The 60,948-nt window shown below is 47.2% G+C and overlaps 1 protein-coding gene across 4 annotated transcripts; it reads left to right on the forward strand.

The window, feature by feature from the left end:
* Positions 1-17,667: 17,667 nt before the first annotated feature.
* SLC47A1 (solute carrier family 47 member 1) lies at positions 17,668-59,326 on the forward strand. Of its 4 annotated transcripts, none has more exons than XM_003929287.4 (17): positions 17,668-17,892; positions 25,773-25,874; positions 28,756-28,824; positions 31,145-31,293; positions 32,373-32,415; positions 35,463-35,507; positions 40,019-40,116; positions 40,389-40,486; positions 40,591-40,704; positions 40,790-40,857; positions 44,913-45,021; positions 45,142-45,217; positions 49,306-49,375; positions 49,632-49,764; positions 54,302-54,396; positions 56,211-56,289; positions 58,917-59,326. In XM_003929287.4, exons 1-17 carry the CDS (start codon positions 17,758-17,760, stop codon positions 59,141-59,143), a joined length of 1,710 nt encoding a protein of 569 aa, XP_003929336.1. In that variant the 5' UTR covers positions 17,668-17,757; the 3' UTR covers positions 59,144-59,326. The 4 variants fall into 4 exon arrangements, 2 of the variants coding, with proteins under 2 accessions (XP_003929336.1, XP_010338219.1); XR_012514553.1 differs by lacking the exons at positions 56,211-56,289; positions 58,917-59,326 and adding exons at positions 49,984-50,161; positions 50,280-50,636 and having other exon boundaries at positions 17,689-17,892; positions 54,302-54,390; XR_012514554.1 differs by lacking the exons at positions 56,211-56,289; positions 58,917-59,326 and adding an exon at positions 49,984-50,161 and having other exon boundaries at positions 17,689-17,892; positions 54,302-54,363.
* The last annotated feature ends 1,622 nt before the right edge of the window (positions 59,327-60,948 follow it).

A 60,948-nucleotide genomic window follows, 5' to 3' on the forward strand; every position in this document is an offset into this window, starting at 1 on the left:
CTTGGCCTCCCAAAGTGCTGGGATTATAGGCGTGAGCCACCGCGCCCGGCCAGCAAGTTCTTAAGGACCTACAAAGAGACTTAGACTCCCACACAATAATAGTGGGAGACTTTAACACTCCACTGTCAATATTAGATCAACGAGACAGAAAATTAACAAGGATATCCAGGACTTGAACTTAAGCCTGGACCAAGCAAACCCAATAGACATATACAGAACTCTCCTCCCCTAATGCACAGAATATACATTCTTCTCAGCACCACATCACACCTACTCTAAAATTGACCATATAATTGGAAGTAAATCACTCCTCAGCAAATGCAAAAGAATGGAAGTCATAACAAACAGTCTCTCAGACCATAGTGCAATCAAATTAGAACTCAGAATTAAGAAACTAACTCAGAACTGCACAGCTTCATGGAAACTGAACAACTGGCTCTTGAATGTTGACTGGATAAACAATGAAATGAAGGCAGAAATAAAGTTGTTCAATGAAACCAACGAGAATGAAGACACAATGTACCAGAATCTCTGGGACACATTTAAAGCAGTGTCTAGAGGAAACTTTAGAGCAATAAATGCCCACCAGAGAAGCAAGGAAAGATCTAAAATCAACACCATATCATCAAAATTGAAAGAGCTAGAGGAGCAAGATAAAAAAAAAAAAAACTCGGGGGCCGGGCGCGGTGGCTCAAGCCTGTAATCCCAGCACTTTGGGAGGCCGAGGCAGGTGGATCACGAGGTCGAGAGATCGAGACCATCCTGGTCAACATGGTGAAACCCCGTCTCTACCAAAAATACAAAAAAAAAAAATTAGCTGGGCATGGTGGCGCGTGCCTGTAATCCCAGCTACTCAGGAGGCTGAGACAGGAGAATTGCCTGAACCCAGGAGGCGGAGGTTGCAGTGAGCTGAGATCGCACCATTGCACTCCAGCCTGGGTAACAAGAGGGAAACTCCGTCTCAAAACAAACAAACAAACAAACAAACAAAAAACTCAAAAGCTAGAGGACCAGAAATACTAAGATCAGAGCAGAACTGAAGGAGATGGAGACACAAAAAAACCTTCAAAAAGTTAATAAATCCAGGAGCTGGTTTTTTGAAAAAATCAACAAAATAGACAGACTACTAGCCAGATTAATTTAAAAAAAAGAGAGAGAGAGAAGAATCAAATAGATGCAATAAAAAACAATAAAGGGATATCACCACAGATTTCACAGAAATACAAACTACCATCAGAGATTTCTACAAACAACTCTATGTACATAAACCAGTAAGCCTGGAAGAAATGGATTAATTCCTGGACACTTGCACCCTCCCAAGCTTAAACCAGGAAAAAGTCAAAACCCTGAATAGACCAATAACAAGGGCTGAAGTTGAGGCAGCAATTAATAGCCTAGCAACCAAAAAAAGCCCAGGTCCAGATGGGTTCACAGTCAAATTCTACCAGACATACGAAGAGGAGCTGGTACCATTCCTTCTGAAACTATTCCAAGGCAATCCAAAAAGAGGGAATCCTTCCCAAACCATTGTATGAGACCAACATCATCCTGATACCAAAACCTGGCAGAGACTCAACAAGAAAAGATTTCAGGCCAATATCCATGATCAACATAGATGCAAAAATCTTCAATAAAACACTGGCAAACTGATTCCAACAGCACATCAAAAGGCTTATCTATCAAGATCATGTAGGTTTCATCCTGGATGCAAGGCTGGTTCAACATACGCAAGTCTATAAATGTAATCCCTCACATAAACAGAACTAAAGACAAAAACCACATGATTATCTCAACAGAGGCAGAGAAGGCTTTCAACAAAATTCAACAGATCTTCATGCTAAAAACTCTCAATAAACTAGGTATTGAGGGAATGTATCTCAAAATAATAAAAGCTGTTTACGACAAACACACAGTTAATATCATACCGAATGGGCAAAAACTGGAAGCTTTCCCTCTGAAATCAGGCACTAGACAAGGATGCCCCCTATCACCACTCCTATCCAATATAGTCTTGGAAGTTCTAGCCAGAGCGATTGGACAAGAAAAAGAAATAAAAGTATTCAATTAGGAAAGGTGGAAGTCAAATTGTCTCTATTTGCAGAGGACATGATTGTATAGAAGATCCCATCGTCTCAGCTCAAAATCTCCTGAAACTGATAAGCAACTTCAACGAAGTCTCAGGATACAAAAATCAATGTGCAGAAATCACAAGCAATCCTATACATCAATAATAGACATAAAGAGAGCCAAATCTAGAACAAACTGCCATTCACAATTGCTACAAAGAGAATAAAATACCTAGGAATACAACTGACAAAGGATTTAAAGGACCTCTTCAAGGAGAACTACAAACCACTGCTCAATGAAATAAGAGAGGACACAAACAGATGGAAAAACAGTCCATGCTCATGGTTAGGAAGAATCAATGTTGTGGAAATGGCCATACTGCCCAAAGTAATTTATAAATTCAATGCTATACCCATCAAGCTACCTATGACCCTCTTCACAGAACTGGAAAAAACCACCTTAAACTTCATATGGAACCAAAAGAGAGCCCGCATAGCCAAGTCAATTCTAAGCAAAAAGAACAAAGCTGGAGGCATCACACTCCCTGACTTCAAACTATACTACAAGGCTACAGTAATCAAAACAGCATGGTACTGGTACCAAAACAGAGATACAGACCAATGGAACAGAACAGAGGCATCAGAGGCAACGCCACAGATCTACAACCATCTGATCTTTGACAAACCTGACAAAAACAAGCAATGGGGAGAGGATTCCCTGTTTAATAAATGGTTTTGGGAAAACTGGCTAGCCATGTGCAGAAAGCAGAAACTGGAACCCTTCCTAACACCTTACACTAAAATTAACTCCAGATGGATTAAAGGCTTAAACATAAGGCTTAACACCATATCAGGACACAGGCATAGGCAAGGGCTTCATGACTAAAACACCAATAGCATTGGCAACAAAAGCCAAAATAGACAAATGGGATCTAGTTAAACTCCAGAGATTCTGCACAGCAAGAGAAACAATCATTAGTGTGAACCGGCAACCAACAGAATGGGAAAAAATTTTGCAATCTACCCATCTGACAAAGGGCTAATATCCAGAATCTACAAAGAATTAAAACAGATTTACAAGAAAGAAAAAACAACCCCATTCAAAAGTTGGCAAAAGATATGAACAGACACTTTTCAAAAGAAGACATATATGAGGCCAAGAAACATATGAAAACATGTTCATCATCACTGGTCATTAGAGAAATGCAAATCAGAACCACATTGAGATACCATCACATGCCAGTTAGAATGGCGATCATTAAAAAATCTGGAGACAGCAGATGCTGGAGAGGATGTGGAGAAATAGGAACACTTTTACACTGTTGGTGGGAGTGTCAATTAGTTTAATCATTCTGGAAGACAGTGTGGCGATTCCTCAAGGACCTAGAAATAGAAATTCCATTTGACCCGGCAATCCCATTACAATGCCCATCGATGATAGACTGGATAAGGAAAATGTGGCACATATACACCATGGAATACTATGCAGCAATAAAAAACAATGAGTTCCTGTCCTTTGTAGGGACATGGATGAACCTGGAAACCATCATTCTCAGCAAACTGACACAAGAGCAGAAAACCAAACACCTCATGTCCTCACTCACAGGTGGGTGTTGAACAATGAGAACACATGGACACGGGGAGGGGAGCATCACACACTGGGGTCTGTTTATGGGGACTAGGGGAGGGACAGCGGGGGGTGGGGAGTTGGGGAGGGATAACATGGGGAGGAATGCCAGATATAGGTGACGGGGGATGGAGGCAGCAAACCACATTGCCATGTATGTACCTATGCACAATTCTGCATGTTCTTCACATGTACCCCAGAACCTAAAGTGCAATTATATCTATGTATCTATATAGATATAAAGAATTATCATTATTTTTAAAAATCTTTTTTGGCTCCCTCAAACCAAGGGAACTACAGTTAATATCAGCACAGTGTTGCTACAAACAACACAAATAATGTATTACAAGGCTTTGAAGTTGTTAGGTTGCCTCTTTGTTTGGCACCTGAGCAGGGTTTCTGCCTTGGGGCGATGTGAGATACAATGTGGGTGAGAAGGTGTTTTTTTGTTGTCGTTTTGTTTTTGTTTTGAGATGGACCGTCGCTCTGTCGCCCAGGCTGGAGTGCAACGGCAGGGAGGATCTCGGCTCACTGCAAACTCCACCTCCCAGGTTTAAACGATTCTTCTGCCCCAGCCTCCTGAGTAGCTGGGATTGCAGGCACCCACCATCATGCCCAGCTAAGTTTTGTATTTTTATAGAGACGGGGTTTCGCCACGTTGGCCAGGCTGGTCTTGAACTCCTGACCTTGGGTGACCTGCCTGCCTAGGCCTCCCAAAGTGCTGGGATTACAGGCGTGAGCCACTGTGTCTGGCCCAGTTCCTTAAAACTTTCCTTGTCACATACAGTATTGCCTGCTCCAGTTTGAAGATGCTATCAAAGCCTGCTATGGAGAGACTGGAAAAGGTGGCCCACTGCAGGGACCGCAGCAGAACAGACGGAACAGTGACATCCCAAGGGGCCGCGGAGGAGCACACCCCATAGTCTCTGCATGGCCCCGGAGAGCTGGGCCAGATGTCACTGAGCCAGGTCAACCCAAAGGAAGCCTGGAGACCGAGTCACAGGCAGAATCTCTGCAAAGGGATGAGTAGAAATTTTTGAAAAGAAAAAGAAAAATGCTGTTTTCCCAAATAGCATTATTACTTTATAACGAGGAATAACAGAACACCTGTGAGTAGGCCGTTTTTCTGTTTTAAATTTTATTATTTGTATTATTATTATTATTTTGAGGCATAGTTTCACTCTGTCACCTAGGCAGAATGCAATGGCACCATCTCTGCTCACTGCAACCTCTGCCTCCCGGGTTCAAGTGACTCTCCTGCCTCAGTCTCCTGAGGAGCTAGGATTCCAGGCACCCACCACCATGCTAAATTTTTTTTTTTTTTTTTTTTTTATGGAGTTTTGATCTTGTTGCCCAGGCTGGAGTGCAACGGCACAGTCTGGGCTCACCGAAACATCCGCCTCCCGAGTTCAAACGATTCTCCTGCCTCAGCCTCCCAAGTAGCTGGGATTATAGGCATTTGCCAACACGCCCAGCCAATTTTTTTTTAGTAGAGATGGGGTTTCTCCATGTTGGTCAGGCTGGTCTCGAATTCCTGACCTCTGGTTATCTGCCTACCTTGGCCTCCCAAAGTGCTGGAATTGAGGCATGAGCTACTGCGCCCACCCTGGGGCTGTCTTTATCCTTCCATTACTCTGAGGTCCGGAACTTCCAGGGCCAGCTCTTGGCCAAAATTCTTGTGTGACCTTGGGCAAGTCCCACTTCCCGCTGAGGCTCAGTGACCATGTGTCGAATGCAAGGGTTGCCCTGGATGCTTGGAGAGGCCCCTAGCTTTGATGCTCTCGTGCTACCTCTCTACAGCCTTGCTGCTTAGAAGGTGGGCCTCAGACCCTCAGCGGAGGAGGCCTGGGAGTAGCTACAGCATCTCAGGGCCCACCCCAGGCATACTCCAGACTGAATCGGCAGCTGAACAAGGTTTCCAGGTGATTCTCATGCACATTGCCATGGCAAGGTTCTGCACCGGTGTTCCTGATTAAGCTGATTTGAGGTACCTTAGTGGATGAACCAAACCACCAGAATGATTGGGAATATAGAAATTTTGTTGACCCTAGTATTTAGGCATATCCGGACAAAATAGAGACAGCATTCTTCACTTCTGACTCCCCACATCTGAAAATATGGAATGTATTCATTCTGAATTTTTGTTTCTGGGGACAGCAGATGCTCCCAGTGCATTTGCTGAATGAGTGGTGAGCTGCATGTGGAAGGGAATAGTCCTGTCTCTTGATTATCTGATGTTAAATGATGACCTTTGGTTCCCACTCCATTTCTGGAATCAGGCAGAAGTAATTTCCAGTCCCCTCTCTGCCTCTAATTAGCCATTTAGCTCCAGGAGAGTAACTTAAACCATTTGAACTGCAATTCCCCTATCTGAAGAAAGCAAGTAATAGCTCTTCCAGGATCCTTATCAGGATTATCAGGTAATGGCTGAAAACAGCCCAGCCCTAGAAGATGACAGCTATTAATGATATTACAAGAAGGAAATGTCATTATATAAGACAGTAGGTCATGGACAATGGAATTACATGACTATAGTTGTCATTGTTATTCATGTATTGGGGACGGATTCAAATGGACCTATAGGACAAAAAGTGCCTCCGGACACTGTCCCTCAGTGATCACACGATACCCAGGGTCCTGGAAGACTGCTCCCTCCAAGGTTTTTGATGTGACTTCTGGTCTGGTGTCATGCCTGGTCCACAGTGGCCTCTCACGGGCATGGCCAAGCAAACACTCTGCTCCAAAGATGGCTCTGAGAGTCCCTGTGCTTCTCACAAACACAGTCCCTCAGATGACTCCAAGTGGCTTTCATAGTGGCATAGAGCTTTCTGGGTTGGAAAGATGGTGAACAGGATGTTCTCCTACCTTTTATTTTATTTATTTATTTAGTGACAGAGTTTCGCTCTTGTTGCCCAGGCTGGAGTGCAATGGCACAATCTTGGCTCGTCGCAACCTCCACCTCCTGGATTCAAGTGATTCTCCTGCCTCAACCTCTTGAGTAGCTGGGATTACAGGCATGCGCCACCATGCCTGGCTAATTTTGTGTTTATAGTAGAGATGGGGTTTCTCCATGTTGGTGAGGCTAGTCTTGAACTCCCAACCTCAGGTGATCCGCCCACCTTGGCCTCCCAAAGTGCTGGGATTACAGATGTGAGCTACCGCGCCCAGCCTGTTCTTACATTTTTTGTAGAGATGAGGTCTTACTATATCGTCCAGGCTGGCCTCCAGCTCTAGGGCTCAAGTGATCCTACTGTAGGAGGAGCGGCCGCGGGAAACGGATCTCCCGGACACCGAATATTGGAGGAAGGAGTTTATTCGGCCAGGAGCCAGGTGGCATGTTTGCCTAATATCCAAGCTCACCTAGCAAAGGAAGGTTCCTTCTTTATATAGGCTTATACTTTAGATATTACACGTGGAAGAATCCTAGATTTATAGCTTAACATATGAAAAGGGTCTCTGTTTACAGTCTTAGGAATTACATATGAAAAGAGTTTCAGTTTGCAGTCTTAGGAATTACATATGAAAAGAGTTTCAGTTTGCAGTCTTAGTAATGAAAAGGGGAAGTTTATAGTCTTAGGAAAAGGGAAGTTGATCTGAGATGCTTGGGTTTCCCTTTTCACTACCACCTCACCGCTCAAAGCTTTGGATTAGAGATGTAAGCTACCACGCCCCATCAGATATTCTGCTATCTTTGATGGTTGATGCCGTGTTTTAATCTTTCAAATTTCTCCCAAGCCACTGCAAAATCTTCCTGCCTTCAGGTACTGACAATTCAAAGGGTGTGAAATTGTATGTTATATGAGAAGGTATCATCTTTTTTCTTTTGTAGAATTTTAGTTTCCATACACTATGGATCCTTGGCCTTTAAAATTACCATGTTTACCAAACGAAATGAAGAGCATGAGAAGCACATTCCAGAACAGCAGTACATACTGCAACATTTATCTTCCTCAAAGATTTATAGTCAAAATCTTTAAAGAACTCCTACAATCAATAAGAAAAATAAGGCTGGGCCTGATAGCTCATGCCTGTAATCTCTGCATTTTGGGATGCCAAGGCGGGAAGATCACTTGAGCCCAAGAGTTCGAGACCAGCCTGAGCAACATAGTGAGACTCACCTCAGTTTCTACAAAAAAATACAAACATTAGCCCGCTGTGGCAGGGCACACTTGTGGTTCCAGCTACTCAGAGGATTACCTGAGCCCAGGGATACTGAGGTGCAGCAAGCCATGATTGCACCACTGCACTCCAGCCTGGGCAACAGAATGAGATTCTGTCTCAAAGGAAAGGTAAAAAAAAGACCACTTTAAAAAAGAAGATAGTCAAATGGCCAGTTAACATATAGAAAGATGACCAGCTGGGCATGGTGGCTCACACACTTGTAATGGCTCACGCCTGTAATCTCAGCACTTTGGGAGGCACAGACAGGTGGATCACCTGAAGTCAGAGTTCAAGACCAGCCTGACCAACATGGAGAAACCTCGTCTCTAAACCTCTACTACAAATACAAAATTAGCCAGGCTTGGTGGCACATGCCTGCAATCTCAGCTACTTGGGAGGCTGAGGCAGGAGAATCACTTGAACCTGGGAGGCGGAGGTTGTAGTGAGCCGAGATCATGCCATTGCACTCCAGTCTGGGCAACAAGAGTGAAACTCCATCTCAAAAAAAAAAAAAAAAAAAAAAAAAAAAAAAAAAAAAAGATGACCAACTTGATTAATCTCATTAGGCCTCATAGAGATGCAAATTCAAAGCAGGATACACTATAACATACCTCAATGGCTACGATGAAAAATATAAAGTGATGGTTAGGAGGTGTGGCGAATGGAAATCTCCTACATTGTTTAGAAATTGGTACAACCACTTGAAGAACTTTTGGGAAACTTTCTGACCCAAGGATATATTGCAAGGTATATTATACCCAACAGAAATGAGAACATGTCTTCACCAAAAGATCCTGTCTCAGAAGCAGCAGCAACAACAACCAGTTCTGGAGTCGGGAAGTCTTCATCCAGATGTCAGCAGAGCCACTCCCTCCAAAGACACTTGAACAGAATCTTTCTGCGCATCCTCCAGCTTCCGGCATGCTAGGCATTCCTTAGCTCATGGCCACTTTTCTTCAGTCTCTGCCTCCAACTTTGGTTGGCTTCCCCCTCTGTGCCTGTGTCTTCTCTTCTTCTGGCTTTTATAAAAAAAAAAAAATACCTGTCAGTCAGGCGCGGTGACTCACGCCTGTAATCCCAACACTTCGGGAGGCCGAGGCGGGCGGATCACGAGGTCAGGAGTTTGAAACCAGCCTGGTCAAGATGGTGAAACTCTATCTCTACTAAAAATACAAAAGTTAGCTGGGTGCGGTGGTGTGCAGCTGTAGTCCCAGCTACTTGGGAAGCTGAGGCAGAAGAATTGTTTGAACCCAAGAGGCGGAGGATACAGTGAGCTGAGATCTTGCCACCACACTCCAGCCTGGGTGATAGAGTGAGACTCCATCTCAATCACAGGTTGTAGGGGTGGGACACAGACATATCTTTTTTTTGAGATGGTGTTTCACTCTTGTCACCCAGGCTGGAGTGCAGTGGTAAGATCTCAGCTCACTGCAGCAGTGACCGGCCCCAGACATATCTTTTTAAGGGCCACCCCTCAACCCACTATAATGCTGCAAAAAACCAGGATTGTAGTTTCATTTGGGGGAGGGGTTAGTGACTAGACGGCCACAAGGGAACTTTTGGGGTGACGGTAGTGTTCAATTTCTTAATCTGGGTACTGGTTACACAGGTGTATTCACTCTGCGGAAATTCATCAAGCTGTCCATCTATGATCTGTGCATTCTTATTTATATATGTTGAACTACAATGATTCTTTTTTAAAGGAACTCATCAAAAAGGCTGGTAAAAATTATCCACATTTTCCCATTGTTCCCACCTTCCTAATGAAGGGAGTATTGGATTCTCCAAACAGATCATACCCAGGGAAGGGGGACCGGTTCTGGACACCTCGTTAGCAAGATGTGGGGACTTTAGTCAAAGGGGATCATTGACAAAGTTGACCTCCCAGAAGAAGCTACGGAAATTTCCTTTTGAACAGGAAAGATCTGAAGATACTTGCCTCAGACCATTCCAGAGCAATCATGCGGAAAACAGAGAAGACCGTGTATGGCTCTTGGAGATGATGTTAATGGCAGTGGCTTTTATTTGCGTGCTCAATAGGATTCACAGGCAGGCACGGCTGCTCTTGTCTGCAATCCCAACACTTTGGCAAGTGGAGGCTGGAGGATTGCTTGAGCTCAGGAGTTCGAGGTTAGCCTGGGCAACATAGGGAGACCCTATCTCTACAAAAAATAAAAAATTAGCCAGGTGTGGTGGTGTGCGCCTGTAACCCCAACTACTAAGAAGGCTGAGGTGAAAAGATTGCTTGAGCCCAGGAGTTTGAGGCTGCAGTGAGCCGACATCATGCCACTGCACTCCAGCCTGGGTGACAGTGAAACCCTGCCTCAAAAAAAAAAAAAAAATGGAGTTCACAGTGCACTTTACACTCATTTTATCCATTGATCCTCCCAATAAGGATGAATTTCATAAGGCAATAAAGTTTAACTCTCACAAATCCTGTGGTGCAGGCTCCAGCCCCACAAGGTCTAGTGGGTGTTCTTTTGTGTGCAAAGATGATAGATCCCAGGAAAGAAAGACACAAGACACAGAGATAAGACAAGAATTCAGCTGGGCCTGGGTACCACTACTAGAAGTCACGGAGTTCAGCAGTGGCCTCGAATGCCTGGACAAGCTACTGTTTATTGTATACAAGGCAGCGGGGCAGGGCCAGGAGAGTGACTCATCTGACATGATTGGTAGGGGCCAAAGAAATCACATACAGCTAGTGCTCGACTTAGGACCACGATTGGTTCCGACAGATCGGTCGTAACACGATTTGGTCGTAAGTTGAGCAGGCTATATGTACAGTACTGTGAAATGATGTTATAAAAATCTTTAAGTCATATTTTATCATAATTTTCTTTCATTATTGTTATATATCATAATTTTCTTTGTTCATTTTATGCCATTTGTATCATCTCTACACCATTTTGTTTCTTATTTTTACATTCATCAGGTTTAAGTAAAACACTGCATTACCAGTACAACTGGTTTAATATTTGCAAAACATACAAAATTACAAAATACAGGTGCATACAAAAATACAAAATACAGGTATAAAAAATACCATAGGAAACATTTTCCCAATTGCAAAACATATCAAAACATATAAACATGTACAAAACACAAATTGCTGTACCAAGTCTGGGATACCAGTTGAAATGGTGCACGTGGAGATGGTAGTGCTGCCGGAAGCTGGTCCTCACTGTCGTATGCCCAGCTGTTTGCGCTGCCAGACATGGAGCAGTCGTGGCTAGCGATTGTGGTCGTAAAGTCGTAAGTGGCATGGGTCATAAGTCGAGCAATACCTGTACTTATGATACGGAGGGCCACATGGGTATAGTATAGGAGGTCACGTGGGTGAATTACAGGGGGCCCCTCCCTCTCAGGTAGCTGCTGCAAGGAGGGGAGGCACATACCTCACTATCTATCTATGCACTTATCAGAAAGATCAAAGGCTTTTAGGATTCATCTATTCCTGCTTCTCATGACTTTTAAGAACTTAAACAGAGCATCGGGTGGGAAAGTGGAACATGAAAGTGGACAAGGCTGGTGACCATCAGAGCACAGCACCACGAAGAGACGTTTAAGCCCCTGGGTGTCTGCGGGCCGGCCTGGCTGATGTCAGGCCTTTCTCAAGAACCGGTCAGAGCAGAGTGTTCTCTGAACTCCCCAGTGAAAGGGAGACTCCCCTTCACAGCCTGCTAAGTAACGGGCGCCTTCCCAGGCGCTGGCACTACGGCAAGGCTCCTACTCTCGCCTCCTGATCACTTCTCACAATGTCCCTTCAGTTCCTAATTATATTTCACCCAGTTGTCTATACTACAAGACTAAGATGTTTCTATGCTATAATACTAAAGATTAATAATAGAGAATAATGATTTACTAAGATTGATTATATAATTATGTGATTGTTTCTAAATATATTTGGTATCATTTCTTTTTTTTTTTTTTTTTTTTTGAGACGGAGTTTCACTCTTGTTACCCAGGCTGGAGTGCAATGGCGCGATCTCGGCTCACCGCAACCTCTGCCTCCTGGGTTCAGGCTATTCTCCTGCCTCAGCCTCCTGAGTAGCTGGGATTACAGGCACGTGCCACCATGCCCAGCTAATTTTTTGCACTTTTAGTAGAGACGGGGTTTCACCATGTTGACCAGGATGGTCTCGATCTCTCGACCTCGTGATCCACCCGCCTCGGCCTCCCAAAGTGCTGGGATTACAGGCTTGAGCCACCGCGCCCGGCATTTGGTATCATTTCTATAACTAAGTAATCAGTAAATATATCGTTACTATAACTAAATAATCAGTAAATATATTTGGTATCATTGCTGTATCTAAGTAATCAGTTATTTATTATGCTGGGACAGATTGTGCCTTCAGTCTTTTGCCTTGGCCCCTGAGCAACTTTCTTCCCACACTGTGGTTTTGTTTGTTTGTTTGTTTGTTTTTTGACTGTTTGCTGGCTTTGTTTCTGTTTTACTTTCTAGTTTCTGTCTGATTCTTGGCCAGGTCTGTTTCTGGCTTGGGTTCTGATGTGCATACAGCGGCTTATGCTTCCATGAGGTTTTCATGATCTGACCAGTAGGCGCGCTCTGCCAGACGGCGGACCAAACAGGAATTTGGATGACTGTGGGTGGATTTCTGTTGTGAAGGTTGTTTTGCTTTGTGTGTTTTCCTTGGAGATCCCAATGTCTCCCGGCTCCTCAGTTTTGTCTTTATTGTTTATAGACAGTGTGAGCGCAAGTGACTCAATTAGAAAAGGGCTTTTTCTCTCCCTGGAGTGGAAAGCAGCCTTTGATACCTGTAGCTTAACCAACTGGTTAGTTTTGAATTCTGTGTTTTCCTTTATGATTTGTGGGCAAAGTTAATAAAACTGGAAAAGGGCCGGGCGTGGTGGCTCAAGCCTGTAATCCCAGTACTTTGGGAGGCCGAGGCGGGTGGATCACGAGGTCAACAGATCGAGACCATCCTGGTCAACATGGTGAAACCCCATCTCTACTAAAAATACAAAAAATTACCTGGGCATGGTGGCACGTGCCTGTAATCCCAGCTACTCAGGAGGCAGAGGCAGGAGAATTGCCTGAACCCAGGAGGCGGAGGTTGCGGTGAGCCGAGATCGCGCCATTGCACTCCAGCCTGGGTAACAAGAGCGAAACTCCATCTCAAAAAAAAAAAAGAAAAAGAAAAAGAAAAAAGATTAAAACTGAAAAAGTTGGCTCTCTTTCTGTGTGTCTAAGTTTATTTATTTATTTTTGAGACAGGGCCTCACTCTGTCACCTAGGGTGGAGTGCAGTGGCACGATCATGGCTCACTGCAGCCTCAACCCTCCTCCCCCCACCACACTCAAATGATCCTCCCACCTCAGCCTCCCAAGTAGCTGGGACTACAGGCACATGCCACCACGTCTGGCTAATTTTTTTTTGTTTTTGTTTTTTTTTGTTTTTTTGCAGAGACGGGGTTTCATCATATTGCCCATGCTAATATTGAACTCCTGAGCTCAAACAACCCTCCTGCCTCAGCCTCCCAAAGTGCTGGGATTACAGGTATGAGTCACCGCGCCAGCCTGTGTGTCTAAATTTAAAAAGCCTTCCCCTTTCTTGCCAATAACAGATATTTGCCTTTTATAATCATCTGTTTATACTCTCTCTGCCTCCCTCTCTCCCTCTCTGAGTCTTCATTTAATATCTGTGATTCTCTTGGCTTTGTTCTTTGCTAATATTGGCTTTATCCTGGGGCCAGCAGCATCATGGCTGTCGCACTTTCAGGCAGAACATTCAGATATCGCTGGGTGTGGTGGCTCACCTGCAATTCCAGCACTTTGGCAGGCCAAGGAGCGTGGATTGCTTGAGCTCAGGAGTTCAAGACCAGCCTGCGCAACATGGTGAAAACCCATGTCTACAAAAAGTATAAAAATTAGCCAGTCGTAGTGATATGGTACTGTGGTCCCAGCTATTTGGGAGACTGAGGTGGGAGGATTGCTTGAGCCCAGGAAACAGAGGTTGCAGTGAGCCAAGATCACATACTGCACTCCAGCCTGGGAGACAGAGTGAGACTCTGTCTGAAAAAAATAAAAAATTTGGATACCACATTTAAAGGAGAAAATAGGGGCTTTTTTTTTTTTTTTTTTTTTTTTTTTTTTTTTTCCCTGAATGTTAGAAATAGGAAATCTTTTCCAGAAATGCCATCAGATTTTCACTCAGGTTTCCTGGCTAGAATTGAATCCTGAGCTTGGGTAACATAGTGAGACTCTTCTCATATATATATATATATATATATATATATATATATATATATATATTAAATATATATGTGTGTGTATATATATATATATATATATATATATATATATATATATTAAATAGAATGGGGTCATGCCTGTTCATCCCTATGTAGGCCCCTGACGAGGAAAATGAGATTCTAGTGACTGACTAAAATGAGTCATTTGGGGTGAAAGGAATGTTGGGGAGCTAGCCACAATGACCACCATTAATCCTACAATAAAAAGAGAATTGGGGCCAGGCATGGTGGCACAGGTCTGTCATCCTGGCACTTTGGAAGGCCGAGGCGGGTGTTCAAGACCAGCCTGACCAACATGGAGAAACTCCCGTCTCTACTAAAAATACAAAATTAGCTGGGCGTGGTGGCGCATGCCTGTAGTCCCAGCTCCTCAGGAAGCTATGGTGGGAGGATTGCTTGGCCAGGGAGGTTGAAGCTGCTGTGAGCAGAGATCACACCATTGCACTCTAGCCTAGGTGACAGAGAGAGACCCTGTCTCAAAAAAAAAAAAAATTAACTTTAATACATTCTTTTAATAATATCTTTTGGCAAATTAAGAGCCACATATGAGCATAATTATGACTATTTATCAAGCATCAATAACAAATTCACCATATACCTAGTCCAAACAGTCTCCCATACCCCTAGATGAGTACTGATTAGACTAGGGATATGATTAAACTGGAAGACAGTATTTTATTTTGCTTTATTTTATTTTATTTCATTTATGTTTTGGAGACAGAGTTTCACTCTTGTTGCCCAGGCTGGAGTGCAATGGTGCAATCTTGGCTCATCGCAACTTCCACCTCCCAGCTCAAGTGATTCCCCTGCCTCAGCCTCCAAAGTAGCTTGGATTACAGGCATGTGCCACTATGCCTGACTAATTTTTATATTTTTAGCAGACACGGGGTTTCTCCACGTTGGTCAGGCTGGTCTCGAACTCCCGACTTCAGATGATCCACCCGCCTCGGCCTCCCTAGAAGACAGTATTTTAATGAGGTGCATTCTTTCTGAATAAATTTGCAGATATAACGCAATGTCAATCAAAATCCCAACACTTTCCAAGTAACAGAGTTCTTTTTTTAAAAAATTGTTTTTTGTTTGTTATTGAGATAGGGTCTCACTCTGCTGCCCAGACTGGAGTGCAGTAGTGCAATCACAGCTCACTGCAATCTCAGACTCCGAGGCTCAGTCAATCCTGTCAACTCAGCCTCCCAAAGTGCTGGGACCACAGGTATGGGCTACCATGCTCAGCCAACCACACATTGTTTTCAAAACTATTTATCAGCTAATAGAACTAATGCTCTTCTCCTTACTTTTCTTTTTCAGAATTTTTGTTATATCTCTTCCTGTTTACACTATCAATTACTTTCAGCATCATTCTATTAAATTTTAAAAGAATAGAATAAACAAAAGTGAACTAAAACCTAATATGTTAATTGAAAATTAATTTTCCTGCTCTACTCTTTGGGAGGAAGTCACTGTGTACAATCCACCCTTAAGGAGTGAGGTGTTATGCTTTGCATCTCGAGGAGTTTTTATTTTTTGTTGCTATTGTAAAAGATTTCTTCTTTTAATATTTTCATATATGTTATTATCAAAGAAAGTACTGCTATGACTTGTTGAAGAACTTCTATGTGCAACTTTATTAAACCTCTTTATTAATTCTATTAGCTTTTGTTCACATTTTATTTCTTGGGGTTGTCTGGATTTTTTTTTTTTTTGGAACGGAATTTCACTCTTGTTATGCAGGCTGGAGTGTAATGGTGTGATCTCGGCTCACCGCAACCTCCGCCTCCTGGGTTCAGGCAATTCTCCTGCCTCAGCCTCCCGAGTAGCTGGGATTACAGGCACACACCACCATGCCCAGCTAATTTTTTGTATTTTTAGTAGAGACAGGGTTTCACTACATTGACCAGGATGGTCTCGATCTCTTGACCTCATGATCTACCCGCCTCAGCCTCCCAAAGTGCTGGGATTACAGGCGTGAGTCACCGCGCCCGGCTGGATTTTTTTTTTTTTTTTTTTTTTTAATAGGAGATGGGATCTCACTATGTTGCCTAGGCTGTTCTCAAAATTCTGGGTTCAAGTTACCCTCCCGCCTTGGCCTTCCAAAGTGTTGGGATTACAGGCGTGAGCCACTCTGTGCCTGGCACAGTCTGGCAATTCTACTGTGAGTAATCCCTTTGCCTTTTCTTTCCTAATATACATTACATTTCTGTTTCCTGTCTTATTACATTAGTCGGGACTTCCAGAGGACTATCAAAGAGCAGCAGTGATCAGAGATCTAGTGAATATCCTTGGATATTTGTTGAGAACTCCATATTTGCAGTTCTGGTGGGTCGAGACTGGTCACAGATAGCACCCAACCCCATAGGTACAAAGCTGGGTGCATGGTCCAGAGCCAGCCAAGCATAAGACCCTATTTTCCCACCCAGGACGATTGTTTCAGAGGTGGGCAAGAAAAGTAAGCAGAGCCAATCAGATATTCTCCCAGTTTTTTGTTTGTTAGTTTGGAGCCAGAAGAGAAGAGGTGAGGGCCTTACCTTCTGGTTTACCAGATGAAAGACAGGAATGAGGGTATCGGAGGCCACTGTCACCTGCACAGAAAGAGAAAGGCTGCCTGCAGAGGAGGAAGAGAAACCATGTAAAGAACCCCAAGGGGCGAGGAGAAGGGAAGAGACGGACAGAGATGGGGAGAGGGACAGCATGAATAATCTTGTTTTTAAATCCCCGAATCCAAACTTGCTGATTATGTGAGCCAAAAAATTTGCTTTCCGTTTTCTCTACTTACACTGGATCACTTACAACAGAAGAAATTTGGATTATTACAGAAATTATTCATGTCCTGGTAACTGACACTTACTAGGTAATGGCCGGTGCCAAGCTGAGGGCAGGTGGCACTGACAGGTCCTCTGCCCAGGCAACCCCAATCTTCACAGCTGGCGACGAGATGTTGTTTCACCTTTGCAGATGAGGAAACTGAGGCTCTGGGAGGCAAGCGTGCTGCCTGTGCCTTTCTGAGCCCCAGCCTCTCGTCCTCCCATAGCAGACTGATGGATAAACTTCCAACACGACCAATGGGCGCCAACGGTGCTACTTGGTAAATGGGAGCATGTTGCTCTGTCCTGGTAGATTCTAAGTCCTCTAATGGAACAACCGATGAGAGGAGAGGAGTATGCAACATCCAAACCAGTATCAAAGAGTGTACCCAACTCAATCTGCACAACAAATGCGCCCAACCCGTATACTCCGCGGGGTGCTAACCGAGTCTTGGCTGGAGGCCTCTGGGTCCTTCCACGCCAAGGCATTCAGAAGCTGAAACCCCCAGGAAAGGCGCAGAGCAGGGGTGAGCCCTGGCATGCGAGACTTGGAGGACCCAGCCGCCAGAGCGCGTTCCGTTAGTTTCCAACAGAGCTTTTTCAAACTGCCTTCCAAGTACAGGAGTTCCTCGGTCTTTACAAGACCCGCAGGCGTCCGCAGTGGTGCAGAGAGAGCTGCTAGGGACGCGCCCAAAGTAGCGGGCCACAGGGCGCCAGGCGCGGGGCGGGCTCTGGGCGGGCGGCAGGGGCGGGGACTGCAGAACAGGCTGCGCTACACTGTCCCCACAGCAGGCCTCCGCGCTCCCCGGCCGCAGCGCGCCTGGCACATGGAGGCTCCCGAGGAGCCCGCGCCCGCGCGCGGAAGTCCGGAGACCACCCTTGAGCTCCGCGAGCCTCGCCGCCTGCGGCTGTCCGACTTCCGAGCGGAGCTGCGGGCGCTCTTGGTCCTAGCGGGCCCAGCGGTGAGTAGGGTGGCCTCGGTGGGAGGCCGGTCCCGGTGAGCTGGGGGCCTGGTGACTCCTGCCGCCGCGGGTGGCTTGGTGGGGTTTAGGGACAGAGAGAGCTGGCCGCGGGCGGGCACCGGGGAGCATCCTGCCGGGAACCAGTCGGGCACCCCCGCTCCTCCTCCTGCGTCCCGGCCGCCCTCCGTTCCGTACCGCACGACTGGGGGCCCGGCGCGGCACTGCGGGCACGGCTGGCACGCGCCCGGGCGCACGTTGGCTCGGAGAGGCCGGCGACTCCCGCCTCCTGCGCCTGGAGCCACCGGGGAGCATGGATATTTGCACCCAACGGGGCTCAGTCAGGTCCAGGCTGCAGTTGCACCCGAGGGTGCCTTCCCTGGGAGCTGATTCCAGCCAACGAAGCGCAATTTGCCTGAACCTCAAAACACTAGGGAACTTGTTTCTTTGAAAAGTAGCGGTAAAAACTTCGGGAGCTCAGCGATCTAAATAATCCGGAGGCACGGAGGAGGGGGTGCGTGGTCTGTCGTGGACTTAGAGCTGCGAAACGATTTCTTCGGAATCCAGTCAACCTCTACGGAGGAGACCAGAGGCGTCCTATTCCACACGCTCCCGCCAATCATTACATATGTGAGAGAAAAACGGGGTTTTAATGTGGTTCTTTGTGGGGCCGCGGTGTTCTTATCTGTGGGATTCTTTTCTTTTTAATCATTAGGTTAGGGCTGTTTCTGCCTTGTCTCCTTAAAGTAATGTGGTTTTAAAAACCACAAAAATTTAACCCTATCCGTGTTCCCCTGCCAGCTTGGGTGGTTTTGAAACCGAAGGGTACGAGAGCCACTTTGCTGCACAAGCAGCAGCCAATGCGCACTTAAGGCCTGAATAAGCTTTTGGCTTCGAGGCTGAGATTCTGCACCTGTGTGGGCCGAGGTGCCGCCGCGACCCTGGAGTGGGCTCGGTGGTGTGTGGGATACTGTGACACCCGCCGTGGTGCGCAGGACAGCAAGAGAAATGCGGAGGTCAAAGCCATGGAATGAAGATTCATCAGCGATGCGTTCTCACAGACCGCAAAGAACTCGATGTGGGACCAGGCGCGGTGGCTCAGCCTGTAATCCCAGCACTTTGGGAGGCGCAGGAGAGTGAATCACACGAGGTGTCAGGAGTTCAAGACCATCCTGGCCAACATGGTGAAACCCCATCTCTACTAAAAATTCAAAAATCAACTGAAAGTGGTGGCAGGCGCCTGTAATCCCAGCTACTCCAGAGGCTGAGGCTTGAAAATCGCTTGTACCTGGGAGGTGGAGGTTGCAGTGAACTGAGATCATGTCACTGCACTCCAGCCTGGATGACAGAGGAAGACTTGGTCTTCCAAGACAAAACAAAACAACCTAATGATTTGGAATCTCAAGACCCGGGGCTGCATGCCCTGCTTTGACCTCCGAAGGTTGTCAGGAAGCAGCTGTGTGGATTGGAACAACCTCCCTCTTAACTTCTTCTGGTCTCTGCAATGCATTCATCTGTAAAATGGGGATAATAATCGTGTCTTGTCCCAACACTCCCTCACAGAGCTGCTGTGAGAAGTGGCTTTCTAAGGCCATTATTGCTTTATTATTATTATTATTATTATTATTACTATTGAGACAGGGTCTTGCTCTGTCGGCCAGGCTGGCGTGCAGTAGTGCGATCACAGCTCACTGCAGCCTCAACTTTCCAAGTAGCGGAGACTACAGCCACACACCATCCTGCCTGGCTCATTTTTGTATTTGGAGTTAGAGATAGGGTCTTCCTGTGTCGCCCAGGCTGGTCTTGAATTCCTGGGCTCAAGCGATCCTCCTGCCTCTGCCTCCCAAGAGTTGGGATTATAAGCATGAGCCACCTTGCCCAGCCTGTTACTGCTTTAATAGTACAGCAATAGTCATAATAATAATAATAACAGGGCGGCTTTCTGAAACCCCTCCCAGCAGCCCGATCTCCTTGATGTGGGGGACCTCTCCAGGTCTCCAGGGATGACCACAAGACTGACCTGCCGGGGACCTCGCCTTTTCTCTTTGTGTGTACATACATGTATATATAATTGTGTTGATTACAAATGCCATGCCTATTCGCTGTAGAAAAAATACAGAAAACCAAGACCAGCAAAAGAAAAAAAAAACCCTCTGAAATCTCACCAATGAGAGGTAATCTAGGATCTTGCCTTCCAGTTCTGTGTGTGTGTGTCTGCGAAAAAGTGGAGAGCTTTGCCCCCTGTCTAGTCTCTCATGAAGTGTATGCGGACTCCCCTGGGTCTGTCTCCCATCTCCAATCCCATCTGCTGTAAAGTTTTGTTTCCCAAGGGGCACGGGATAAGGAGAGACCACCCCCTTCTTTTCCTATGCTCATTGTCCAATGCTCTTCTCCAAGTCTCCAACATAACATAAGGAACGTGCCCTGTCTGGCTCTCCCCGCTGTAATTTTCTCTCTCATTCGCCCTCTCCCTTCGAGATCTCTCGAATTGACCCTGATCCTTGAGGTCTCCCACTGGGCTTTAAAAGAGGCCTTTGTTGTTGTTGTTGTTGTTTGTTGTTTTTGAGATGGAGTCTCACTCTGTTGTCCAGGCTGCAGTGCAGTGGTGCGATCTCGGCTCACTGCAACCTCTGCCTCCCGGGTTCAAGCAATTCTCCTGCCTCAGCCTCTGGGGTAGCTGGGATTCCAGGTACCCACCACCATGCCCGGCTAATTTTTGTAGTTTTAGTAGAGACGGTGTTTCACTATGTTGGTCAGGCTGGTTTCAAACTCCTGACCTCGTGATCCCCCCCACCTAGGGCTCCCAAAGTGCTGGAATTACAAGTGTGAGCCACCCTGCCCCACCCTAAATGAGGCCTTTGTAAAGAGAATAACCCATAGCACAAAGGAAAGTGTGAGCTGAATAGTGCTTCCTCCTCAAAAGCTCCCGTCCATTTTATCTTGGAGAAAGCTTGAGGAAGACGGGATTTGCAAGGGAGAGAATGTGCAGGTAGCTGGCCTCAGGCACTCCAGCTGTGCCTCCTCTTTGTCAATAGCTTCTCGTCACCTGGCTGGCAACAGTTCTGAAAAATAACCCCAAAGATGGACCCCCCAGGCATTGCCCAGGATGTAACAGACGTGGGATAGCCTAGGCTTCAACTCCAAGAAATGTTTCCACTTGTGTGTGAAGGAGCTGGCAGGCTTTCTATGGCTGCAGAGCAGAAATACCAGAGCAGGCAGGCAGGTTGAGGGAGTGAGGTGGGGGATCTAGAGAAACCCGCTTTACCTAGGACGCGCAAAGGAGAAAATGCAGGCTGAGAAAAAAAAAAAAAAAAAAAAATCCATCCATCTGTTGATGGTCGTTTAAGATGTTCTAATTTTTTGCTATTATAAATAATGATACAATGAACATCCTATCGTCTGTCTCCTTGAGCAAAAATAGAAGCATTTATTTAGGATATACACCTGGGTCAACTTTATTCCCCAAGGAAAGTTTTAGATTGGTAACTATGCCATGGCAAGTGCAGCCTCCGTAAGTTTCTGTACTTTGTGCAATTCTGGTCCTGTTAGATGACAATGGATGTTGTCCAGACTGTCTCTGGCCTCAAGATGTTAATAGTGACACCATCTTGAGAAATGAACCCAAAGTGACTACTCTTATTCTGAGTTTAAAGGTGTTTACTTGCAATTTTAATCAATCACGTATTTATTGTAGGATTATATCAATAAACCTGATAATTTCATCAACCATCTCAGAGCATACAGTCTAGTTCAGGATACGGAAAAATCGCATAAGTGCCACGCTGGGGAAGGACCTAATGGGAGCTTACGGGAGGAACACTCGCCTGGACTTTAGAGTTTAGGAGAGACTTCTTTGGGAACAAGACACGTATACCGGAAGATTAAAACTCAGCCAAGCACAAAAGGGGCAGAAGAGAGAGTTTATTACATTCATGTGTATTAACTTTCTTATCTCAGCCTTTGCCTTCAGTTAGATCTTGGTATGCCTTAATGTCATGGGAGTCTATCAAGGTAGTTCCTCAGCTTTTCAGTATCACTTTGTCACACATTAAAGAGACTGAGAATTGAGCTTAAAACGTCCATTAAATAAGGTTTCTTTCAATGTTGTTTGTGTCAAATGCTAATGTCCTGAAATATTTTAAAGCCATTAAAGCTATTGATTTTTATAAAAAAAAAAAAAGAAAGAAAGAAAGAAAAAGAAAATGCAGGCTGACCTTTTGGATTGTATCTTGCAGGCAATGGGGAAGATATTGATCAGGAAGTAGTTACTAACACCAGATTCAGCCGGAGAAGCCTGGCTGGAGAGACAGGCCTAGGCCTAAGGAGAGGAAGGCCTTCAGGGAAGGTGGCTCCTCCCATTCAATGGTTGTGAGGAAGTGGTCAAAGATGGCAGGAGCTGGAAAGAGGAAAGCTGGGTGGGCCCAGCCCCCACTGCCTCTACTCCCCATTTCCTCTTCTGATTCATCCTCACCAAGGCCTTTGGCTTTAGCTCCTTCAATACTTCTCAGAGGGATCTACTTCTTTTTTTTTTTTTTTTTTTGAGACGGAGTTTCGCTCTTGTTACCCAGGCTGGAGTGCAATGGCGAAATCTCGGCTCACCGCAACCTCCGCCTCCTGGGTTCAGGCAATTCTCCTGCCTCAGCCTCCTGAGTAGCTGGGATTACAGGCACGCGCCACCATGCCCAGCTAATTTTTTGTATTTTTAGTAGAGACGGGGTTTCATCATGTTGACCAGGATGGTCTCGATCTCTTGACCTCGTGATCCACCCACCTCGGCCTCCCAAAGTGCTGGGATTACAGGCTTGAGCCACCGCGCCCGGCCTGGGGTCTACTTCTTTATATCTCCTCTGTCATGTGCCACATGGAGCCACAACTTCTTTTCAAATGGTCATCTGAGCTTGTGCCTCCTGCTCAGAATGTTTTCCTTGGTCCTGTAAGGCTCTGTATGGCCTGGCCCCGGCCAGCCCTCCAGCCTCATCTCTAGTCCCCATCTCCTGGCCACATCCTCCACCCAGCCTCCCTTCAGTGCCTCCGCCTGGGAAGTCCTCCCTGGCAGACAAGTCTCCTGCCCCTGCCTATCTGACATTAACCTGTTTGTCATGCAGGTTTCAGCTCCACTTCATTTCCCCCAGGAACCTTCTCTGACTCCCCTGCCACACCCCACAGCTCATCACGCACATGTCTTGAGCTGTGTTACTTATTGCATTTTGAACGTCTTTCCCTGCTCTGCAGATGCTCCTTGGCTTATGATGGGGTTACGTGCACCGGAAGGGTGAGATCATGGATTGTGAAAGTCCTGATTGCGTGGATGGCCGTGATGGGCTTGCCACCCCCATGCTGGCCAATTATCTTGAGTTCCATCACAAGAGTCATAGCTGCCTTCTTTTCCCCAGAAGCAGGAGACACAAGATGGCCGTTTTGTAGTCATGACAGGATGTGTGAAAACACAAAACAAAATACCCCCAAAATACTGGCAACACATTCCACTGCAGAGTGTCACCTGCCTGCCCTCATGATGGCAGAGCTGATGGGGAGCTGTGGCCCACTGCCCTGACCAGTACTGCAAGTCTGAGACTACACGTCACTAGCCTGGGAAAAGATCAATATTCCAAATTCCAAGTATGGTTTCTATGGAACGTACATTGATTTTGCAGCATTGCAAAGTTGAAAAATTGTGAAGTCGGGACTGTCTGTACTGTGGGTCCCACGGGGCAGTAGTGAAACAGTGGTGCCTAACTCACACCTGTCCCCCCAGTGCTTGGATGTACTTTGTGCTCCAATGACAGGGGCCATAAGTAACCATCTGAGTTGAGATTGAGAGTCACGTGGCTGGGCTCGTTGCGAAAACTCCTGGGCTGTGCTTCCTCACATGTAAAAGAAAGGTTGGGGGGCTACCCCAGGTGATCTCTCAGCTTCCTTCCAGTGAGTGAACTTTCAGCAGTCATGGGAGGGGGTAGGAGAAGCTGTCTGGAGGTGCCTTGCCCTGGAGAGAACCCTCTAAAGCTGCCAGGTGCTGAAGGTTTTTATCTGGCTGCCAAGTTTGTTTATTGTTGTCTGGCCAAAGTCTGAGCAGGGTCGCAGTGACAAAAAGGGATGGAAGCACAATCAGTCTGGCAGGGTCTCACTGTGTCACCCAAGCTGGAATGCAGTGGTGTGGACTGCTCACTGCAGCCTCAAACTCCTGAGCTCAAGTAATCCTTCCTGCCTCAGCCTCCTGAGTGGCTGGGATCGCAGGTGCGTGCCACCACACATGCTATTTTTGGTTTTTTGTTGTGTTTTTTGTTTTTTTGGTTTTTTTTTTGTAGAGATGGGATCACTACAAAATGTTGCCTGGGCTGGTCTTGAACTCCTGGGCTCAAGCAGTCCTCCCGCCTCAGCTTCCCAGAGTGCTGCGATTGCAGGCGTGAGCCACCAGGCCCGGCCCACTCTGGCAATTTCTGTCATCCATTTGGCTCTGTCCAAGCCACTGCCAGTTCAGGCTGTTCTTCAGACAGCAACTGCTGAGACAGCTAGTGGAACAGGCCTTTGTTCAGAATTGGTTCATTCCCTGGGCACAGAAATGCCCTCTGTGACAGCACAGTCCCAGAGGGTCTGGAGCACGCTCAAAATGTGACCCAGGACCCCATGCACCTAGCCTGGGTGTGTGTGAGGGAGCGTGGGGTCTCTCTCAGTCACCCAGGCTGGAGTGTAGCGGTGCGATCTTGGCTCACTGCAACTTCTGCCTCCAGGGTTCAAACGATTCTCCTGCCTCAGCCTCCCAAGTAGCTGGGATTACAACTCTGCACCACAGCACCCAGCTAATTTTTTGTATTTTTAGTAGAGACGGGGCTTTGCCATGTTGGCCAGGCTGGTCTCGAACTTTTGATCTCAGGTGATCCACCTGCCTTGGCCTCCCAAAGTGCTGGGATTATAGTTGTGAGCCACTGAGCCCTTACAGGCGTGAGCCACTGAGCCTGGCCTAGCCTCCTGGGTCTTGTGTTGGGCCAGGGCAGAGGCTCCCAGGTGACCCTTAGGTACATGATTCACAGTTTGCAGCCAAGCTGTGGATGTAGGCAGCAGTGGCAACAGTAAGTCCTTAGGCACCCATTCTCTCCTCCTAGGGAGCAGGGGTCATGTGAACCCCTCCCCCTTTTGGGCCACGTAGCCTGCCAGGGGAGAGGGGCTTCCCCAAGAGAGATACTGGAATGCCTAGGTCTGGTGGGTGGGGGGCAGGAGGTGATTTTAAGTTAACCTCCAGAAATAAGCTCGTTATCCAATTGTGCTCTGAAAGCGCTGTGGAGCAATTCATAGAATTGCCCACTGGAATTTTGAGAAAGAAATGGCTCAATATTCCAGAACTTGCCTTCACATCTGAGGCTTCCTAGAATGCAAAGTGCTCAGTGGGCCTCTTCTGTTTGCCCCTGAGAATCCCGATTCCACCGGCACTCCAAGTGGACGATCTCATCGCTACCTCTAGCTCCTCCTGCCTGCGGACTTCCTGGCTGGAGTGGGTTCTTGGCTGTTGGATCCTGTATTCTCTCCAGTCCACACTAGGAATCTTGGATAACAAGGGGGTTATCCCAGAAGGCAGCCTCTGCAGATTTCAGAGGAAACTTAATGTGCTCTGTGGCTTGAGAAACTGAAGTGAAAAACCGAAAAGGCTGGGAGGTTCTCAAAAAAGTGATTCTGACCCTGTGGTTGCAAATAAATGTTTTGAGATTTCAAGAGACCCCCACCCCCAGCCCCAGAAATTGTACATTTGCCTATGAAAGGCGGCAGAGGTTCACTGAAGCTGGGTTTCTTTACTTCTGACTGGAGTTGTTGGGTCGGGGTCACCCCTGGGACCCTAGGCTTTCCTGAGATGGTGGGCACTCACCTCCCTTCCCATTCGCCTCTCTTCCCAGTTCTTGGTTCAGCTGATGGTGTTCCTGATCAGCTTCATAAGCTCCGTGTTCTGCGGCCACCTGGGCAAGCTGGAGCTGGACGCGGTCACGCTGGCAATCGCGGTATGTGGTGGGCTTTCTGGCAGGTTTACCAATGCTCTCTGTGTTTGTCTCCTGCTGCTGCTATACCAAAATGTCGTGGCTGAAACCTTCACAGACTTATTCTCTTACAGTGCTGGAGGACAGAAGTCTGGAGTGGGTTTCATGGGCTAAAATCAAAGTGCTGCAGCGTTTAATTCCCCTTTGCCATATAACCTCACAGATTCCTAGGTTCTGGGGATTAGGATGGGAACGTCTTAGGTGGCATTATTCTGTCTACCACATCATCTCATTTCTGTTTTTTATTTTACTTAATTTTTTTTTGAGATGAAGTCTCGCTTTGTTGCCAGGCTGGAGTGCAGTGGCGTGATCTCGGCTCACTGCAACCTCTGTCTCCGGTTCAAACGAATCTCTTGCCTCAGCCTCCCAAGTAGCTGGGGTTACAGGCATGCACCACCAAACTTGGCTAATTTTTGTATTTTTAGTAGAGTCGGGGTTTCACCGTGTTGCCCGGGCTGGTCTCAAACGCCTGAGTTCAAACAATCCACCTGCCTTGGCCTCCCAAAGTGCTAGGATTACAGGCGTGAGCCACCGTGCCCAGCCTTCATACTATTTCTGATTCATGGTGCTCTGATTCCCACTCTTGGTCCCACAGTTCTGGGAAGGGAACAGTAAAAGGGAGTTCAAGTCTGAGTTCCTCAGAAGGAAGTGACTTCCCCCATGCCCCCCACTCAGTTTTCTTTCTTACTGAGAGTCCTAATCTAGAAATGGTTCTGGAAGACGAAAGTCTAGATCTTTGTGTCCAAATTTAAAATTGAGAGGAACTCCAAATCCTCTCCGTATTGTAGATGCAAACCCCCAAAGCCAGAGACATATCATCCATCTCAGCCAGGAATTGTCAACCGGCCATGCAAGGCTGAAGGGTTTGGTTTGTGTAGTTTGGGTGTTTCTACAAAAGTGGATTCAATGGCTCTTTGGTGGATGCATTTCCCCTTTGCTCCGGCCCTGATGGAGACACACTTTCACTTATCTTCCTGGTCTCACCAGGCATTTACTTTTGCTACCTGTGAACTATGCAAGACTGCTGGGAATTAGTCACCAAATATACGTGGAACTAGCTATGAGTACATATGGCTTATTTTATTTTGGCTTTAGGGGGCAACATGGACAACCCCAGGCTTAATTATCCATTGTTGTTTTTTCAAGACAGAGTCTTGCTCTGTCACCCAGGCTGGAGCACCGCAGCATGATCTCAGCTCACTGCAACCTCCGCCTCTTGGGTTCAAGCAATTCTCCCTGCCTCAGCCTCCTGAGTAGCTGGGATTAGAGGCAACTGCCACCTCGCCTGGCTGATTTTTGTGTCTCTATATATATGGTTTCACCTTGTTGGCCAGGCTGTGCTAGAACTCCTGACCTCAGGATCTTTGGAAGACCTCGGCCTTCCAAGGTGCTGGGATTACAAGGGTGAGCCACTGCGCCCAGTGTCCCATTTTGTTTTTAAGTATTGTATTTGCAATAGAAGGGAAGACAGAAATGCACTTAGCAAGGCTCAGCAGGTTCTCTTTGGCCAAGGGATTACAGGATGTGGCCAAAGACTTATCAAAGTCAGTGCTTCCAGGCTGGGTGCAGTTTGGGCTGTTGCCAATGGGTTCCCTGCTGTAGAATCAGGTGGAGGGACCAGGTTCCAGATGTGGTATGCATCAGACATCCTGTGATACCACTCCCTGGTGTGGGGGCACTGCCCTGGGCTCCTCGAAGCTTCAGGGATTGCTGCTGACCCTGCTGAAGGGGAGCACATCTGGAAAGTCTCTGGCACTAACCTGGACGTCAGACTGCCTCTGAACTCCCAGTGCCCTCCACGATACGGACGCAGGCCATGCTAGGTCTCCATTGCATTCCAGTAAGAAGTGTCCCTGATCCCCGAAACAGGAGAGCAAAATGACTTTTAAAAGAGCAAGTCTGGGTAATCACCTCCGGCCTAGACTTTTCTTCCCCTTCCAAGCTTGGGCGTGTCCTTTAACCTAGCCAAATCTTATAGCATAATAGGTTTGTCACCTTGCTCATGGCAAGTCAATATGCCAGGATGCCAGGTTGCAACAGTGAGAGAGGTTTAATTGTAAGGCCACTGAATGAGGAAACCTCAAATCTGCCTCCCTCGAAGAGTTTGGGGCTAGGGTTTTTAAGGGTTTTCGAATGGGCTGAAGTGTGATTGTTGATTGGTTGAAGAGTGCAGCTTGAAGTCATGTGACAGGGAGGTGACGAAACTTCTCATGCTCATTCAGTTCCTTTATGGGGGCCCTGAAACTGGTTGGTGTACAGTGGTGTAATCTCGGTTCACTGTAACCTCTGCTTCTTGGGATCAAGTGATCCTCCTACCTCAGCCTCCAAAAACAGCTGGGACTACAGGCGCGTGCCACCATGCCTGCTAGTTTTTGTACTTTTTGTAGAGATGAGATTTCATCATGCTGCCTAGGCTGGTCTTGAACTCCTGGGCTCAAGCTATCCTTCTACCTTGGCCTCCCAAAGTGCTGGGATTACAGGCATGAACCACTGCCCCGGGCCAACAATTCTTAAACAATAGCCTTGTGATTGTGACACCAGAAATCCCATCTGTAGGAGCAACGGGGATGTACATGGTCACTGTCTGGTGCCACGTGACTTTCAGTTATAAGGAAGTAGGTCAAAGTGCAGCCTGATGAATACTCTAGTTCCGTTCAGAATTTTTGTTAAGCCTGTGAGAATGGCTTCAGTCTGACTGGGGGGTCCAGGCAGCTAACAGAGTTGATAAAATTGCCTTGTGAATGCCGAAGGAGGAGCTTTGCAGGTTCTGATCAGCACACACAGGGATTTAGTCTTCCTTTCCTCCTTTAGCTCTGCACGTTCTCATCTCTGGGTTTGTTTACAGGTTATCAATGTCACTGGTGTCTCGGTGGGATTTGGCTTATCTTCTGCTTGTGACACCCTCATCTCCCAGGTAAATGGAAGTTGCCACATGCTCACAGTGACCTCAGACACCTTTTCTCCAGTGTAGACGGCAGAGCCCCGCTGGCAACAAGAGCCCAGCAGCAGCACCTGTGATGTCTCTCTGCGAGCATCTCTGCTTCTCCTGGCCAGCGACTCCACTTCTCCTGGCCTGCTTTCTTTGAAATGTCACTGGGTTTCTTTCAGTGACATTTGTGAACTAGTGTTTGTCTGCACGACTGTCTTACACTATATTTTGAACAAATAGGGGGCATTTTGTAATAGTCCCCTCTGTTGCTCCCCATGTGTTTGGTTTGAGTTTGGTATAGTTCTGTGGTTCTCTAAATTGAGCGTGCATCAGAGTCGCTTGGAGGACTTGTTAAAACCCACCTTGCCTGTCCCCACCCAGTGGCAGGCTGGTAAATGTTCAGCAACCAAGTCTTGGGGGAAAGGGGGAGGAGGGAAACATGTGACTGGCAGTGTTTGCCAATTCCAGGTGTGTAAGTATTCCTCTGGTTAATTTCAACCTACCAGAGATGTCACTGAACACGGAGCTGGGGGAGATGGGCGCAACTTAAAAAGATGTGCAAAATTTGACTTGTTTTGTTTGGAGACAGAGACAGCCAGGCTAGGCTGCAGTGGCATACCCGAAGTTCACTGCAGGCTTGAACTCCTGAGCTCTAGCCATCCTCTTGCCTCAGCCTCTCAAGTAGTTGGGACTACAGGCATGCACCACTACACCCAACTAATTTTTTGTTGAGATGGGGTTTTACCATGTTGCATAGGCTGGTCTCGAACTCCTGGGCTCAAGCAATCCTCCTGCCTCAGCCTCCCAAAATGCTGGGATTACAGGCGTGACACACAATGCTCAGCCTGGCTTCTGTTCTTAATTTGAAAAAATATTTTTTCAGTCTCTGAAAACAAATGAAGGGTGAATTTCAGATTGTTTACCTCTGAAAAAAGAAAAATTATTTTAAATAGAATTTAAAAAAAAAAAAAAAAAAGGTAGAGATCTCTGAATCGCCCTGGATGAATTAAGTCCAGAATGTCATTAGGGAGATCCTGGCATCAGGATTTTGAAAATGTTCCCCAGGTGATGCTACTAGAAGCTGAGTTTGAGAAGCATATTTCACATCATCTTTCTCTGACCTAAACACTGGGGCAAAGCCTCTAGGGGCATGGCTCGTTCTTAGCTCACTGCAACCTCTGCCTCCCAGGGTTCAAGGGATTCTCTTGCCTCAAACTCCGAAGTAGCTGGGATTATAGGTGTGCGCCAGCATGCCCGGTTAGTTTTTGTGTTTTTAGTAGAGACAGGGTTTCGCCATGTTGGCCAGGCTTATCTTAAACTCCTGGCCTCAAAGTGATCCTCTTGCCTCAGCCTCCCAAAGTGCTGGGATTACAGGCACGAGACACCTTGCCCCACCAACCTGCTTCTTCTTCTTCTTTTTTGTTTTTTTTTTTTTGAGACGGAGTTTCGCTCTTGTTACCCAGGCTGGAGTGCAATGGCGCGATCTCGGCTCACCGCAACCTCCGCCTCCTGGGTTCAGGCAATTCTCCTGCCTCAGCCTCCTGAGTAGCTGGGATTACAGGCACGAGCCACCATGCCCAGCTAATTTTTTGTATTTTTAGTAGAGACGGGGTTTCACCATGTTGACCAGGATGGTCTCGATCTCTTGACCTCGTGATCCACCCGCCTCGGCCTCCCAAAGTGCTGGGATTACAGGCTTGAGCCACCGCGACCGACCTGCTTCTTCTTTTCTTTTTTTATTTTTATTTTTTGAGTCTTGCTGGAGTGCAGTGGAGGGATCTGGGCTCACTGCAACCTCTGACTCCTGGGTACAAGCGATTCCCCTGCCTCAGCCTCCTGAGTAGCTGCAATTACAGGCGCTCACCACCACGCCCGGCTAATTTTTTCTTTTTTCGAGACAGAGTCTCACTCCGTCACCAGACTCCAGTCTGGAGTGCAGTGGCGACCCGGGCTCACTGCAACCTCCGCCTCCTGGGTTCAAGCAATTCTCCTGCCTCAGCCTCCCGAGTAGCTGGGACTACAGGCGCGCGCCGCCATGCCCAGCTAATTTTTTTTTTTTTTTTTTTTTTTTTTTTTTTTTTGTATTTTTAGTAGAGACGGGGTTTTAAGATATTGTCCACGATGGGCTCATGATCTCCTGACCTCATGATCTGCCTGCCTCGGCCTCCCAGAGTGCTAGGATTTCGGGCATAAGCCACTGTGCTCAGCCCAACCTGCTTCTTTAGGAGGCACGACTGAAGGCTTCTGGGGGACGCCGGGTGCTGGGTCTGGGCTCATGGGCTCATTTTGGCTGTGCGCACCCCAGACGTACGGGAGCCAGAACCTGAAGCACGTGGGCGTGATCCTGCAGCGAAGCGCGCTCATCCTGCTCCTCTGTTGCTTCCCCTGCTGGGCGCTCTTTCTCAACACCCAACACATCCTGCTGCTCTTCAGGCAGGACCCAGGCGTGTCCAGGTAAGATGGGACCTGTCGTGGCGGGACTGGGCGTCCATCCCACAGAAAGTTCATCGGTCTGGGTGCAGCCGAGGCCAGGGGCAAGGTTGCACACCAGAGTGGTGCTAATCTCTCCTTGGCTGACGTCTCCTAGGTCTTAGTACTTTTCACACCTGGCACCCGAGATGTGCCCACTCCCCTCCTGGGTGACCTGCATGGCTGAGAGTTTTGAATGAAAATAGATTCGCAAGCACCCTCCATGTGGATGGTAGTTTGTGGCATTTGCTCAAAGTTTAGTATATCTTGACCTTGGTTGACATTAAAATCAGCCGGGTGCTTTCAAACCCACCTGTACCCTGGTCCCCACCTCCCAGGATTCCTTTTTTTTTTTTTTTTTTTTTTTAATGGAGTCTCACTCTGTTTCCTAGGCTGGAGTGCAGCGGTGTGATCTCGGCTCCGCCTCCCGGGTTCAAGCAGTTCTCCTGCCTTAGCTTCCCGTGTAGCTGGGGCTACAGGCGCCGGCCACTATGCCCAGCTAATTTTTGTATTTTTAGTAGAGACGGGGTTTCACCATATTGGCCAGGCTGGTCCCGAACTCCTGATCTTGTGATCCATCCACCTTGGCCTCCCAAAGTGCTTGAATTACAGGTGTGAGCCACCGTGCCTGGCCGGGTAAGAGCTTTCAATGCTCTTATCTATATCAGTGGCTCTGAACTGAGGAGACATTTGGCAATGTCTGTAGATGTTTCTGGTTATCATAGCTGGCAGTAGGGGGTGCTCCTGGTAGAATCCAGGAGGCTGTGGGACATCTTGCCGTGCTCAGGGCAGCACCCCACAACAGGTGGAAAATTACCTGGCCATGGTACTGAAATTGAAAAACCCCTCCTAAACATAAAGAGACAAAAGAACCAAGAACGGTTATCCGGGTTTTAAGATGACAAGCTTTATATGTAAATTTTCACATTTACTCCAGCAATGTAAGCCCTTTAATTTTGAAAGAGCCAGGAATGCAAATGGCAGTTTTAGTTATTTCCTTCTGCTTACTTTTCCCTTGAAACCAAGGCCTCCATCACAGTTTTTGCTTTCTTTTCGTTACTTAGGCTTACTCAGACCTATGTCACGATCTTCATTCCAGCTCTTCCCGTAAGTGCTCAAGGGCTAAGAGGGTCCTTTCTTGGGGTCTGTGGGTGCAAGGCAGCCGCCGTATCTGTGAGCCCAATGTATTGGCTCAGTGTTAGATGATTCTCTTCTGTGGCGTTGATGCCTTCAAGGAAGCCTGTTTTTGTTTATGCCTGTTAAGGGCAAAACAGATGTTTGTCTCGAAGAACACCAAGATTAAGGCTACTCCAGGAGGCCTGGTGTAGAGCTGGAGAGAATTCCAGAATCATCCATGGAGAAAAATGCAAACTTTTATTTTAAACAGGAGCAAAGTTTCACCCATTTCACAACCCCTGAGGGTATCACTTAGAACCTTTAGACTTTTTCTGGTCTGCTGAGTTTGACCACACAGAACCATAGCATGGGTTAACGTTTGACACAGCAGTGTATGGTCAACAAACAATGATAGCTAAGTGTTTTTTTGAGATGGAGTTTCGCTCTTGTTACCCAGGCTGGAGTGCAATGGTGTGATCTCGGCTCACCGCAGCCTCCGCCTCCTGGGTTCAGGCAATTCTCCTGCCTCAGCCTCCTTAGTAGCTGGGATTACAGACACGCACCACCATGCCCAGCTAATTTTTTGTATTTTTAGTAGAGACAGGGTTTCACCATGTTGACCAGGATGGTCTAGATCTCTTGACCTCGTGATCCACCCGCCTCAGCCTCCCAAAGTGCTGGGATTACAGGCGTGAGCAACCGCACCCGGCCGCTAAGTGTTTTTTTTTGTTTGTTTGTTTTCTTTTCTTTTCTTTCTTTCTTTATTTTTTTATTTTTTTTTTTTTTTGAGGCAAAGACTTGCTCTTTCACCAGGCTGGAGTGCAGTGAAGCGATCTTGGCTCACTGCAACCTCCACCTCCCGGGTTCAGATGATTCTCCTGCCTCAGCCTCCCAAGTAGCCGGAACTACAGGCGTGTGCCACCACATCCAGCTAATTTTTTTTTTTTTTTTTTTTTTTTTTTTTTTGAGACGGAGTTTCGCTCTTGTTACCCAGGCTTGAGTGCAATGGCGTGATCTCGGCTCACCGCAACCTCTGCCTCCTGGGTTCAGGCAATTCTCCTGCCTCAGCCTCCTGAGTAGCTGGGATTACAGGCACACACCACCATGCCCAGCTAATTTTTTGTATTTTTAGTAGAGATGGGGTTTCACCATGTTGACCAGGATGGTCTCGATCTCTTGACCTCGTGATCCACCCGCCTCGGCCTCCCAAAGTGCTGGGATTACAGGCTTGAGCCACTGCGCCCGGCCTTACAGCTAACTTTTTTTGTATTTTTAGTAGAGACATGGTTTCACCATGTTGGCCAGGATGGTCTTGATCTGTTGACCTCATGATCTGCCTGCCTTGGCCTCCCAAAGTACTGGGATTACAGGCATGTGACCATGCCTGGCCTTTTATTTTTTATTTTTTTAGTGTTTTTAAGACAGGATCTCATTCTGTCACCCAGGATTAAGTGTAGTGGCATCATCATAGCCCACTGCAGCCTTGACCTCCTGGGCTGAAGCCATCATCATCCTGCCTCAGCCTCCTGAGTAGCTGAAACTACAGGCATATGCCACCACACTTGGCTAATTTTTTAGTTTTTGTAGAGACAAAGTCTTGGTATTTTTTTTCTCAGCCATGTAAGGTCTTATATAGATAGATAGATAGATAGATAGATAGATAGATAGATAGATAGATAGGATGTCACTCTGTCACCCAGGCTGAAGTGCAGTGACACAATCTTCTCTCACTGCAACCTCTGCCTCCCGGGCTCAAGTGATCCTCCCACCTCAGCCTCCCCATTAGCTGGTACTACAGGTGCACACCACCACGCCCAGCTAATTTTTGTATTTTTTTGTAGAGACAGCATTTTGCTATGTTTTCCAGGCTGGTCTCTAACTCCTGGGCTCAAGGAATCCATCTGCCTTGGCCTCCTGAAGTGTCGGGTTGCAGGTGTGAGCCACCACGCCTGGCCTAAGAGCTAAGTTTTTGTCATTTAGTCGGAGACTGTAGCTGCATGAGTCTTCGGGGGCTTCCATCATATAATACCACACACTAGGGGGCTTAAACAATAGAACTTTATTTTCTTCCTTTTTTTTTGAGACAGAGTCTTTCTCTTTTTCCCAGGCTGGAGTGCAATGGCATGATCTCAGCTCACTACAACCGCTGCCTCCCGGGTTCAAATGATTCTCCTGCCTCAGCCTCCTGAGTAGCTAGGACTACAGGTGGCACCACCACGCCCAGCTAATTTTTGTATTTTTAGTAGAGAGGGGGTTTCACTATGAGGCCAGGAGGGTCTCAATCTCTTGACCAGGTGATCTGCCCACCTCGGCCTCCCAAAGTACTGGGATTACAGGCGTGAGCTGCCATGCCCAGCCAGAACTTTATTTTCTTACAGTTCCAGAAGCTGGAAGTCCAAGGTCAAGGTGTGGCAGGGTGGTGGCCTCTGTGGCCTCTCTCCTTGGCTGCAGCGGCTCGGCTCTGCTGGCTGTCCCCTATGCATTCATCCCCCAGTCCTATTGGATTAGGGCCCCACCCTAAAACCTCTTTTTAATTTAATCTCCCTTTAAAGACCTCCAAATAGTCACATTGGAGACTCTAGGGCTTCCACGTATGGATCTAGGGACACCATTTGCCCTCAGAATTGGCATCATGCTCGCTCATTTATCCTGAAACCTTGTCAACGTGATAGTCTTTCATGATTCCACCGCCTAAGACCATACTCTATGGAGGTGCCCACCTGGAGTCTGCCCAGGGGACCCTTTCCATGCCAGTGTCCCCAGAAGAGTCCTGGCCATGCACCCAGGGAAACTGCACCCCCTTTTGCCAGATGGAAGGACTAGGCTTGGGGCATATTCACCCATAAAGGAGAAGTGGGAAGCCCCCGGGCCATAACCCCCTGGCCTCAGCCCCATCCTGAAATGCCAGTCTCTGTGGCTCCATGTGGGAGCAGAGGGCAGCCAAGCCTTGGCTGTGGCTCCCAGCTCCCTGCCATGTGACCTCACTGCTGTGTGGCAAGGCCGAAACACTGACATTCATCTCTCTCCTTCTCTTGTAGGCAACCTTTCTTTATTTGTTACAAGTTAAATATTTGCTCAACCAGGTAACGCTGAGTGTTCTCTTCCTTTGGGAGGTTAATGGGAGTTTGTACCTTTCTGGGAATGGGGGCCCTGAAGATACTCCAGGACCAGGGACTCCAGGGCGGAGGGAGCTCACTGCTGGGAGCCACTGAAAGGTATTTTCTCAGTGTTGTGCACACAGGACTTGGATATCGAGAGATCTGTTAAGTGATATCAGGGAAAGAACACATTCTATTTGGCTCTGGAAAACTCGTATCCAATTCCTACTTGGAAATATTGTCATTGGCAGGGCGGGATCAGAGCTGCAGTGTTCTTTGGCTCTGCATTTAACCAGTGTACTGGAAAGAAGGGTACATGCCTGTTTGCTCCCGGGACAGAGCGCAGGCTGGGGGCGCCTCGTCAGGCAGTGAGGGAACTCGCCTGTCAACTCTGTTCTGCCTGAACGGTCCCACTTTTCTCAGAGAGGACCTGACAGCTCAAACTCCAATGATACCTAACGTCAGCCACAACTCTTCCCATGTGACTACACATGGCCAAGGGCCCCAGTGTGTTGCCCTGGCTTGGTAGCAGTAGATTGATGAAGCCAGTATATATGGGGCTCTCCACATTCTTTCAGATAAGTCCAGATAAACAGGGGTACCAGGCAATAGATCCCAGCCCCACTGGTGGGCTCCCCAGGCACCTGAAACAGAGGCCGGTGGGGAGTAGGAAGATCACTGTTGCAGTGTTCTTAAAGTTAAGATATTACCCTAGTGGGCCGGGCGCGGTGGCTCAAGCCTGTAATCCCAGCACTTTGGGAGGCTGAGGTGGGTGGATCACGAGGTCGAGAGATCGAGACCATCCTGGTCAACATGGTGAAACCCCGTCTCTACTAAAAATACAAAAAACTAGCTGGGCGTGGTGGCGCGTGCCTGTAATCCCAGCTACTTAGGAGGCTGAAGCAGGAGAATTGCCTGAGCCCGGGAGGCAGAGGTTGCGGTGAGCCGAGATCGCGCCATTGCACTCCAGCCTGGGCAACAAGAGCGAAACTCCGTCTCAAAAAAAAAAAAAAAAAAAAAAAAAAAAAGATATTACCCTAGTAAAAAAAACATTTTTAGGCCGGGTGTGGTGGCTCACACCTGTAATCCCAGCACTTTGGGAGTCTGAGGGGGGCAGATCACGAGGTCAGGAGATCGATACCATTTTGGCCACCATGGTGAAACACTGTCTTTAGTAAAAATACAAAAATTAGCTAGGCATGGTGGTGTGTGCCTGTGGTCTCAGCTACTCAGGGGAGGCTGGGGCAGGAGAACCACTTGAACGCAGGAGGAGAGGTTGCATTGAGCCAAGATCACGCCACCACACTCCAGCCTGGTGACAGAGTGAGACTCCGTATCAAAAAAAAAAAAAAGTTTTTAAAGTAGATATGGGGTCTTGCTATGTTGTCCACGCTGGTTTCAAACTCCTAAACTCAAACAATCTTCCTGCCTCAGTCTCCCAAATTGCTGGGATAATAGGTATGAGCCACTGCACCAGGCAGGGTATTACTCTATCAACAAAGCAAGAACGTTTGGAATCCCTATTAGTGTTAGAATGACATATCAGAAACAGGTGTAGACCAGAAAGAAGGAAACGTGCGCGTCTCAGCCGGCTCTGGGCCGTCTCCTTTCTGTCTAGACGCTTGTCTAAGGCCGGGGACGCCTTCACAAGGCAGGGCCTCCTCCCAGACTCAGTCCTCCGACAACTTCAAGGCCCTAACCTCAGCGTCTGATGTGGCCTACGAGGACAGTGCGTGTGAAAGTCTTCTCTCCGGTTCTCCAGGGCACAGGGAAAGGCCTGAAAAGAGGAGCCACAAGCTGAGCGGGTTGGGAGCTTGGTTACAGAGGACACGTGCGGTTTCCAAGGTCGGGAAGGAAGGCAGGGCATCCCAGACAGAGGGGCAGCGAGCTTGTTCCTAGGGGCTGGGATGGCAGAGTCTCGTTAGGCCGCGGCGGTGGTAGGGGACAGAGTGAGAGGTAGGCTGGCCCTGGGTCAGCATGCGCGGGGCTTGTGTCCTCTGCTGGGGCATTTAGTTCTGGGAAATTAACTAACTGGCAGAGGAAGAGGCGAGAGTTACAGACATGATCCAAACAAATGGTGGTGAGGGTCTATGAGGAAGAAAGACTCTGCCCTGTGGGAGCAGTGGGAGATAGGATGGTGGCTGGGTTCTGTAGAAATGGCAGGGGCTGTCCGGCCCCAGGGTGGAAGGAGTTTCTGCCCTGGGGCCCTTCCCTAGGAAGACAGGCTGACCATTAGCTGAGTGTAGAACCAAAGAGAAGCAGTTGGGAGTCTGGAGAAAGTGAATGCCCCCAGGAAGGGCAGAGGGTGGGAAGAGAGCCAGAAGGTAGCTGTGGGAGGAGGAGAAGGTCACTCCACCAGGCATGGAGATGCATGCATGTTGCAGGCTTGGCCTCCTCCTCTTGCCCTCCCACCGGCCTGCTCCTCTGCCTTCTTGCATTCCGTCGCAATGGGTGGAATTTCGTGGCCTCGGCCATTTTCACTCCCAGTAACCTGTCTTCCCTGTCACACCCTCAACTCCATCTTTCCGTCTCACGCCTGGCCAGTCACCTGGTCCAATAGCTTCTGCCTGCTCTTCCCAATCCTCCGTGCCACCACCTGAATTTCTTCCTTCCTTCCTTCCTTCTTTCCTTCCTTCCCTTCTTTCAAGACAGGATCTCACTCTGTCACCCAGGCTGGAGTGCAGTGACACGATCTCAGCTCACTGCAACCTCCGTCTCCTGGGTTCAAGCGATTCTCCTGCCTCAGCCTCCCGAGTAGCTGGGACTACAGGTATGTGCCACCACGCCTGGCTAGTTTTTGTATTTTTAGTAGAGATGAGTTTTCACCACATTGGCCAGGCTGGTCTCAAACTCCTGACCTCAGGTGATCCACCCGCTTTGGCCTCCCAAAGTGCTGGGATTACAGGCGTGAACCACCGTGCTCGGCCCTGAATTCATTTCTTGTCGTTTGTCCTCTGTGTCATTTCAGAGGACTTTAACCCATCTCCACCCACTGCCATCTGCCTGAAGAGTAAATCTGACCACTAATTCCCTTGCTAAAAACTAACCAGGGTCTCCCCATAAATATGTGGCCACACAAGGCTGGGTCCCATCAGCCTGAGACCAGCAGAGACGACCCGCAGGCCAGTGGGTTTGCAGTTGGGTTTACCAACCTGTCACACTGAGAGAGAGGCCATGGGATGCCTCACCAAACGAAGAGGAAGGGTGAGGTTCAAGTGACATTTAAACGAAACCATGGTTTCATAGGCACTGAGCAGATCTGTGATGGAGGGGCCCAACATAGGTCTGGGCTGTGATGTGGACCTGGTGCTCCTCCTTTGTAAACCCAAGGTTAGAAGGACATCGAAGGTGGACAGATGTAGAATGCCATATCCAGAAACTCCCATGAAGCTCTGGGCCTGGGTTGGAAATTGAGGCTACTTTTTATATTAAAGTGATACTGAGCCTCCAGGCAAGAGTGGGATGTTTTCTTTTTCCTGATATGATTTCAAACAGCAATGTTTCTGAACAGTCTGATTTCAGGGATTTTTTTTTTGAGATGAGGTGGAGTGCAGTGGCACGATCTCAGCTTACTGTAACCTCCGCCTCCCGAGTTCAAGTGATCCTCCTGCCTCAGCCTCCCAAGTAGCTGAGATCAAAGCGCCACCACGCCTGGCTAATTTTTTGTATTTTTAGTAGAGATGGGGTTTCACTGTGTTATCGAGGATGGTCTTGCTCTCCTGACATCGTGATCTACCTGCCTTGGCCTCCTAAAGGGCTGGGATTACAGGCGTGAGCCACCAGGCCCAGTTGATTTCAGCAATTTTAGAGAACAAAGTTTCTCCATGAGTCAGAAAGCACTTGTCATTCCAATAGGGGAGTAATGTCACTTTGTGGGGATAGCGTGGCCTTGGGAAAAAGGATGCTTCCTCTTCCCTTTGCACTGACTTTTATCTGTCTCTGTTATTCTATCCCGATGTGTGGCGGGACAGAGTTTCACTTCCTTGGTCTGATGTAATTCTATTTTCACCCCCCGCCTTACTCTGAGACACCAAATAGTCTGGATGCTTCTCCTGTTGCTGTACTTTTGAGAATTAGATATGTTGGAATCCCTTCCATACTCTAGAATGAAACTCTGGTTTCTTCAATATCTTAGGTCAACTTTCTGAATTTCTATTTTGGTCAAGAAAATTTTCATTTTCTCCTATAGTTTAGTGTCAAAGATGGCTTGTTGACCCTTTGGGGCCCTGCCAGTCCTTGCCCTGTTGGAAACAAGCCGTTTCTCTGCTTCCATTCCTGTTATTGAACATAGCTTGTCTGTATCTCTCTGTGGCCAGAACTCCACACTTTATGTCTCAAGCAGAGAAGGAAGAGAAAGGGCCTTCCCAGTCCAGCCTCCCTGCTTTGCCTGTGACACCTGCTGAGCGGGCCGGCTGGAGCCTGGTGTGTGCGTGGCTGGCGGAAAGGCAGTCCCGTTCTGTGGATCTCAAGGGTGGCATGCGGTGTCCTTGTTCCAGGAAATTGTACTGCCCCAGATCGTAACTGGAGTTGCAGCCAACCTTGTCAATGCCCTCGCCAACTATCTGTTTCTCCATCAACTGCATCTTGGGGTGATGTGAGTCCAACACACTCTCGGGACAGGACGAAGGGATGGCTTGCACGTGGTTTTTCCAGGAGGGAGAGGAGCGGGCCCTTCAGCTGGTTCTTGTGTCCATGCGTGGCTTTTTCTTGCACCACCGTGGAAAGCACTGTCAGGGATGGAGGGTGGTGCTGCTCTGGGAAGAAGACCTCAGGGCATTCAGCAAGGGCTGAATCTCTCCTCCTCACCCAGTGGGGCAGGGAGAGGCGCAGGAGGTACCTCCCTCTCACTGGGACCGTTCTTTCCAGAGGCTCCGCACTGGCTAATTTGATCTCCCAGTACACCCTGGCTCTACTCCTCTTTCTCTACATCCTTGGGAAAAAACTGCATCAAGCGACATGGGGAGGTAAGGACTGCCTTTTGTCTTCCAACTGGGACGTGGGTTTTGCCTCGGGTTGAGTTCCGGCCTGATGGCCAGATCTACTGGAAATGTGTGTGTCCCGCCCACAGGCTGGTCGCTCGAGTGCCTGCAGGACTGGGCCTCCTTCCTCCGCCTGGCCGTCCCCAGCATGCTGATGCTGTGCATGGAGTGGTGGGCCTATGAGGTCGGGAGCTTCCTCAGCGGTCCGTATGAGGATGGATGGCTGGGACTGGTGGGAACCTGGGGGCCCCGTCTGAGTGCAAGGCGACAGCTGTCTCTCTTCACCAGGCATCCTCGGCATGGTGGAGCTGGGCGCTCAGTCCATCGTGTATGAACTGGCCATCATTGTGTACATGGTAAGCAGCAGGGGCCAGTCCTGGGGAGGTGCCAGGCGTTTCCTTGCTCGGTATCTGAAAGAGTCGATGGGTGAGCACAGGCATCCATACGTGAATCGTTGGTAAAATGATGGACAAAAGTCCGATCCCATCCTTGAGCATGGAAGGGTACCTCTGCTACAGCGGGATCTTCCCTGGGAACTGAAGGGGGCTGGACAGAAACTGCACGGGACCCGCTGCTTCTCCCTCTCCTAACGCAACTCCCAGCCAAATCTTCCCTTTGTTTCCATACTTTCAGAATCTTTTTCAGTTGCCACAACACAAATGCCTTGAGGGGCCAGGTGGGTTGCTTAGCAGAGGGATGAGACTGGGTCTATGACCGTAAATACCACTCTGCCTGTGCCACCACGTCTGCTCCTGCCTGGTTCTGAAGCCTCTGAAAACACAGTGTGGCCACTCCTAGGTAGATCCCCGAAAGAACTGAAAGCAGGGTCTTAAGGGGATTTTTTTTTTTTTTTTTTTTTTTTTGAGATGGAGTCTCACTCTTGTTGCTCAGGCTGAAGTAAAACGGCATGATCTGGGCTCACTGCAACCTCCACCTCCCGGGTTCAAGTGTTTCCCCTGCCTCAGCCTCCCGAGTAGCTGGGATTATAGGTGCACACCACCACATCCTGCTAATTTTGTATTTTTAGTAGAGACTGAGTTTCATCATGTTGGTCAGGCTGGTCTCAAACTCCTGACCTCAGGTGATCTGCCCCTCCCTGGTCTCCCAAAGTGTTGGGATTGTAGGCATGAGACACCGCACCTGGCTTCAAGGGATATTTGTTAACTATGTTCACAGGAGCATAACAGGAGACCAAAGGTGGAAGCATCCTTCGTGTCCATGGTTGGATGGAGAGATAAACAAAATGGGTCCTACGCATACAGCGGAGTATGAGTCAGACTTTTGTGATCATAGGGAACACCAGTCATTAGGAAGCTTTCCTTTGACTTTCTTTTTCTGAAAACATCAACTGGAGATTCTGAAGGAAGCACGTACCATTTTCGAAACATAAAATTAAAAACAGAAAAGGGAGATTGTAATGTGGGGAGAAACTCAACCCAGATGATGCGCTGGGCATTTTTTGCAGTAGTAACGCTTAGGTTTTTTCCCTCTGATACTGGTTGTGTTTTAAAAATACAGAGAGTACACGTTTCCTGTTTTTTGTTTTGTTTTTTTTTTTAAGGATTATTCTCTTGCAGACCTATGGTTGTTTTTGTTTTCCTATCCTTGGCAGAGTTTTTTAACATGGATATTTTACTTTTAATATTTTATTGACATTTTATATTTGAGTAAATTTATTAACTATATCCAACTCAAAATGCTTAATGGTTTATAGAATTCCACTATATGTGGTATACTTTTAAAATCAATTTCCTGTGGTTGAAGAGTTTATTTCCAATGTTTCAATATTAACAGCTCTTCAAGGAACATCCTAGGACAAGTATCTTGATATACTTGTCCGATTATTTCTTTAAGATTTATAAAAGTGAAACAAAGGTATGACTTTATGTCTTTTGCATGTTTCCAATATAAGTTCCAATAGGCTTGTAAGAATTTACACTTATATTTCTTCTTAATCAACAGAAAGATGTTGATTTCCTCAGATTCGCCAGTTGCTCACATTTTGCCCCATTTGTTCTGTCTGGTCTATCTACACAGTCCGTGTCCAAAGACAGTACCAATACAGTCAGGACAAAACAATACCAATTGCTCTGGTGATGTCCTTTATCACTAAGTTTCCCTAGTGTCACGTCACTTTAGTGTCCTTTAATCTGGAACAGATCTTCATTATTCCTTCGTCTTTCTTGACCTTGGCATTTTTGAAGAACATAGGCCATTATCTGTAGAAGTTCACTCTATGTGGTGCAGCTGATGTTTCCTTATAAATAGATTTAGATTGTCCGTTTTGGGCAAGAAAGCTACAGAAGTGATGCTGTGACCTTCTTAGTGCACCGTATCAGGAGGCACGTGATGTTGATCTGTCTCAGTGTTGGTGATATGACCTTTTTAGTTGTTGGTGGTGGTGTTTTTGTTTTTGTTTTCTTTGAGACAGCATCTTGCTCTGTCACTCAGGCTGTTAACAGTAGCATGATATTGGCTTACTATAGTCTCGACCTCCTAGGCTCAAGCAATCCTCCCACCTTAGCCTCCTAAGTAGCTGGTACTACAGGTGTGTACCACCACTCCCAGCTAATTTTTGTGGGTTTGTTTTTTTTTTGAGACGGAGTTTTGCTCTTGTTACCCAGGCTGGAGTGCAATGGTGTGATCCCAGCTCACCACAACCTCTGCCTCCTGGGTTCAAGCAATTCTGCCTTAGCCTCCCGAGTAACTGGGATTACAGGCACACGCCACCATGCCCAGCTAATTTTTGTATTTTTAGTAGAGACGGGGTTTCACCATGTTGACCAGGGTGGTCTCCATCTCTTGACCTCGTGATCCACCCACCTCAGCTTCCCAAAGTGCTGGGATTATAGGTGTGAGCCACCGTGCCCAGCCTTCCCCAGCTAATTTATTTTAAAAATTTTGGTCTTTTTACATTGCCCAGGCTGGTCTCAAACTCCTGGGCTCAAGCAGTCCTCCCACCTTAGCCTTCCAACGTGCTGGGAGTACAGGCACGAGCCACTGCCCCCTGCCAGGATGAACTTTGATTTCTTGGTTAAGGTGGTGCCGGGTGTCTGCTGTCACGTTACTGCCTTTCCCTGTGTAATAAATAAATAATCTGCCAGGCAATCTCTATGTTTGTCCCTACCTGTTAATTTATAGGCAGAGACTCTGTCTTTTATTACTTTTTTATTCCCCAACCTATGTCAGATTTTCTTTAAGCTGGTCCTTAGTCGTCCTGATCCTAAGGCAATGTTCGTGTTTCAGCAAGTGAGGACTCATTTTCAAGTGGTAACTTTATAAATAATAATGGTAAATCTTTATTGAGCAATTCCTACATGCTTCTTCTAAGCAGTTAGCATGTACAGACTTATCAAATTCCCACCATAACCCAATGATATAGGTTCTATGATTCAACCCCTTTTACAGATAAAACAAAACTCTGGAGGTTTAGAGAGGGTAAGTAAATTGCTCAGGGTGATGTAGCTGATAAATGGCGTGCTGGGATTTGAACCTAAGCAATCTGGCTTCACAATCCTGATCCCTAACCACAAGGCAGGGTTGCTTCCCCGCAGTTCCTTTAGTACCACTCCTGTCTTCTAAACTGAATCCCTGGATGGTCTCTCAGGACAGACACTATGTCATGTGTGGTCGCGCATGCCTGTGATCCCAGCTACTTGAGAGGCTGAGGTTGCAGGATCATTTGAGCTCTGGAGGTTGAGATGGTAGTGAGCTATGATTGTGCCACTGCACTGTAGCCTGAGGGACAGAGTGAGACCCTGTCCCTACTTATTTTATTTCATTTATTTTGAGATGGAGTTTCACTCTGTTGCCGGGGCTGGAGTGTAGTGGTACTATCCCAGCTCATTGCAACCTCTGTCTCTTAGGTTCAAGCAATTCTCCTGCCTCAGCCTGCCGAGTAGCTGGGATTCCAGGTGTGTGCCACCGTGCCTAGCTGATTTTTGCATTTTTTAGTAGAGATGGGGTTTCACCATGTTAGCCAGCCTTGTCTCAAACTCCTGACCTCAAGTGATTCGCCCGCCTCAGCCCCAGAAAGTGCTGGGATTATTAGGTGTGAGCCACCGAACCTAGAGTCTGTCCCTATTTAAAACAAACAAACAAATCAGACACAAGCCTGGGCTCCTGGTGACTCAGCGCATCCCCCTACTCCCAGAGGAAGAATGTGCAGCGTCCCCATGTAGCAGAGGATGGAAGCTCTGCAGAAACGCCCCATCTGTGCTAAGCATCATCACCTGGGTTCAGTTTCCACAGTAGCCTGGGGGCTTCCAGCTAGACAAAGGGGATGTTGCAGATTGGTCTTTTCAAAACCTTTAGGACCGAGTGTTCCCCCCAGGTGTGAGGCACGAGGCCACGTCTCTGCACGTGTTCTCACGCTGCAGTTGCGTTGCTGCAGGGTTCCTTTTCGTTTTAGGTTCCTGCAGGCTTCAGCGTGGCTGCCAGTGTCCGGGTGGGAACTGCTCTGGGGGCTGGAAACATGGAGCAGGCACGGAAGTCCTCCACGGTTTCCCTGCTCATCACAGGTGCGGAGACCCTTTCACCCGAGGCTCCCGGTGCAGTCCCTGCATGCAAACCCCAGGCTCCCCCACTTCCTGTGGATCTCTCTCTCACCGTGTGGTTTCTTCTGCTGTTTTCACCTTCAGTGCTCTTTGCTGTAGGCTTCAGTGTCCTGCTGTTAAGCTGTAAGGATCATGTGGGGTACATTTTCACTACCGACCGGTGAGTGCTGGGGTTTTCTTGAAAAATGAAATCTATGATAAAGAAATGGTTCCGGTGGGGCACAGTGGCTCTTGCCTGTAATCCCGGCATTTTGGGAGGCTAAGAAGGGCAGATCACCTGAGGTCAGGAGTTCAAGACCGGCCTGGCCAACATGGCAAAACCCCATCTCTACTAAAAATACAGAACTTAGCCGGGTGTGGTGGCAGTTGCCTGTAATCCCAGCTACTCAAGAGGTTGAGGCTGGAGAATCGCTTGAACCCAGGAGGCGGAGGTTGCAGTGAGGTGAGATCAGGCCACTGCACTCCAGCCTGGGTGATGAGATTGAGACTGTCTCAAAAAAAGAAAAAAGAAAAGAAATGGTTAAGTTGGATAGATGCTATCACAGTGGGGCTGCCTGTGGTTGTTGCAGCAGGGGTATCTGATCATTTGCAAGATCAGCTCCACTGATGTTACTTGGGAAAAACATATTCGATGTAGGAACTGGTTTACATAGTCTACCATGCCAACTATTGGGCATTGGTGATGATTTTATGCTTCTGGTGGTCATGTATTTTAAAGGTGGAAACTCCTTTTCAGTACAGTTAATTACGTTTTCAGTTAATTATTTTGTTTCCAGTGACAAGAATCCTCTTTGTTTCTTAGTGTCTGCCAAGCTGCCTGGTTTGTAGTAGTTGCACAATATGTTTGGCAAACTGAATTGAAGTTAAAATCTCACCAATGAGCTGTCTCAAAAGTCACATTCTCAGATTGATGACTGAGGAATTCTTGGATAAGTCCCCTCTGCTCCGCAGAATTTTTTTCCTGCATCAGCGATGCTGGTGTGTACATTCTGACTATATAGAAACTTTGTGGGGATACTTCTTATTTGGGACACCTTTATCAGCAGTTACAAAATGCAAATTGACTTTGGCTTCATGGATTCAGAAAGCTGGCGGAGTGGACAGAACTAACATCATGGCTTATCCTTCACACATTTGTTTTTTGACGTCAGATGGTAGGTTTTCATTTTTCAGCTTCAGCTGTTTTGTTATGGGGAAATAGATGTTTAGGTCAGGAGTGGTGGCTCACGCCTATAATGCCAGTATTTTGGAAGGCTAAGGCGGTTGGATCACTTGAGTTTAGGAGTTCGAGACCAGCTAGTCAACATGGGGAAACCCTGTCTCTACTAAAAATACAAAAGAATTAGCCAGGCATGATGAGACACATCTGCAATGCCAGCTACTCAGGAGGCTGAGGAAAGAGAATCACTTGAACCCGGGAGACGGAGGGTGCAGTAAGCTGAGATTATGCCACTGCACTCCAGCCTGGGCAACGTGGCGAAACCCCATCTCTACAAAAAATAAAATTTAGCTGGGCATGGTGGCGTGCACCTGTAGTCCTAGCTACGCGAGAGGCTGAGGTGGGAGGATCACTTGAGCTCGAGAGATTGAGGCTGCCGTGAGCCATGATTTCACCACTCCACTCCAGCCTGGGCAACAGTGAGACCCTGTCTCAAAAAAACAAAGTGAATATAATATCTCAGGTGGAAAAAGCAAAGTGCAGAACATCATACAGAGAATGCTGCATGTGAAATGATAGAATATAAAAAGGAAAATTAAGAATATACATTTGTGTTTGCTTATATTTTCATAGACTCTAGACGAACATGGGAAGCGCTAAGAATTGTCACCCGGAGGAGCAGGGCTGGTACGAGGCAGCCTGGAAGGGCATTGCAGTGAGACTTTGCTCACTATCTTGTTCATATTGTTCCGTTTGTTGACCATGTGCATGTTACCTATTCAAAAAATAGAATTTTAATAAAATAACTATATTTCTGTTCTTTTCGGTGAGGAGGAAGTGATCATGTTGTTCAGTGCTGGACTTCTTTCCTTCTTTATTTTTTTTTTGCGATGGAGTTTTGCTCTTGTTGCCCAGGCTGGAGTGCAATGGTGCGATCTTGGCTCACCACAACCTCCACCTCCAGGGTTCAAGCTATCCTCCTGCCTCAGTCTCCTGAGTAGCTGGGATGATAGGCATATGCCACCATGCCTGGCTGATTTTGCATTTTTAGTAGAGACGGGGTTTCTCCATGTTGGTCAGGCTGGTCTTGAACTCCCAAACTCAGGTGATCCGCGAACCTCAGCCTCCCAAAGTACTGGGATTACAGGTGTGAGCCACCGCACCTGGCCCAGTGCAGGATTTCTTATTTAGCAATTAAACAAATATTTATTGCCAGACAGCGTTCTAGGTTCTAGTTTGGAGTGACCAAACTCACTTGAAGGGTGTTGTGAATTTCTTGCTTCCCCAGGTGAGGGGCAGCATTTTTCTGTCTCCCTTCACGTGTAGGCATTAGAATCCAAGTCTCTGGTTTTAGGGGTTGTATTTCTAGGAACCGAGGATACTTCTGCAGAATATATCTATGGCTTTTACCAACCTTGGTTCCGTAGGGGGAACTTAATTCTTACTCTGCAGCGCTTCACTCAGGCTCACTGAGAGGCACAGTCAGGCTTGGCCCGTGGCATCAGCTTGAAAGAAGGATACACATAGCATCCAAACTTGCTGGGTTGATAGGAGCATACCATTGTGCCCAGCCAAACTTTTTTTTTTTTTTTTTTTTTTTTTTTGCTGGTGGGGCACGGGGAAGGGTGTCACCAAATCACTTGATTTGTCTACGCTGACTATATGGTCTATGCAGCAGCCCCTTCTCCTTGGTTTTGCTTTCTAGGGTTTAGTCACCTGCAGTCAATTTTGGTCTGAAAATCTTAAGTGGAAAATTCCAGAAATAAACAATTCACAAGTTTTCAATTGCATGCTGTTATGAGTATTAGGAGGAAATCTCACATCCCACCTGGGATGTGAAATCATCCCTCTGTCCAGCGTCTCCATGCTGTATGTGCTTCCACCCGCTGGTTATTTCTGGTTGACCGCACTGGTATCACAGTGCTGGTAAGAGCCCCGAAGCACGAGAGTAGCAATGCCGGCATGTGGTTATGATCTACTTTATTCCTACTGCTGTTACTTTCTTCCTGTGCCGAATTTATAAACTAACTTTGTCATATACTGCAGTATACTAACTGGGACCTATATAGATGAAAATCATACCCCGTAGGTATGAGTGTACAGGAAAAACACGGTGTATTTAGGGTTCAGTCTTCTCTGCTAGTTCAGGTATCCACCGGGGGTCTTGGAACATATCTCCTGAAGTCAAGAGTGTGGTGCTTTGTATTTTTCCTAAAAGTCGTGAGATACAACATGCAGTTAGTTTCCTCTATGGGCCCAGCAACAGGAGAACTGTCCCTGACTAGGCTGCTGGCCACAATGCATGCACATGTGTGTTACATGCAGAAAGCTATATGCTTTTTAAAAGTATATATATATAAAATATATTATATATTACATTCATAAATATATATATATATTTTAATATATATACTTTTAAAAATATATACATATATATATATATATTTTTTGAGACGGAGTTTCATTCTTGTTACCCAGGCTGGAGTGCAATGGCGCGATCTTGGCTCACCGCAACCTCTGCCTCCTGGGTTCAAGCAATTCTCCTGCCTCAGCCTCCCGAGTAGCTGGGACTACAGGCGTGCACCACCATGCCCAGCTAATTTTTGTATTTTTAGTAGAGACGGGGTTTCACCATGTTGACCAGGATGGTCTTGATCTTTTGACCTCGTGATCCACCCGCCTCGGCCTGCCAAAGTGCTAGGATTACAGGTGTGAGCCACCGTGCCCGGCTATACATATTTTTTAAAGTATACAGTCTTACTCTATCACCCAGGCTGGAGTGCAGTGGTGCGATCTCTGTTTACTGCAACCTCTGCCTCCCAGGTTCAAGCAATTCTCCTGCCGCCACCTCCTGAGCAGCTGGGATTACAGGTGCTCGCCACCAGGCCCGGTTTCCTTTATATTTTAGTAGGGATGGGGTTTTGCTATATTGGCCAGGCTGGTCCCAGACTCCTGACCTCAGGTGATCCGCCTGCCTCAGCTTCCCAGAGTGCTGAGATTATAGGCCTGAGCCACCACACCTGCCAGAAAGTATATACTTTTTTCTCCACTTTGGTTCCTAATCACCATGTGCTTTATTTTCCTAACAGAGACATCATTAATCTGGTGGCTCAGGTGGTTCCAATTTATGCTGTTTCCCACCTCTTTGAAGCGCTTGCTGTAAGTATTATGTAGTAGTCCCCGAAACACTGTTAGGACCTATGAATTTCTTCTGATGGTGGTAAATTTCAGCTTCGAGGAGGGGCCAGGGTAGATAGGAAGATTGAATATTGTTATCACATTCGTTTAGAAGGATGCTGTCATGTTATCATGGATTTTAGAGTCAGAGTCCCACAGAATATGGCGTGCTCGGGAGATGGGCATGTTTCAGGAGCACTGGCTTCGCTGGCACTGATGGGATGCTCTCTGCCTGCAGTGCACCAGCGGCGGCGTTCTGAGGGGGAGTGGAAATCAGAAGGTGGGAGCCGTCGTGAACGCCGTTGGGTACTATGTGGTGGGCCTCCCTGTCGGGATCGCGCTGATGTTTGCAACCAAACTTGGAGTGATGGGTAAGCTCTAACCTGTGCAGGCAGGGCTCAGCGGCTCACCAGCCCAGGAAATGACCGTGAGAGCACTCAGGCCTTCTACTGAGGCTCACCTCTGAAATTTGGGAGCTTGCTCACGTCCATTCTATGTCTTGTCAGAGAGCATTGGGGGTGGTCAGGAGGTGGCTTCCAGCTCTAGCCAGGGCCCCAAGGCTCCGTGGTCCTCCCCTCCCACCCCTGCAGGCAATCTTCCATGTGGACAATCTTAAGCACAGATGCTCTTTCTACTCACCTCCTGTCCTGAGTCATCCAGCCCTCACTTCTCCAAAGGAAGTGACAGCAGGGACCGCTGAAGAAGCATTCGGAAGCATCCCTTTTGCATGTTCCGTGCTGTTCTTTAGACAGCGTGTGAGCCCTGAGGGTGAGTCTGCAGGATAGAGGCCATCATGGGTGGTCTGTCCTGCGTGCGTGGGGTGCCGCAGGGTCAGCACTCACAGTGGCACTGTACATCCTAAAGCAGCACCCCATGTGTTCACCAGACAGCGTGGCTGGATCCTTGGAAGGCAGCGGGTGGCCAGTGCCCTCCTCATCACCCCCCATCGCACTCCGCAGCCTCCACCTCCCTCCCCGTACGGCCTCAGCTGTGTGTCTGTGGCTCTCCCCACAAGGGCATGCACATGGTCAATGTGAACAGCACAGAAGGAAGGCGGTGGACGTGAGCACCTTCCCACATTTGGAAGAAAAAACTTAATCCACAGCATCTGAAATTACCAGAGCTAATCATTTCTAAAAGTGCGAAAATAAATGACTGCCCAGCTTTGATTTCTAAAATAATAATTCCGAATATATTGGCAGTTAATAAATGATGATATGAAAAGTTGGACATTATCTTTGGGGTGAGTAGTGACTGATATAAAGTGTGGCTTGTTTTGATCCATCCGTACTTGGCAGGTTCTGAGGTGGTGAGAAGTCAACTGATACCTCTAGGAAACTTACAGTTCAGTATGTTCCTTTAGGTGGCACCTTTTTCTCAAGTTCAATAATATTTTAATTAAAAATATAGGAGTTGTTCAAAAAATAGAATTGCCAGTGCCGACTTCACTGGGCTTGCATGATAGTGCAGAAAATTATTTAGCTGAGTTTCTGATATGATTCATACTCTAGATTTGCCAATTGGACAGCTAATGCAAATATTATAAGAATCTATTTTTATTTTTAAAGCAATGTATTTCATGTAACACAATATAGACAAAATATTATCACTGTAACATGCAATCAGTATAAAATATTAAGGAAATACTTTAAATTCTCTTTTATGTATTTAAAATTTTTTTTTTCTTTTTTTTTTTTTTTGAGACGGAGTTTCGCTCTTGTTACCCAGGCTGGAGTGCAATGGCGCAATCTCGGCTCACCGCAACCTCCGCCTCCTGGGTTCAGGCAATTCTCCTGCCTCAGCCCCCTGAGTAGCTGGGATTACAGACACGCGCCACCATGCCCAGTTGATTTTTTTGTATTTTTAGTAGAGACAGGGTTTCACCATGTTGTCCAGGATGGTCTCGATCTCTTGACCTCGTGATCCACCCACCTCGGCCTCCCAAAGTGCTGGGATTACAGGCTTGAGCCATCGCGCCCGGCCTATGTCTTTTAAATTTTAAATTGACAAATTGTGTGGTGTTTTGATATATGTATAAATGAGGAATGATTAGATCAAGCTAATTAATGTACTTATCACCTCACTTATTTTTTTATGGTAAGACATTTGAAATCAGTTGATTCAAAACCTACATTGACTATGGTCACCCTGCTGTGCAATTGATCTCAAAACTTATTCTTCCTGTGTATCAGAAACTTTGTTTTAACAACTCCCTGTTCCCACACCCTCCCCTCCCTACCACCAGTCTCTGGTATCCATCATGCTACTCTCTACGTCTATGACTTTGATTTTTTTAGAAGATGAATCTACTTTATTCTCTTGTTCATTTTTACAGACGGGGTCTTGCTCTGTTGCCCAGGTGGGTCTCAAATTCCTTGCCTCAAGGGATCCTCCCACTTTGGCCTCCCAAGTATCAGGAATTATAGGCATGAGGAATCTGCTTTTAAATATAAATCTATCCATATCCCAAGTGCTGTCCTTGGCTCATGCCTCAGTAAATTTGGTTAAGTGAATATATTTGGGATTACAGGCAGAGCACAATGGCTCATGCCTGTAATCCCAGCACTTTGGAAGCCTGAATTGGCAGATTACTTGAGGTCAGGAGTTTGAGATCAACCTGGCCGGCATGGCAAAACCCCATCTCTACTAAAAACACAAAAATTAGGCAGATGTGGTGGTGTGCACCTGTAGTCCCAGCTACTTGGGAGGCTGAGATATGAGAATCGCTTGAACGTCGGAGGCAGAGGTTGCAGTGAGCCAAGATGGCACCACTGTACTTTAGCCTGGGTGACAGAGTGAGACTGCATCTCAAAAACAAAAAAACAAAAAAACTAAATGTGCAAAGTAGAAGTTGAGAATCACTGAAAAGAAATGGTGGGGGCCCTGGGGCTGTGAGGGCTCTGTGAGAAGACTGTAGTCAATCCTTCCACCCACTTGTTAGAAGAAAGTGTGGTACGAATTGAATTTTAATCTTGCGTTTCCTATAGTATGGTATGCGGTATACCTATACAGGGTGTAGGAGAGCATCAGAATTCTGCAGGTTCTCAGAAGCAACCCCAGGAAATCATAATGACCCTCAGAATCCCTGGGAGACTTTAAAAATATGTAAATTCCTGGGCCTTGCCCATGGAATTCTAATAATCATCCTACTTTGGGTTCCTAGGTTGGGTCAAATAGAAATCTTTAAATGATCTATGCTAAACTACTAGAAATCTAATTCATAACTTCCAAATTATAGCTGGAGGTAGCTAGTTATTTTCTGTTTAAGATGGTTTGGGTGAGCTTGTAGTTTCTATGCATTGAGAACACTGGATTTGAAAGAGGAAGCCAGCAGCTTTCTTTTGCTAATTTTTTATAGGACTAGCAGGTGACACCAACTATACTATTCTAAGAGCAGGCTATGCTGGCTGCAGTGACTCATACCTATAATCCTAGTGCTTTGGGAGGCCAAGCGGGAGGATCACTTGAGTCTAGGAGTTTGAGGCTGCAGCGAGCTGTAGTCACGCCACTGCTCTCCAGCCTGGGCAACAGAGCAAGACCCTGCCTCTAAAAAGCAAACAAATAAAAGGGCTGAAAAAATGTGATTGGTACCAAGAAACAGAGCTGTCAACCTTGTACCTAATCTGTGAACCAGAAACGCAGACTAGCCACCTTAAACCTTACATAGATCTGGACAGCTGTGGAAATAAAGCAGGACCAACCAAGCAAGACATGGAAAGGCGTATTCTCAGCAAGGGTGTTGGCCGCCACCACTTGCATTTGGGCAGAGACTCAAAGGCAGGCAAAGGAGTGGGAAAGCATCCCAGTGGAGAAAAAGGGAGGTTGCAGGTGTGCCCTGAGACTGATGATCTGGGGATGCTGGAGGGGGCTGGCTAGAAATAAGCCTCCGTGTGATTGGTTAGGGGGATGTATTTTACTTTCTCTGGTTGGTTCTAAGTTGGAAATGCGGACCAAAGTTAGGGAAGCTGTCAGTTGCTAATCAAGTCCTGACCATTTGGGGCCAATCGTTACAAAGTTACTGGTTAGCTTCCTGGATTGTCACCAGAGGCAGCCATCTTGCTTCCTGCAAGTCTGATTTAGGGCAGGCTGGCTTCCTGGGTTTATTGTAGAGAGAGGTGGTTACATGGGCTGCCTGTTGTGGGGCAGAACCCAAAGTAGGTCTGTTTTTATTACGAACAGAACCAAAAAAGGTCTGTTTTTATTACGGTCAGGCCCTTGTCTCCTGGTTATTGTTGGAGCTTTTGGTTCTGCCATGAGTTTACTGTTGACCAAAAACCTTCCTCACCTGGGGTCTCCCTCTGTGTCCCGTGTGGTGCTTTGAGATCCACAGGGCTTTTCCCGCCACCTGTTCCCACCGGGCCTGCCTTTGCTGTTCTCTAGTCATCTCTGGGTGCACAGCCCTCCTCTGGGAGCTTCCAGCAAAGTCTGTCAGAAGCAAGTTAAGGTCCAAGGTCTGGTGGGAACATTATTATTTTATATAGCTAGTGATTTCTGCTTTTTTTTTTTTTTCTTTTTTTATGTTAGTCTCCTTTTTTGAGGAAAATAGGGCAGAAGTAGTTGGTCCTGGGAATTTTAATTTTCTTATAACTGGCATTTTTCTTAATACTCAAGCATTATAGTCAGTAAGACCAAAAATATCCTGTGAATATTTATTCTGAAATCCTGAACCACAAGAGATGGCCCTTTTGGAGGAGGCCTCAGGGAGTACTGGGATTTCTAGAACCTTCTGGAACCTTCTGGAAGCCCAAGAAGGAGCAGGGTAGAGGTCTGTGGCCCACTGTGAGCTCTACCTCAGCCATGAAAGCAGATGTTCAGTATGGCTGACAGAAGTGAGATAGGCAAAACATACTCCCCAGGGGCAGCTGGTTTTCTATGGAATTAACCTCTATTAAATATTTCTATTTCTAGGTCTGTGGTCAGGGATCATCATCTGTACAGTCTTTCAAGCTGTGTGTTTTCTAGGCTTTATTATTCAACTAAATTGGGAAAAAGCCTGTCAGCAGGTAACTATGTTCATTCTGTCCTGGTTCCTTTCTTAGAAAGATAGGCTCTGATCCGGCTCTCCCTTTTTCATTTTGGAAAGTTCTTTTCTCATTTTCTTTATTTTTATTTCATGAATACTATTTTTCTGGTTGTTTTAACTCGACAATTCAGATGTGAAGGGCCAGATGACCCCAGCTTTGTCCACTCCCAGAAAAACAGGGGGTTCCTTTCTTCCTTGTCTCCCATGCCAGGCTGTCCCCCTTGTGCAGGAAAATCCAATGTCAGGACAAGAATTAGAACTGAAGAGAAAGGCGGGATGCATCAAAGCCATCCTGATGTTGTTTTTATGATCCCCAGATGTTTTGCGAAGATACTTGGTGCATGCTTCCCTTCAGCTTTCTAGGGTCAATGTGAGGTTTAGAAAGAGGTGATAGAAAAATGAGATGAGTCGAGGTATGGGTGGCTTATGCCTGTAGTTCCAGCTACTCAGGAGGCTGAGGCGGGAAGATTGCTTAAGCCCAGGAGTTCGAGGCTGCAGTGAGCTGTGATTGCACCAGTCACTGCACTCCAGCCTGGGTGATGGAGTGAGACCCTGTCTCTACAAATAAAAAATTTTTTAAAAGAAAAAAGAGAGCCGGGCATGGTGGTTTACATCTGTAATCCCAGCACTCTGGGAGGCTGAGGCAGGCGGATCACAAGGTCAAGGGATCAAGACCAGCCTGGCCAACATCATGAAACCCCGTCTCTACTAAAAATACAAAAATTAGCTAGATGTGGTGGCAGGCATCTGAAGTCTCAGCTACTTGGGAGGCTGAGGCAGGAGAATCGCTTGAACCTGAGAAGTGGAGGTTGCAGTGAGCCAAGATCATGCCATTGCACTCTAGCCTGTCTGGCAACAGAGCAAGACACTGTCCAAAAAAAGGAAGAAAAAAGAGATAAAGTAAAAAGAAGGGAGCACTGTAAGTGATCTTGGTCCCTCTCTTGTCTTGTCTCTGTCTCCTTCACTCTGTACTATTCCCATCCCCCCTTCCCTCTCATGGACCCCATTTCAATTTTAAGAGACAGAGTCTCACCCTGTCACCCAGGCAGGACTATAGTGGCAGGATCACAGTTGCTGGAGTCTCAACCTTCTGGGCTCAAGTCATCCTCCTGTCTCAGCCTCCCAAGTAGTTGGGAATCAGACATGCACCACTGTGCCTGGCTTTTGTTTGTTATTTGTTTTTTAATTTTTTTTTTTTTTTTTTTTTTTTGAGACGGAGTTTCACTCTTGTTACCCAGGCTGGAGTGCAATGGCGCGATCTCGGCTCACCGCAACCTCCGCCTCCTGGGTTCAGGCAATTCTCCTGCCTCAGCCTCCTGAGTAGCTGGGATTACAGGCACGCGCCACCATGCCCAGCTAATTTTTTTTGTATTTCTAGTAGAGACGGGGTTTCATCATGTTGACCAGGTTGGTCTCGATCTCTCGACCTTGTGATCCACCCGCCTCAGCCTCCCAAAGTGCTGGGATTACAGGCTTGAGCCACCGCGCCCGGCTGTTTTTTTAATTTTTTAGTTGAGATGGAGTCTTGCTGTGTTGCTCAGGCTGGCCTTAAGTTCCTGAGCTCAAGCAATCCTCTCTCCTCAGCCTCCCAAAGTGCTGGGATTACAAGTGTGAGCCCCTGAGCCTGGCCCCATTTCAATCTTTATGAAAGATGACCGGTGAATGAGAGGAGCTTCAGCTATACATGCCGATTAGGGAAAGTGGCTTGGCTTTTCCTAAACCAGGTGGTCAAGTAAAATACCTTATTAACACTATCGTGAAGCCTGATGAACTGACCTGAGTTTCATTTTCCAGGCTCAGGTACATGCCAATTTGAAAGTAAACGTGGCTCCGAGTGGGAATTCTGCTCTCCCTCAGGATCCGCTTCACCCAGGTATGATATGACTCCCTCAGCCCCCGGACAGGCCCGTCTAGGTGGGACTGGAGGGGCTGTTAGTGAGACACGGCTAGATTTGCTGCTATGAGCTCCCATTTAAATAGGGCAATCATGTTTCAGAAACATGTGATGAAGTCAAATAACATCCGAGTCAAGGTAAACTGATTTAAAGTTTATTTGCTTTAATTCCACACATTAGTATACTGCAGTATACTAACTGGGACCTACACAGATGAAAATGTCCCCAGTTCCTCCCGATTTGTGGTACTTCTGCAAGCACTTTGCAGGCATTTCCAAGGCTTGGAGGTACTGTGCGTCTATCTTAGCTTGGAAACTGACATTTGTTGTTGAAATGGGGTTCCTGTTGTTCATCAGGCAGACACTTGTGGGCTTTAAAACAGGTTGTTGCTCTGACTTTTGCTTCTGCTGCACATCAAGCAATTGTGGTTATGGTTTTCTTCAATTGCGTAATTCCCCCCTCCCCCATTCCTGGCCCCTTAGGCAGTTAGCCACCCACTCACAGTAATCCTTGCTCCTTTATAATGTAAACACTGACTTCACAGAATGGCTAATTTGCAGTAAGTGGTCAATTGTGCCTCTGTATGTTGTCTAGGCTCCTGTGCTGTGTATCTGGTTATCTCTGATTTTAATCAATTTTTTAAAAGTTTCAATTAAAGAAAAAAAAATTTTTTTTTTTTAATAGAGTGTCTCGCCCTGTTGCCCAGGCTGGTGTGCAGAGGTATGCTGATAGCTCACTGCAGCCTCCACCTCTTGGGTTCAAGCAATCCTCCTGCCTTGGCCTCCCAAGGCAGTGGGATTACAGGCATGAGCCACCACACCTGGCCTGGTTATCTTTGATTATGTTGCAGACTTTATATTTGAAAATTTTTTGTAGAAGTGACTTGAGCCTGAAAGAATGTCGTCTGTCTTCAGAGAGGATTTTCTTTTGTTGGACACTGGGGGTGACCAGCAGTCTAGGGCAGTCTTGGAAATGGGAGTTTTCTGGAGCACCCAGCTGACCTGAGGTGTGCTGCAGCCACTGTGAGGTCTGGTTTACCTTTTCTGGTTCATCCTTTTTCTTTCTGAGGAGTCTCGCATTGTCTCAGGCTGCAGTGCAGTGGTGCAATCTCAGCTCACTGCAACCTCCACCCACAGGTTCAAGTGATTTTCCTGCAGTGGGATGATTCTGGCTCACTGCAACCTCAGCCCCCTGGGTTCAAGTGATTCTCGTGCCTCAGCCTCCCAAGTTGCTGGGATTACAGGTGCGTGCCACCACACCTGGCTACATTTCGTATTTTTAGTAAAGACAGCGTTTCGCCATGTTGGCCAGGCTGGTCTCAAACTCCTGACCTCAAGTGATCCGCCCTCCTTGGCCTCCCAAAGTGCTGGGATTACAGGCACCAGCCATTGCGCCTGGCCTGGTTCATCCTTCATTCTTGGATGTAGCCCTTCGGAGTTCCAACCTCAAGTACAGAGAGGTTTGCCAGGGCCTGATTCTTGGTAGTCCCCAAAGCCGTGCTCAGTGTCTCGGTCATGTGGTCTGGGTGCAGATCTATCTGACCTGCATCCTCTGATCTCTCTGATCCGAATGAACTCTGATCTGAAGCAGTCCCAGAGGCTGGGCGGCCCCTCTGGGTTCCTTTGTATCCTGGATCTTGCCCTGGTGACTCTTCATTACATTGCCTTCAAGATGACATTTAATTTGTTTTATTCAGATTCGATAATGATCTTCAGGCAAGGGTTGGCCCATGTTTTCCTGGATCAACATCTGTTGCCAGTTTCCCCATTCGTGAAATCCACATAACAATAGCACTTGTCTCTGTTTGTTTATTGTTTTTGTTGTTGTTGTTTTGTTTGGAGACAAGTCTCACTCTGTTGTCCAGGCTGGAGTGCAGTGATGCAGTCTCGGCTCACTGCAACCTCTGCCTCCCAGGGTTAAATGATTCTCCTGCCTCAGCCTCCCAAATAGCTGGGATTACAGGCGTATGTCACCACACCCGGCTAATGTTTGTATTTTTAGAAAAGGCAGGGTTTCACCACGTTGGCCAGGCCTGTCTTGAACTCCTGACCTCAAGTGATCCGCCTACCTTGGAAAGTACTGGGATTACAGATGTGAGCCACCTCACCCGGCTGAACAATGACACTTTCATACAACAGACGTTAGGGTTGAGGAGCACCCAGAACTGTCCAACCAAGGCAAGCAATTTGTTAAGTATGAGCTGGTACGATTCTGTTCAAAATGATTTTCTTTTTCTTTTCCTTCTTTCTTTTTTGAGACCGTTTCTTTCTCTGTCGCCCAGGCTGGAGTGCAGTGGTGTGATCATGACTCACTGCAGCCTTGACTTCCTGGGCTCAAGCGATCTGTCCTGCTCAGCCTCCCAAAGTGCTGGGATTAGAGGCATGAGCCACTGTACCCCACTCCAAATGATTTTCTTTCAGAACTCTGAGGTTGTTGCTATATTCCTAACATCCATCCACTTATGCTCAGTAGGAAGTGGGATGGCCAATCTTATTGAATTAATTTCTCTCAGCTATTAGCAGATATTCCTTTTATGCATAGCCCTTTGTACGAATGAAAAAAAAAAAAGTCCCTTTTAAGCTACTAAATTACTTTTTCCTCCTAGGGTGCCCTGAAAACCATGAAGGAATTTTAATGAACGATGCTGAAAAGACAGGCGAGAGTCGGTCGGATCAGCAGATGCACCGAGCGCAGCGTCTGCCTGTCCATCCACAGGACAGCACTAAGTTGTCCAGGAAACAGCTGGTGCTGCGGCGAGGGCTTCTGCTCCTGGGGGTCTTCTTAATCTTGTTGGTGGGGATCGTAGTGAGATTATATGTCAGAATTCAGTGACGTGGCAGGAGGCAAAGTCAGGTCAAGTGATGCTTTTGAGCTTACACACAATTCACAGGCCCACCAGTGACAATTTCCTTTCAGTTAATGTCATTCAGGTGCGCTCATGGATTTCGAAGATTTGAAACACAAAGATACATTTTTCAAAAAAAAAAAAAAAAAAGAAAGAAAGAAAGAAAGAAAGCAACTAAGGTAAAAAGCTATATTCTGGCCCAAGACAGTGTCTGAAAGATACATGAGTAAGAATTCATCCACCACTATCTGGAGCAAGGACCACTGTGCTGACTGCATTGGCCTATGGTTTTGATAGACACAAACCCATAAAACTCAGTGCTTAAGAATTCCTACTGCCTGAATTATTTAAAATATATTTTACAGTATATATTTCCTTGGGCCTTAGATTACTATTCACTGGGCGAATGGCATTTGTTTTGGTTTATTTTATTTTATTTTTCGAGACGGAGTTTCGCTCTTGTTACCCAGGCTGGAGTGCAATAGCGCAACCTCGGCTCACCGCAACCTCCGCCTCCCGGGTTCAGGCAATTCTCCTGCCTCAGCCTCCTGAGTAGCTGGGATTACAGGCACGTGCCACCATACCCAGCTAATTTTTTGTATTTTTAGTAGAGACAGGGTTTCACCATGTTGTCCAGGATGGTCTCGATCTCTTGACCTCGTGATCCACCCACCTCGGTCTCCCAAAGTGCTGGGATTACAGGCTTGAGCCACCATACCCGGCCTTTTTTTTAATAGACAGAGGTCTTGCTTTATCACAAAGGCTGGCGTGCAGTGGTGTAATCATCGTTCACTGCAGCCTCCACCTCCTGGGCTCCAAGCAGTCCTGCATCAGCCACCAGAGCAACTGAGACTACAGGGGTATGCCACTATGCCCAGCTGGCATTTGTTAATCTTCATTTGAGGTCTAAATCTAGGCCCTGTGGGCACTGAAAAACAATTGGGTAATCTTTGGAGCTGTGGAAATCCAAACAAGGACTAATAATTCCTGGTAGGGGTGTGTGCCTGACCTACTGCAGCCTCAACCTCCTGGGCTCAAGTGATCCTCCCACCCCAGCCTCCTGAGTAGCTGAGACCACAGGCGTCTGCCACCATGCCTAGCTAATTTTTTATTTTTTTGTAGAGATAGGGTCTACCCTTTGTTTCCCAGGCTTGTCTCAAATTCCTGGGCTCAATCCTTCCATCTTGCCCTCCCAAAGTGCTGGGATTATACACGTGAGCTACCACACCTAGCCAGAGGACAAAATTTTAATAAAGGCCTTAGCTTAAGTAGTAATCCTACTGCCTTAAGGCTTCCTGGGGCACAGTCCACACCAGGCATCCCCAAACTACGGCCCCCCGCGGGCCGCATGCGGCCCAGTGAGGCCATTTATCCGGCCCCCTTGCCGCACTTCAGGAAGGGGCACCTCTTTCATTGGTGGTCAGTGAGAGGAGCACAGTATGTGGCGGCCCTCCAACAGCGTGAGGGACAGTGAACTGGCCCCCTGTGTAAAAAGTTTGGGGACGCCTGGTCCACACTGTTAATTCAGCAAGCCTCAGGACATACTAAGTAAATTCAGTGTTGTGGAAGTGGATTATGCCAAACTGAGTCATTCTTATCACACCCAACTGTAAGTCAGGAAGCAGGGGATAAAAGCACCCCGGGCATATGACATTCATCTAGTAGTGTCATTTTCCGCACATCCAGCTGCTGAAACAGCCTGCTGTAAGCTGAGACCAGCTTTATCCATAACTGCTGACATAACTTGCTGAAGCTCTAGGACTAATTTTGCCTGCCCGGTTGCTTACCAATT

This window comes from Saimiri boliviensis, chromosome 17 (genome assembly GCF_048565385.1).
Source record: "Saimiri boliviensis isolate mSaiBol1 chromosome 17, mSaiBol1.pri, whole genome shotgun sequence".
Lineage (NCBI taxonomy): Eukaryota > Metazoa > Chordata > Mammalia > Primates > Cebidae > Saimiri > Saimiri boliviensis.

Coding starts and splice junctions, on each gene's coding strand:
- SLC47A1 (XM_003929287.4), top strand. CDS start 17,758: ATGGAGGCTCCCGAGGAGCCCGCGCCCGCGCGCGGAAGTCCGGAGACC. Junction 35,508..40,018: donor TTAAATATTTGCTCAACCAG/GTAACGCTGAGT, acceptor TCCTTGTTCCAG/GAAATTGTACTGCCCCAGAT. Junction 56,290..58,916: donor TCAGGATCCGCTTCACCCAG/GTATGATATGAC, acceptor TTTTCCTCCTAG/GGTGCCCTGAAAACCATGAA.